Here is a 71,664-nt window from a genome sequence, read left to right on the forward strand (position 1 = left end):
AAGAGAAGCAATTCCGAATGGTATTTAGTTTAAGGATGAGACACATACTTCCTTGAAGAACCGTTTGACGGATTATATGTTAGGATTAACTAGGGCCTATGCATCACCGTTGATGTTAGGGCTTTGTGCATGACCGTTTCCCTACAAATTCACATTAGCGATAATACCCAATTCCAAATTTCGACTTCAGCCATATTGAAGTGCAGATACACTACAGTTCCCCCTTTGCCATGATAGCAATTCGGTCACTTAAGATGTCAGCTTCGTCCATTGAGTGTGTGGTCAAGACAATAGCTCTTCCCTTCTTTGCCTCCTCGATGATGTCCCAGACATGCCTCCTTGTTATTGGATCCATGCCGGTTGTCTATGTAGGATATACATGGTTAGATTAACATTTGACATTGTGTGTGTAGCAAGTGAACTAATGAAAATTTGAAAGGTCTATACCGACTCGTCAAGAAAGACCACTTTGTAGGGAACGTAGCAATAATTCAAAATTTTCCTACGTGTCACCAAGATCAATCTAGGAGATACTAGCAACGAGAGAGAGGGAGTGCATCTTCATACCCTTGAAGATCGCTAAGCGGAAGCGTTCAAGAGAACGGGGTTGATGGAGTCGTACTCGTCGTGATCCAAATCACCGATGATCCTAGCGCCGAACGGACGGCACCTCCACGTTCAACACACATACGGAACGGAGAGACGTCTCCTCCTTCTTGACCCAGCAAGGGGAGAGGAGAGGTTGATGGAGATCCAACAGCATGACGGCGTGGTGGTGGAAGCAGCGGGATCTCGGCAGGGCTTCGCCAAGCACCAACGAGAGGGAGAGGTGTCACGGAGGGAGAGGGAGGCGCCAGGGACTTGGGTACGGCTGCCCTCCCTCCCTCCCCCCCCACTATATATAGGGCCCCTAGGGGGGCGCCGGCCCTAGAAGATCCAATCTCCAAGGGGGGGGGGGCGGCCAAGGGGGGGGGGACTTGCCCCCCAAGTCAGGTGGGGCGCCCCCACCCCTAGGGTTTCCAACCCTAGGCGCAGGGGGAGGCCCATGGGGGGCGCACTAGCCCACTAGGGGCTGGTTCCCCTCCCACTTCAGCCCATGGGGCCCTCTGGGATAGGTGGCCCCACCCGGTGGACCCCCGGGACCCTTTCGGTGGTCCCGGTGCAACACCGATTACCCCTGAAACTTTCCCGATGGCCGAAACTGGACTTCCTCTATATAAATTTTCACCTCCGGACCATTCCGGAACTCCTCGTGACGTCCGAGATCTCATCCGGGACTCCGAACAACTTTTGGGTTACCGCATACTAATATCTCTACAACCCTAGCGTCACCGAACCTTAAGTGTGTAGACCCTACGGGTTCGGGAGACACGCAGACATGACCGAGACGACTCTCCGGTCAATAACCAACAGCAGGATCTGGATACCCATGTTGTCTCCCACATGTTTCATGATGATCTCATCGGATGAACCACGATGTTGAGGATTCAATCAATCCCGTATACAATTCCCTTTGTCAATCGGTACGATACTTGCCCGAGATTCGATCGTCAGTATCCCGATACCTCGTTCAATCTTGTTACCGGCAAGTCTCTTTACTCGTTCCATAACACATCATCCCGTGATCAACTCCTTGGTCACATTGTGCACATTATGATGATGTCCTACCGAGTGGGCCCAGAGATACCTCTCCGTTACACTGAGTGACAAATCCCAGTCTCGATTCGTGCCAACCCAACAGACACTTTCGGAGATACCCGTAGTGCACCTTTATAGCCACCCAGTTTCGTTGTGACGTTTGGTACACCCAAAGCATTCCTACGGTATCCGGGAGTTGCACAATCTCATGGTCTAAGGAAATGATACTTGACATTAGAAAAGCTTTAGCATACGAACTACACGATCTTGTGCTAGGCTTAGGATTGGGTCTTGTCCATCACATCATTCTCCTAATGATGTGATCCCGTTATCAACGACATCCAATATCCATGGTCAGGAAACCGTAACCATCTATTGATCAACGAGCTAATCAACTAGAGGCTTACTAGGGACATGGTGTTGTCTATGTATCCACACATGTATCTGAGTTTCCTATCAATACAATTCTAGCATGGATAATAAACGATTATCATGAACAAGGAAATATAATAATAACTAATTTATTATTGCCTCTAGGGCATATTTCCAACAGTCTCCCACTTGCACTAGAGTCAATAATTCAGTTCACATCGCTATGTGATTAACACTCAAGGTCACATCCCCATGTGACTAACACCCAAAGAGTTTACTAGAGTCAATAATCTAGTTCACATTACCATGTGATTAACACTCAACGAGTTCTGGGTTTGATCATGTTATGCTTGTGAGAGATGTTATAGTCAACGGGTCTGAACCTTTCAAATCCGTGTGTGCTTTACAAATCTCTATGTCATCTTGTAGATGCAGCTACCACGCTCTTTTGGAGCTATTCCAAATAACTGTTCTACTATACGAATCCGGTTTACTACTCAGAATCATCCAGATTAGTGTCAAAGATTGCATCGGCGTAACCCTTTACGACGAACTCTTTTACCACCTCCATAATCGAGAAAATTCCTTAGTCCACTAGTTACTAAGGATAGCCTTGACCGTTGTCCTGTGATCCGTTCCTAGATCACACGTGTACCCCTTGACTGACTCAAGGCTTAGCACGCTTCAGGTGCGGTACACATCATTGCATACTTTAGAGCCTACGTCTAAAGCATAGGGGACGACCTTTGTCCTTTCTCTCTATTCTATCGTGGTCAGGTCTTGAGTTTTACTCAATACTCATACCTTATAACACAGCCAAGAACTCCTTCTTTGCCGATCTATTTTTGAACTCCTTCAAAAAATTTGTCATGGTATGTGTTCGTTTGAAAGTACTATTAAGCGATTTTGATCTATCCTTATAGATCTTGATGCTCAATGTTCATATAGATTAATCCAGGTTTTCCATTAAAAACACTTTTCAAATAACCCTGTATGCTTTCTAGGAATTCTACATCATTTCTGATCAATAATATGTTAACAACATATACTCATCAAAAATTCTATAGTGCTCCCACTCACTTCTTTGGAAATACAAGTTTCTCATAAACTTTGTATAAACCCAAAATCTTTGATCATCTCATCAAAGTGTACATTCCAATTCCAAGATGCTTACTCCAGTCCTTAGAAGGATAGCTGGAGCCTCGCATACTTGTTAGAATCTTTCAGGATTGACAAAACCTTCTGGTTGTATCACATACAACCTTTCCTCAAGAAAAACGTCGAGGAAACAATATTTTGACATCCTATCTGCAAGATTTCATAAATAATGCAGTGACTGCTAACATAATTCCAACAGACTCTTAGCATCGCTACAAGTGAGAAAGTCTCATCGTAGTCAACTCATTGAACTTGTCGGGAAACATCTTAACGACAAGTCGAGCTTTCTTAATGGTGACACTTACCATCATTGTCTGTCTTCCTTTTAAAATCCATCTGCACCCAACAGCCTTACGACCATCAAGTAGTTCTTTCAAAGTATATACTTTGTTTTATACATGGATCCACTCTCGGATTTTATGGCCTCGAACCATTCATCGGAATCCGGGCCCACCATTGCTTCTCCATAGCTCGTAGGTTCATTATTGTCTAGCAACATGACTTCCAAGACAGGATTACGTACCACTCTGATGTAGTACACATCCTTGTCGACCTATGAGGTTTGGTAGTGACTTGATCCGAAGTTTCATGATCACTATCATAAGCTTCCACTTCAATTGGTGTAGGTGCCACAGGAACAACTTTCTGTGCCCTGCTACACACTAGTTGAAGTGACGGTTCAATATCCTCATCAAGTCTCCACCATCCTCCCACTCAATTCTTTCGAGAGAAACTTTTCCTCGAGAAAGGACCCGTTTCTAGAAACAATCAATTTTGCTTCCGGATCTGAAATAGGAGGTATACCCAACTGTTTTGGGTATTATATGAAGATGCATTCATCCGCTTTGGATTCGAGCTTATCAGCCTGAAACCTTTTCATATAAGCATCGCAGCCCCAAACTTTTAAGAAACGACAGCTTAGGTTTCTCTAAACCATAGTTCGCAGGATGTCGTCTCAACAAAATTGTGTGGTGCCCTATTTAAAGTGAGTGCGGTCGTCCCTAATGCCTAACCCATAAACGATAGTGGAAATTCGATAAGAGACATCATGGTATGCACCATATCCAATAGGGTGCAGTTGTGATGTTCGGACACACCATCACACTATGGTGGTCCAGGCGGTATTAGTTGTGAAACAATTTCCACAATGTCTTAATTGTGTGGCAAACTCGTAACTCAGATATTCATCTCTATGATCATATCATAGACATTTTATCATCTTGTCACGACGATCTTCAACTTCACTCTGAAATTACTTAAACCTTTCAATAATTCAGACTTGTGTTTCATCAAGTAAATATACTCAGTATCTACTCAAATCATCTGTGAAGTAAGAACATAATGATATCCACTGCGTGCCTCCGCACTCATTGGACTGCACACATCAAAATGTATTACTTCCAACAAGTTGCTTTCTTGTTCCATCTTACTGAAAACGAGGCATTTCAGTCATCTTGCCCATGTGGTATGCTTTGCATGTCTCAAGTGATTCAAAATCAAGTGAGTCCAAATGATCCATCTGTATGGAGTTTCTTCATGCATATCTACCAATAGACATGGTTCGCATGTCTCAATATTTTCAAAAACGAGTGAGTCGAAAGATCCATCAACATGGAGCTTCTTCATGCGTTTTATACCAACATGACTCAAATGGCAGTGCCACAAGTGTTGGGGAACGCAGTAATTTCAAAAAATTTCCTACGCACACGCAAGATCATGGTGATGCATAGCAACGAGAGGGGAGAGTGTTGTCTACGTACCCACGCAGACCGACTGCGGAAGCGTTGACGCAACATAGAGGAAGTAGTCGTACGTCTTCCCGATCCGACCGATCCAAGCACCGTTACTCCGGCACCTCCGAGTTCTTAGCACACGTACAGCTCGATGACGATCCCCGGGCTCCGATCCAGCAAAGCGTCGGGGAGGAGTTCCGTCAGCACGATGGCGCGGTGACGATCTTGATGTTCTACTGTCGCAGGGCTTCGCCTAAGCACCGCTGCAATATGACCGAGGTGGAATATGGTGGCAGGGGGCACCGCACACGGCTAAGGAACGATCTCAAGGATCAACTTGTGTGTCTAGGGGTGTCCCCTGCCTCTGTATATAAAGGAGCCAAGGGAAGGGGGCCGGCCGGCCAAGGAGGGCGCGCCAAGGGAGTCCTACTCCCTCTGGGAGTAGGATTCCCCCCCAATCCTAGTTGGAATAGGACTCCTTGAGGGGGGGAAAGAGAGAGAGGGGGGCCGGCCACCTCTCCTAGTCCTAATAGGACTAGGGAAGGGGGAGGCGCGCGGCCACCTTGGGCTGCCCCTTTCTCCTTTCCACTAAAGCCCACTAAGGCCCATATAGCTCCCGGGGGGGTTCCGGTAACCTCCCGGTACTCCGGTAAAATCTCGATTTCACCCGGAACACTTCCGATATCCAAACATAGGCTTCCAATATATCAATCTTTATGTCTCGACCATTTCGAGACTCCTCGTCATGTCCGTGATCACATCCGGGACTCCGAACTAACTTCAGTACATCAAAATGCATAAACTCATAATAACTGTCATCGTAACGTTAAGCGTGCGGACCCTACGGTTCGAGAACAATGTAGACATGACCGAGACACGTCTCCGGTCAATAACCAATAGCGGGACCTGGATGCCCATATTGGCTCCTACATATTCTATGAAGATCTTTATCGGTCAGACCGCATAACAACATACGTTGTTCCCTTTGTCATCGGTATGTTACTTGCCCAAGATTCGATCGTCGGTATCCAATACCTAGTTCAATCTCGTTACCGGCAAGTCTCTTTACTCGTTCCGTAATACATCATCTCACAACTAACATATTAGTTGTAATGCTTGCAAGGCTTATGTGATGTGCATTACCGAGAGGGCCCAGAGATACCTCTCCGACAATCGGAGTGACAAATCCTAATCTCGAAATACGCCAACCCAACATCTACCTTTGGAGACACCTGTAGAGCTCCTTTATAATCACCCAGTTACGTTGTGACGTTTGGTAGCACACAAAGCGTTCCTCCGGTAAACGGGAGTTGCATAATCTCATAGTCATAGGAACATGTATAAGTCATGAAGAAAGCAATAGCAACATACTAAACGATCGGGTCCTAAGCTAATGAAATGGGTCATGTCAATCAGATCATTCAACTAATGATGTGACCTCGTTAATCAAATAACAACACCTTGTTCATGGTTAGGAAACATAACCATCTTTGATTAACGAGCTAGTCAAGTAGAGGCATACTAGTGACACTAAGTTTGTCTATGTATTCACACATGTATTATGTTTCCGGTTAATACAATTCTAGCATGAATAATAAACATTTATCATGATATAAGGAAATAAATAATAACTTTATTATTGCCTCTAGGGCATATTTCCTTCAACAAGTATGTGGTACTATCATTACTATCTTATATCTTTTGGCATGAACATGTGTATCACTACGATCGAGATTCAATAAACCATTCATTTTAGGTGCAAGATCATTGAAGGTATTATTCAAATAAACAGAGTAACCATTATTCTCTTTAAATGAATAACCGTATTGCGATAAACATAATCCAATCATGTCTATGCTCAACACAAACACCAAATAACAATTATTTAGGTTTAACACCAATCTCGATGGTAGAGGGAGCATGCGATGCTTGATCACATCAACCTTGGAAATACTTCCAACACATATCGTCATCTCACCTTCAGCTAGTCTCCGTTTATTCCGTAGCCTTTTATTTCGAGTTACTAACACTTAGCAACCAAACCGGTATTTTAATACCCTGGTGCTACTAGGAGTACTAGTAAAGTACACATTAATATAATGTATTTCCAAAATACTTCTGTCGACCTTGCCAGCCTTCTCATCTACCAAGTATCTAGGGTAGTTCATCTTCAGTGACCGTTCCCTCATTACAGAAGCACTTGGTCTCAGGTTTGGTTCAACCTTGGGTTTCTTCACTAGAGCAACAACTGATTTGCCGTCTCATGAAGTATCCATTCTTTCCCTTGCCCTTCTTGAAACTAGTGGTTTAACCATCAACAATTGATGCTCCTACTTGATTTCTACTTTCGCGGTGTCAAACATCGCGAGTTGCTCAAGGATCATCATGTCTATCCCTGATATGTTATAGTTCATCACGAAGCTCCAATAGCTTGGTGGCAGTGACTATGGAGAATCATCACTATTTCATCTGGAAGATTAACTCCCACTCGATTCAAGCGATTGTAGTACTCAGACAATCTGAGCACATGCTCAACGATTGAGCTTTTCTCCCTTAGTTTGCAGGCTTAAGAAACTTGTCAGAGGTCTCATACCTCTTGACGTGGGCACTAGTCTGAAATCCCAATTTCAGTCTTTGGAATATCTCATATGTTCTGCGACATTTCAAAAACTTCTTTGGTGCCACAATTCTAAACCGTTAGTATTACGCACTGAACTATCACGTACTCATCAAAACGTGTATGTCAGATGTTTCCCAACATCTACAGACGACGCTTGAGGTTCAACACACTGAGCGGTGCATTAAGGACATAGCCCTTCTGTGCAGCAACGAGGTCAATCCTCAGTTCACGGACCCAATCCGCATAATTGCTACTGTCAACTCTCAACTAAATTTTCTCTAGGAACATCTCTAAAACAGTAGAACCAAAGCATGAGCTACGACATAATTTGCAAAGACCTTTTGACTACGTTCATGATAATTAAGTTCATCTAATCAAATTATTCAATGAACTCCCACTTCGATAGACATCCCTCTAGTCATCTAAGTGATACATGATCCGAGTCAACTAGGACGTGTCCGATCATCACGTGAGACGGACTAGTCATCATCGGTGAACATCTTCATGTTGATCGTATCCACTATACGACTCATGTTTGACCTTTCGGTCTTCCGTGTTCCGAGGCCATGTCTGTACATGCTAGGCTCGTCAAGTCAACCTAAGTGTTTTGCATGTGTAAATCTGGCTTACACCCATTGTATGCGAACGTTAGAATCTATCACACCCAATCATCACGTGGTGCTTCGAAACAACGAACCTTCGCAACGGTGCACAGTTAGGGGGAACACTTTTCTTGAAATTTCAGCGAGGGATCATCTTATTTATGCTACCGTCGTTCTAAGCAAATAAGATGTAAACATGACAAACATCACATGCAAATCATAAAGTGACATGGTATGGCCAATAGCATCTTGTGCCTTTTGATCTCCATCTTCGAGGCGCAGCATGATCACCTTCATCACCGGCATGACACCATGATCTCCATCATCATGATCTCCATCATCGTGTCTTCATGAAGTTGCCTCGCCAACTATTACTTCTACTACTATGGCTAACGGTTAGCAATAAAGTAAAGTAATTACATGGCGTTTTCATTGACACGCATGTCATAAATAAATTAAGACAACTCCTATGGCTCCTGTCGGTTGTCATACTCATCGACATGCAAGTCGTGATTCCTATTACAAGAACATGGTCAATCTCATACATCACATATATCATTCATCACATCCTTTTGGCCATATCACATCACATAGCATACCCTGCAAAAACAAGTTAGACGTCCTCTAATTGTTGTTGCATGTTTTACGTGACTGCTATGAGTTTCTAGCAAGAACGTTTCTTACCTACGCAAAACCACAACGGTGATATGCCAATTGCTATTTACCCTTCATAAGGACCCTTTTCATCGAATTCGATCCGACTAAAGTGGGAGAGACAGACACCCGCCAGCCACCTTATGCATCAAGTGCATGTCAGTCGGTGGAACCAGTCTCACGTAAGCGTACGTGTAAGGTCGGTCCGGGCCGCTTCATCCCACAATGCCGCCGGATCAAGATAAGACTAGTAACGGTAAGCAAATTGAACAAATCATCGCCCACAACTGCTTTGTGTTCTACTCGTGCATAGAATCTACGCATAGACCTAGCTCATGATGCCACTGTAGGGAACGTAGCAATAATTCAAAATTTTCCTACGTGTCACCAAGATCAATCTAGGATATACTAGCAACGAGAGAGAGGGAGTGCATCTTCATACCCTTGAAGACCGCTAAGCGGAAGCGTTCAAGAGAACGGGGTTGATGGAGTCATACTCGTCGTGATCCAAATCACCGATGATCCTAGCGCCGAACGGACGGCACCTCCACGTTCAACACACGTACGGAACGGAGAGACGTCTCCTCCTTCTTGATCCAGCAAGCGGAGAGGAGAGGTTGATGGAGATCCAGCAGCACGACGGCGTGGTGGTGGAAGCAGCGGGATCTCGGCAGGGCTTCGCCAAGCACCAACGAGAGGGAGAGGGAGGCGCCAGGGACTTGGGTACGGCTGCCCTCCCTCCCTCCCCCCCCCCCACTATATATAGGGCCCCTAGGGGGGCGCCGGCCCTAGGAGATCCAATCTCCAAGGGGGGCGGCGGCCAAGGGGGGGACTTGCCCCCCAAGTCAGGTGGTGCGCCCCCCACCCCTAGGGTTTCCAACCCTAGGCGCAGGGGGAGGCCCATGGGGGGCGCACCAGCCCACCAGGGGCTGGTTCCCCTCCCACTTCAGCCCATGGGGCCCTTCGGGATAGGTGGCCCCACCCGGTGGATTCCCGGGACCCTTCCGGTCGTCCCGGTACAACACCGATTACCCCCGAAACTTTTCCGATGGCCGAAACTGGACTTCCTATATATATAAATCTTCACCTCCGGACCATTCCGGAACTCCTCGTGACGTCCGGGATCTCATCCGGGACTCCGAACAACTTTCGGGTTACCGCATACTAATATCTCTACAACCCTAGCGTCACCGAACCTTAAGTGTGTAGACCCTACGGGTTCGGGAGACACGCAGACATGACCGAGACGACTCTCCGGTCAATAACCAACAGCGGGATCTGGATACCCATGTTGTCTCCCACATGTTCCATGATGATCTCATCGGATGAACCACGATGTCGAGGATTCAATCAATCCCGTATACAATTCCCTTTGTCAATCGGTACGATACTTGCCCGAGATTCGATCGTCGGTATCCCGATACCTCGTTCAATCTCCTTACCGGCAAGTCTCTTTACTCGTTCCGTAACACATCATCCCGTGATCAACTCCTTGGTCACATTGTGCACATTATGATGATTTCCTACCGAGTGGGCCCAGAGATACCTCTCCGTTACACGGAGTGACAAATCTCAGTCTCGATTCGTGCCAACCCAACAGACACTTTCGGAGATACCCGTAGTGCACCTTTATAGCCACCCAGTTATGTTGTGACGTTTGGTACACCCAAAGCATTCCTACGGTATCCGGGAGTTGCACAATCTCATGGTCTAAGGAAATGATACTTGACATTAGAAAAGCGTTAGCATACGAACTACACGATCTTGTGCTAGGCTTAGGATTGGGTCTTGTTCATCACATCATTCTCCTAATGATGTGATCCGTTATCAACGACATCCAATGTCCATGGTCAGGAAACCGTAACCATCTATTGATCAACGAGCTAGTCAACTAGAGGCTTACTAGGGACATGGTGTTGTCTATGTATCCACACATGTATCTGAGTTTTCTATCAATACAATTCTAGCATGGATAATAAACGATTATCATGAACAAGGAAATATAATAATAACTAATTTATTATTGCCTCTAGGGCATATTTCCAACACACTTTTGGGTCACCAATTAGAGCAATCACAATACTTAATCGTCATTTCATTCCACCACTATAGCTACCTGCTCTGACATTAGCTGCCTGCCCGAGCTTCACTTGGGCTAGCGAATGTTCTGCTACCAGGATTGGATGAATAGAGAATGATTGATATGCTAAACCATGGAGAGTGTTGGGGAGTACTTGTCGATAGGTTCTTGAGAAACATACCGACTTGATTATTGATGGTGGCAACCCCTTGATGTTGGCAAACAACTCCATGTGCCCCTTAGCCATCAATGTGTCCCACATGATGTCAAACTTCAAACCAAACATACTTATCTTCCATTAAAATTCAAGGGCACATGCATGATGATATGTGAATTTTTAAAAAGACCTAACCTGCGGACAGATTCCAATCATTACGAATATTAGACATACCCGCAGTGCTTCGAATAGAATGACCATAAATCAATGCTGTCAAATGTTCAAAGTGGCTTGTTAGCATATTCACAGTTAATGAGAACATATTGCCCACTATAGCTTCAAGGAATGACACTAACCATCGCCGCCGGTAATTGATGTGATTACAGTCAGGCAACTGATTGTAGTTGTTTTACCAACTCCATTTGGCCCAAGTAGACAAAATAGCTGGTCCTTCTCAAGGTTCACTCGTAAGCCCTTGTGAGATTTTATTAGGTGCTTAATATCATAGGAAGCAAAGCTTGCTTACTTTTGTGCTAGAAGATCTTTAAGAGGTGTGGCACAAGAGGCCTATACGTGGACGCAAAGGGGGCAGCAGTAATTTTTGAATAAATTGCCAAAGCTAGGACTTGAACTCAAGACCTTAGACTCCGATACCATGTTAAGATGCATGCACTAGACAACACAGTCAAAAGTTCAAACTGATGGGCCTCTTGAGCCATACTTCTGAGTCTGTTCACGTGTTTACTTTCCGCGTCACACGTGAGAGGGGGTGTTGAAGTGAATATGTGGATTGCCTAGCCCTTTCCATCAATTCGGACTTTTGGTAGCGTTGGCTAGTGCATGAAGCTTAACAGGTATCATGTTAATTATGGAAAGTATCATTCTTTGGACAGGAGCACCACGTTAATTATCTCTACTATTAAAGGGGAGTTTGCGATCGTGGTGGTACGTCCTGGTTTTGTTTGGTTTCATATGTTTGTTGGTTTCATGTTAATTATGAAAAGTATCATTCTTTGAACCGGAGGATCACGTTAATTATGAAAAGTATCATCAAGTGTTGGACGCGAGGATCAGTAGAATATGCCCCCGTTGCAAACTTGCAATGCATAGGCAATCAACTACTTAACTTAGTGCTGAACAATGAGCAATTCTGATAAATTTGAGAAAATGATGATAGCTACCGCTAATGATCATCTACAACATGGCATCGGCTACAAGGCTCCAGAACACGAAACTGGACTGTAGATGGAACCTTCGGCTTGATGTAAGTTTGGACAGCCACAAGTGCTTTATGGGCTTCAAGAATAATTTTCCTTGGCATACTCAAGCATTTGCCGATTTTGTTGACAGAACAATCAGGCAAGGCAAGCCCTTCCCGTGTGTCCAATACAAGCCACTCAAGCGACGTTGCGGTCTGAACAATATGGCACGTCAGCTCGATCAAGCTCTTCGTGGACGAGAAGCCGTGGATCCTCACATTCTTGAGCTTGTCATGGTTGTGTCCAGGAATCTCCCTTGGCTCCGAGGGATCGGTGGAAGCCGAGACATGCTCCATGTGTAGTTGCCATACCTAAAGATGAAATAATTAGCTTTGATTAGCAGGACCGCCTTGGTCAATATTATATGTTTTGAGTATGAGCTGTAACTTACTTCCAAAATGAAGGTTTCCAAGGAAGGGGAAGCGTCCAAGAAAGATGTCAAAGAGAGATAGCCATAGCTTAGGGAAAATGTTTCTCTTGTGAGAACGATATTCAAATACTTGAGATGGAGAAATTTGTTGGATATTGGTGTGTCAACCATCTACATAAACTTTGTATGATTAGTAATGTTTCAAGGTTAACTTTTGTGACAGTATATGATTATATTCGCATGCGTATGACTAGTATATAGTCACTTGCAGTTTTAGAGCATACCTCCTTGGGTGAGAATATGACAAGGGATTGAAGGTTTGGCACGCTAGATGCAAGCTTCGCGTGAGTATAACCAATAACGCCAGGACAACCCAATGAACCCATGCATACACTCTTCATTTGCGATGATGCTAGAAGTGACAATTGTACCAGGGAATGACTTTGAAGTGTAAAATGGGTGAGATTTGGAGCTCTGCTCTCCATGGCTCGCAGCTTCTCGCAAAATAACACCTCTAGGCAGTTGAGCCTCAAAAGAAGGCAAGGTACCATCAAGTACCTTATGTTATCACAATGCCCGAGTTGCAACCGCTCCAAAGCAAAAGAACTAGGAAAGAAGGGAACCTAACTCATCCCCTGTACTCGGAACAGATTTAATACTGCCAGGCTTCTCAAGCAACCAAGGCCAATTGTGGGACCAAAGGTACAATAAGAAAGGCGAAGGCATCGAATCGACGCTGCATTCCCATGCGATAGTAGTAAGCATGGGAATTCGTACTTGTTATTTACTGGAGATAAATAAAGAATGAGTTCCTCAAGTACTGGTGTAATTCCCTTTTGAAGCCATTTGTCAAGATAACAACGGTCTTTGTCATTGTAATTTGGAGCTCCTGGAAGCTCGAGTGTCTTGATGCCAATGCCTGAGTGGTTTTCAAGAATATGGTCAACTTTGGTAGTAAAAGCTGTTGCTGTTTCAGCATTTTGATGCACATGTCCATCCAAACCAAATGTTGTTTCAGCATTTTGATGCACACGTCCATCCAAACCCAATGTTTCTTCACTGAAAGTGAGGTTGGGAAAGCATCCCCAGGAGAATTTGAAGGCACGAGACACGCAAGCAGCTCGGGCGGCATCTCGGATTGGCATTAGGGAATGTATATGACACCAGATGTCCTACACGCACAAACAGGGAGAAAAGTGTAACGTTAGAACTATGAAGGCATACAGTTAGTTGTACTGGGAAAAGAACAACGATATATCTGTATTGGGCAACAACATTTCACCCTAGGTGCTCTATGCATGATTGACAGTGTACATTTGTGGCGGGTATATTGAGCGATTTAATTGCAAAAGCAAGAAGCCTAGTAAATCCGAAGGTAAATTGAACTTTAGTGGTACATGCAATATATCTGCTATGGTAATACCTTAATCCTCACACATTGGAAGGAGTTAATGAAATACCTCCGGAAGGTGTGGCCGTGAAAATTCATCTGCTCCACCGCCGTGAGAAGTTTCATCCTTTTCGCAGGTCATGCTATTTATGTCAGCCCGTAAAACAACCGATCCATCTGCAACATAATCTTGCTGGCAGGACGAGTACTTTCTTTTACCCGGCGAAGCAACCGATCCGTCAGCAACCAGATCTTGTTGGCATGCCGAGCCTTTTCTTTTGTTTCGCGAAGCAGTCGATCCATCTGTAGCACACCATGAGCGGTAATGAATAATTAGAACAGACAGTAATGGAAAACGAGTGACCGTAGACTCCAATTTTGTTTCAGTTTAAGTTCAACTTCACTGCAGGAACACTGACAGCTTGTTTCAGTTTTGTAAACAAGTTTAGGAACACTGACGAAACAAAACGGCAATTTTGTTCAAAATAAACTTCTGAATATCGCGGGATCGTTCGTTGCGTCAGAAGCTCCTCGCAGTCTGACTGAGAACTCCAGATATATACACCGGCAGTCGATGGCTTGCTACGAGAGCGGTGGCGGGAAAAAAACAAGGTTCGAGTGAGCTGGGGTTCTCACCACGGGCTGGCTCTTGCTCTTGCTCTTGGTGTGTGGCCATGAGCCGCTCCGACTCCGGGAGCACCATGACACGCCGACGCGTCAAGGATCGACGACACCCGTGACCGCGAGGCGTCCAGCGCGCTCTCCCGATTGCCAAACCTCAGTTTTCGTTTCGAGAATCCAGTCCCGATTCCCCCTTTTCAAGCCACAACAGACGAAGCGAAGCCCGAGGCGGAGATGGCGTCCGCGCCGCCCGGACTATGCCGTGGGCTTTTTTTCTGTGTGTGTGTGTGTGAAATATGCTGTCGGCTTTTCGGCCCCTTGGGTTTTTGCGCCTCTCCTTCTGTGCCGCTCAGCATTGTAATTGTGAAATCTTTTTTTCCTTTGTGGTTTTTATCAGTGCTCACAGTTTGCAGCGTTTTTCTTGCTTTTCTCATGTTTTATTCAATCTTTTTCTTTTTCCTTTCCTTTTTTTCTTTCTTACTGGTTTTCTACGTTTCCTTTTTATTCTTTTTGCTCTTTAAACATATGTCTACATTTTTTTTGTGTGCACATTGTACATTTTTCGTACACATCAGAAACATTTTTATACATGTTTACGATGTTTCAAATAATTAGGTACATTTAAAAAAATGATGTATATTTTTTCGTACATGTTGTACATTTTAACAAATTTAATATTTTTAAATACATGATTAATATTTTCTTAAATACATGTTAAAACAGTTTTCAAATACACATTGTGAAGCATTTTTTGAATCACACGAAACAACTTTAAAACTATGCGAATATTTTTTACATTGTATAAAAAATTGAAGGTCAACAACATATTTTTGAAAATGTAAAATACATTTTTAAATGGTCGGAAATTTAATTTTGAATTACACAAACATTGTATAACATTTTAAAAATCACATAAATTTTTTAAAAGCCTGTATATTTTTTTAAATATCATGGATATTTTTTTAATACTATCAACATGTTTTTTGCGAAAATACTATCAACATTTTTTAAATAATACTTGTTAATATTTCCCAAATACGCAGTGAATATTTTTTGAATTTAAGTAAATTAATTTTTAGGAATATGTGTATATAATATTTCGAATATAAAAAATAAAAAAAAGTACAAAAAATATGTACGTCAAGTTGGGCTGGCTAATTTAAGGCATCCTTAAGCTGAAGGCATCATTCGTCTAGCACAAAGCAAGACATATCCCCGCCCGATCGAAACCGTGCAAGAAAGGTATGGATGTGCCATTGACTGGTTGGTTTTTTATTGTCTCAAAAAAAATTAACTGGTTGGTTTTTTTTTGGTATTAACTGGTTGGTTCCTTGATGTTTTTCTGGTGAAGGTTGGGAGGCTATCAGATGACCAGATTACAGTCCACTCTTGAGAAAAGTGACCATTGATACAATCCCGAAGCAACAAATCAACTCGCTGTAACATAATATACTTTTCAACCAACCCTACAATATGTGTCATCACACTTGCCACAAGACAAAAACGACATCATCTTCCATCTATTAATTACCAAGCCCTTAATTAACCACGGCAAACAGGATACCACAATGCTCTAGTACAAACATAATGTACATTACCAGCCTTTCTATACTTACAACCACCCCTGAGATAGTTCACACGAAAATCGATCGACCTCCTGCGTTCAAGCTCATCATCTTGCTGTGGGGACCTGGTTTTCGTCAATGACGTACCCTACAGGGCCTCCGCGGCCGACCGACGCCCTGCGCGAAAGTGAAGGAGGCCTTGTCAGCTCCACATTTGCCGGCACAGGGGTTTCATCAGAGTGGCCAGAGACGCAGAGCGTTCCGCTGTCATCCTGGTCCCAGAACACCTCCACCATGACTCCTCTCGGATGCTCCTCCGTCTCGGTTCCAGGAATGCCCACGAAACGCGCCCCCTTGGGTATCTGCATTCACAAAGTTGGTGAATTCAGAGAGATGTTCACAATGGGCTGAATAAAGACTAGAGGTATCTCCACCATATGATACTGGATGTCAGCTATATGCATCTCAGACAAGTTATCTTTCATGTTTGCAGGTGCAGTTATGTTCCTAGGATTAGTGAGGGCAAACCTGAATTGATGCTCCGGATGACAGGTTAAGAGTCACTAGTGTCCCCTCGGCGGTAGAGCTCTCCAGCTCGGCTTGCTTTGCAATGTTCAGGAAGACTTCTTCAAGTGTCGTGAGACCGAGTTGAATGTCTGATATCCCAAATTCCCTTTCTCTGTCTTGGAGTTCCCCAAAGAACCTCTGTTGGTAAAAAGTACTCTTGTGTCATAAATTCAGTTAATGATGTGTGACATAATTTGGGTGTCAAGGTATTACCGTCAGAAGTGGTTCTTTCTCATGGGGGATGACAAACGTTAAGAATGTCCTGCTTTCCTCTTTCGGGTCCACATCAAGCCTCTGTTTCAGAAACATTTTTTGCGGTTTAACATTTCCGCATAATAAGAGAAAAGAATCTGAATGACATTTAGTTTAAGGATGAGACACATACTTCCTTGAAGAACGATTTGACAGATTCTATGTTAGGATTAACTGCGGCCTCTGCATCACCGTTGATGTTAGGGCTCTGTGTGTGACCATTTCCTGAGAAATTCACATTAGCGATGTACCCAGTTCCAAATTTCGACTTCAGCCTTATTGAAGTGCCGATACACCGCAATCTCCCCTTTGCCATGATAGCGATTCTGTCACTTAAGATGTCAGCTTCCTCCATTGAATGTGTGGTCAATACAATGGCTCTTCCCTTCTTTGCCTCCTCGATGATGTCCCAGACATGCCTCCTTGTTATTGGATCCATGCCAGTTGTCTGTGTAGGATATAAATGGTTAGATTAACATGTTGCATTTTATGTGTAGCAAGTGAACCGATGAAAATCTGACAGGTCTCTACCGGCTCATCAAGAAACACCAATTTTGGGTCACCAATTAGAGCAATCGCAACACTTAACCGCCGTTTCATTCCACCACTGTAGCTACCTGCTCTAACATTAGCTGCCTGGCTGAGCTTCACTTGGGCTAGTGACTGTTCTGCTACCTGCATTGGATGAACAGAGAAAGATTAATATGCAAAACAATGGAGAGTGTTGGGGAGTAGTTGTCTATAGGTTCTTAAGAAACATACCGACTTGATTGTTGATGATGGCAACCCCTTGATGCTGGCAAACAACTCCATGTGCTCCTTAGCCGTCAATGCATCCCATAGGATGTCAAACTGCAAAGCAAACATATTTATCTTCCATTAAAACTGGACAGCGCCTGCATGATAATATGTGAATGAATGTTCAAAAGACCAACCTGCGGACAGACTCCAATCATTCTGCGAATATTAGACATACCCGCAGAGCTTCGAACGGAATGACCATAAATCAAAGCTGTCACATGTTCAAAGTGGCTTGTTAGCATATTCATAGTTACTGATAACATATCATATCACCAACCATTGCTGCAGGGAAGGAATGACACTGACCATCGCCGCCGGTAATTGGTGTGATACCAGTCAGACAACTGATTGTAGTTGTTTTACCAGCTCCATTTGGGCCAAGAAGACAAAATAGCTGGTCCTTCTCAAGGTTAACCCATAAGCCCTGGTGAGATTTATTAGGTGGTTAATATCATAGGAACCAAAGCTTGCTTGCTTTTAGTACTAGACTAGAAGATCACTGAGAGCTCACTTTGACAGAATGGAATGGCTTAGTTGTTTTGCACTTGCAGCAACCCATATTAAAACTTCCTGGATAGGTTTTCCGCAAGCCGCGTATTTGAACCGCAACACCAGGATCTACCTCATTGCCTGCAGCTTGTTCTTTTACTAGATTTTCCTCGGTAAGAACATCCTCATCAGTAGGGCTAGCATCATCAGCCGGCCGGTTCGAACCAAAACAGCTACAAAGGCCTCCCTCTGGAGTGGATCAATCAGATTAATGAGTATCGTTACATAATACAGCTAAAAACATGGTGAAGAACTACTGCACACTTAAATAAACTCTGACCTCGCATCTTGCCTCCTTTCCCTGTCCAGTATGAAGGCGTCAGAAAGTAAAACACTGACTTTCTAACACCATTGACATTTGGAATTATGTTGTCGAAGTAGATCGCCAGGATAAACCACAAGAAAAATGTGGAGATGAGCCATATGTAGATGTCATCCTGACAGATGTTTGCAAACAATCAGGGATTTAAGTTGCATAAGCACTAAAAGTAAATACCTGCTAATGAGCAAAGTTTTGTACATACTACTGTAATGACGCAGTCCGTCTCAAAGGATTGGCACGTTTTACGCTGGTTCCAGCTAATACCTTTGTCTTCTGGAGTTGCTGTTGCCTTACCTAGAATATTGAGGGCTTGGGCAAAAACATTAGGAGGAAAGAAGGACCATATTGTCCGGTAGTACGCCTCATAGGTATTTGAATATGGGAACCCGAAGGTTGTAACAAGCTGCACAAGCAAGTAACCAAGGGGTTTGCTTATTTTCTGACAACTTGAAATACTGTATCTGTAAGATGATGATTAAGCAAGCATTACCTGTGTCAAGAATCCAATGATGAATATTGCAAATCCAACAGTAGTAGCTGATGCTGCTTTTGCTACAAATGTGGATATCATGAAAGCAAAACCAAGCTGCAGAAATTATCATGAAGAAGACTGTTAAGGAAAAAAGAAAAAAAACATTTGTCTGCAGATTCTGATAGAAATTCAGAAAATTAATAAACAAAATTCATTCATGGAAGCATGATATTTATCTATATTTAACACTCCAAATAGAGACAAGCAAAACAAGCATACCGATCAGTATATATAGCTTACCATGTTCAGTTGGAAGAGGAAGAATAGGATGAATAAGATTCCAAAGCTATTGTTCAGGAAGAAGTCAAACTGGAACATCATCCCAAAGAGCACCGTGAAAAGTGCTGAGAGTAATGTAAGCAAGGCCTCCCAGGTAAGCCATGATAACCAATAAGCCGATTCATAGAGACCCATGATAGACATAGCCTGTGAATGGTACCAAACTTAATAGTGATGCCAAGCATGAAGCCATAAAAACCTCGACAAAAAAAAAAGATACACAAATCGTAGCATGCAGATGGAGAGACGGAAAAAGCTTGAACCTGACGAAGTTTAAGTTCTTTCTCTGTAACCAAGGCACTGATTTGGAAAACAAATCCAAACATTGCAATGGCAAGGAAGAAAGTTGGCCCTGCTTGGGCAATTGTAGAGAAGGTTTCAGTTGCTGGGTGAGCAAATTCCTTGAATCCCACAGTCCAGCTAAAATTTGGATCTGTCAATCATGAAATTTACTGTTATTCCCAAGTACTACTATAAAATGGAAGCAACACTTATTTATGCTGCATACATATAATCTGAAAATTGTTGCCAAAGGATATGAAAAGTGTGGTACTACATACTAATTTGTACGCGTGAAACAAAAGCATTCCTTAAAATACCACAGAAGCAGCAATACCTCTAAGAATCAGCCTTGCCATTTCTCTCTCAGCTGCAACTTGAAGCGGTATCTGGAACTTGAAGGTGGGGTCCTCATATGTTCCTCTTCGAGCTACTGGAGTGGAGTTTGTCTGAATACCATACGACATCTGGTTGGCATTTATATCTTGAAAATGCAAAGCGCCAGGGCAGCGCATCGGGTTTGCAAATAGCCAAGCATCGACTTCATCTGGAGTGCTAAAACCTAAGACCTGAGAAACTCACCATGAAACAATTTAGGTAGCATGTACTGTCGCATATCGAGTAATAAACAATTCAAGGGTGACCTGCAAAGTTGTTTGAGTAACCCTGAAGAAACTCAAGAACTTTAACTAGTCCACATGCTATAGGTTGCAGTTTATCACAAAATTCAAATTTATTCAACTGACAGTAAACTATTAGTTAAAATTTATTTTATCCCGAATACCATCCTTAATTTATTCAAGTTGTGTATGAAAAATAATGAAAAGCTTCAGCAGCTGAATTGAAGTATACTACTGTATTTCAGACCACAGTACAGAGGAAAACAGGGCCTGTACATTAGTTGATTTGACCATTACATTCAATTAACAAGAGGTTGTGGTTGCATTTAAAAATGTTTGCAAAGAAAACATATTATTTTTGAAAAATAAACCAACACCACTCTTTGATATCATCGTCTCTTCTGTGCTAAAGCAAGCATATTTTCAGTTAGATTCAAATCTACATTCACACCGTCTTCGTTTCCAAGGAAAGACATTGTGTACTCAGATAAATAAATTAAACTGTGGCACGAAAATGACATCAAAGTCATCTAAGACAAGCCAGAACTGAATTTGGCTGTTCCAGGTAGACCTGCATGCATCCAAGTAGAAACAAAATAGGCTCTTTTCCCCCAACATTTTCTTAGGAAAAATCGCAAAATTCTGGCATCCAAAGTGGGTGCCCACCGTTTGGTTGGAGTGCGGTGGTAAGCCAAATGGAAGCAAACCACATAGCGACATTGTCAACATCAAACCCAAATGATGATCTAAGTTCAACATCAAATCAGCGAATCTCCTCAAAAAGGCTTGAAGGATATATATATAAATTAAAAAATTGACGTCGCACATAAGCCGGTCCTCCACCAAAATCAAGTTTTCACCCAATAAGAAAGTTAAAATCTGTCTGTACCGAGCAGTAAAAAAACTGAAAACCTTCAGACCTGGGACCAAACCACAATGCTACTACATGAGTCCAAACAGTTCAGTCTGACGACCTCATGGAGCGGTTAAAATCAACTCAGTTCCTCAAAATAATTCAGGCAGTTTTCTCTCGACAAGAACGCACGGAGAATTTCGACCCCCCTCACCGAAAAAACCCCCAAATCGTCACGCTAAACGTGCGAGCAACCAACTCCGCGGCACGAAGACCGGCCGAACGCACGCCGCGAAATTAATCCACCACGAATAATTGCGCGCAGAGTCAAACCGATGACTGGAAAAACAAAAAAACAGAGGAATCAAATCTCTGACCTTCTCGGCGGGGATCGTCCGGCCGGGGTTGTTCCTGCGGATGGCGTCGACGAGCGCCGAGACGCGGGCGCTGCCGCCGCCGCTCCAGAGGAAGTCGTAGCAGGGGGTCTTGACGAAGAACTTGTCCTCGCAGGGCGGGATGGGCGGCGCGACGAGCGCCTTGGGGTCGCGCACGTTCTGGTAGGCGGTGGTGTAGGAGAAGCGGGAGCGGACGGCGCGGTCGATGCAGAAGATGAGGAAGATGAAGAGGAGGGAGGAGAGCAGCTGCAGCGCCGACGAGCGCCGGTGGCGCCAGGCGAGCGCCGCGTTCTTGCGGAGCAGGGAGCGGTACTGCTGCCACGCCAGCGCCGGCCCGCTCAGGAGCTCCATCGGGGGTGGAGGTGGGGGTGGACTGGGGCCGGAGGAGTTCGAGTTCCCTGGGTCTCCGAGAATGGTTTGGGTATTTATTAGGGGGGCGACTGAAAACGGCCGGAAAACTGGAGGAGAGGCAGCCGCGCCGGACTGTCCTCCTGTCCTAGCTGTGTTCCTCAGTTTTTAACACCGGCCACCGTAGAGGACGGGGCGTCGACCTGTTAGCTGGGTAGCTGAGGTTGCTGCCAGCTCATCCGAGTTCGAGTCTTGGCACAGATACATGGTGTTTATGAAGTTTTTTCTGTAAAGAAAAGCCAATGAGGGTTGGTCCTTGGGTTGGTCTCATTTTTTTAACACCAGCCACCGTGGTGAGTATCGCACACAAGATATGCAGGAAATTAGTGTACTCCCTCCGTTTCTTTTTTACTCTGTATGTATGAGATTTGTGTTAAGTCAAACTTTGCAAATTTATATTTAAAATATCAACATTTACAATACTAGATAATGTAATATGAAACTGAATTCCATATTGAATCTAGTAATAGTAATTCGGTATTGTGAATGTTGATACTTTGATCTATAAGTTTGGTCAAATACTTCCTTCGTTCCATAGTAAGTGTTGTAATTCTAAACTAAGCTTGAACTAACCTTAGTTTAAAACTGCGACGTTTATTTTGGATCGGGGAGAGCACAATTTATACAGTCCTCTCGTTTCTATTTACTCTGTATTAGTTCCGATATAACTCAAAGTTTATAGAGTTTGATCAAGTTTACAGAACATATTATACCCTTTCACAATAACGAATGCCCCCATCTGTATCAAAATATAAGACCTTCTTTTGACACTACCGTAGTGTCAAACATATATGATGTGAAAATATATTCTATGATCATTGTAACGGTATTGATTTGATATCGTGGATGTTAACATTTATTTTATATACTTCATCAACGTTTGACTTGAGACAAAGATAATATGCAAAGTAAATAATCCGCCCCAAAATATAAGGTGTGTTATTTTTTTAAGTCAAATATGTGCATGTTTGACCAAGTTTTGAGTACAATACCAAACTTTTATCACTAGATCCACCATGAAAAGTATTTTCATATTTTATTTATTGTGTATTGTAGATGCTTATATTTTATTCTAAAATCTTGGTCAAACATGCATAAGTTTGACTTGCGGCAAAACTGACGCACCTTATATTTTGGAACGAATGGAGTACTATTGGTTGTTATTTAAGATAATCTCATTTAGTTACTATTATGGATACTCCATTGTTGCGGGTATAAATTGGATTCTGGGGATTCATGAAGATATCTCTCACAATAAATACATACTATCCTACCAAGGCATGCATCATTAAATTAGTACTCCATGTATTACTCTTTGCATTCCTTAATGTAGTGTATATGTTTTTAAGATAAATTTTGTAAATTTGATCCGACAAGTTGGGAGTTGAGTCGCCGGTGTTGGAGGTGGATGATCTAGATGCGATGTCTAGATTAGATCTACTGAAGAGCTATTCTACGCTTCTAGCAATTCTGGAGTGAGCATAATTGGTTTGATGCCAACATTTGGCATTGCCAACATTCGGCAAAATCATAAGTTGCCAAAAGTTGGCAACTTTTTGTGAGATTGACAAGAAAATTTGGTAGCCAACCAATCGCTAGCCAGCATTTGGCATTTGCCAAATATTGGCATGCCAACTTTTGGCACCAAACCAATTATGCTCTTCCCTTCCCTTCTCTTGTTTGGTCGGGACCCTTATATAGGGCTCTTGGTCGGGTCCAGACCCTTATATAGTGCTCTTGGTTGGGGCCATCGTCCTCTGTCTCGATCTTCTTGGCATACAAGCATTAGACGTCTCTGTGTCTAGTAACTGCATGCGTTCTTTAAAGGAAACTAGGGGTGTCACCTTTGAGGAATTGGTCATCCAGGCACGACCCTCCCATACCGTGCACAAGCGGGAACATACGACCCACAATATAACATCTGATGCATAGGTAAGTGTTGAACCCACTCCCCCTCGATAAGCCCCCCCCCCCAACCCAATCAGTATGTGTAATGAGACCACGGGTGAGTTGCCAAGTCCTTCGCGTTGTCTTGTCATCGACAGGTGACTTGTTCCATGTTTACCCGGCCTTAGTCTAACACATTGTCTTTGTTAGACTGCTCGTCTGCCTCGCATTCCACCGTCACGTGGCTTCTTCCCTAAGAGACGTGAATTACGGGTGGTGCGCCTTTTGCCGCCTCGATCTGCCCTGCGCTTTTATCACTCATCGTTTTAGCTTTTGAGGATGTGTGGGGATGAGGCTTTATATTCTTCTTCTTTTATCCATCAGGAGATTATCACCCTGCCCCACCTTATTTAGATGCCATAGACAAGAAAAAAAACCTCATGGGTCCTAAGAAAATTGTTTTGAGGGGAAAATCTATCCTCCAAGAGAAAGGGAAGACTCCAATGGGGCACCCCTTGGTTGTTGAACAAAGAAAAACTCTACCAAAGTCGCCATATCGGCTCGATCGGCGTAATAACCGCCAATATGGTGTTTTGACCTAAGAGGTCACTTTAGCAGAGTTGACATCCGGACCGAGTCGCCATAATTTATGGAGGGCACTCCATATCGAGCCTACAAGCCTCCATATTTTGGAGACCGAGGGCGCTAGTTTGGAGGGCATTCCATCCGCCAACCGCTTGCGCCGGAAGGAATGTTTCAGGTCCCTCCTTAGGCTCCCGCGCCGGTCATCTCCTCTCCTTCCCCTTCTCTCTACTTCATGCCCACCAAAATTAGCACCTCGCTGCCCGGCAACCCAGAATCGGCACCCAATTGCCAGAATCGATACCCCACCATCGGAACGAGATCCTCTGACTTAGATCGATCTACTGCCGAGGGAAGTAGTACGCGTTGCGCCGTCCGTTGGCGATCTGACGACTCGCTGTGAGGTGCGCTCTTTCCTTCTCTCTCGTTCGTGTCCACACGAACACAAGCAGCCCATCCGGCCCAACAGGACGGCACCCATCGATTCATCGCCTCAGCTCTCGTCTCGTTAAAAAAAGGAACTCTCGCCTCGCCTTAGGGTTCGCCGGCGGGGAGGAGCAGCTCCGGGAGGACGGGACGCCGCCTAGCCGTGGAGGCGGCAGACAGCCGCCGCTTCGTCCAGGTGTCAGGCCGCCTAGCAGTGGAGGCAGCGGAGCCAGCAGCTGCCTCGTCCAGGGCGCGATGCGTCAGAGCCATCGAGGCCATGGAGCTGCGGAGCTGGCGCCGTCGAGGCCGTGGAGCTGCCGAGGCCACAAAGCCAACCTCGTCAAGGCTTCTGCGGCCCATCTGCTCTGCTGCTTGTACTGTATCTTGATGTACTAATGTTTTCAGAGTAAAAAGAGAGAAGCTACAGCAGCATTTTGAATGTTATGATTGAATTATTGTTCTAGTTTGTACTTCTACATTTGCATTGGTCCAACTTGGATGGTACTTGTACATGTGCAGAGTTGAACAGATTTGTATGGAAAATGTTTCTGCTTTCTTGAATGTTTGTTTTGGCTGAAGAATTGTTCCAGTAAATTTGAAAGCATATAACAAGTGTAGTTAATTAAAGAGGATAGCACCTGCTATTGACAATTTGTGAGCATGTCCTTCCAAGAATAAAATGATTTGCAAGTCATAATGCCTGCTTTGGCTGCTGAATGTAAATGAGCATGCATACAAAAATTGCAGGTGCATTGAACAAAATAGATGCCAACCCAGGGAGTATATCTCTGAAATGCATGAAAAAACTGATTGATCAACTAGAACCTAAACTGAACTGAATGGCCAAATTTCACAAAACCATGCTTGTTTGTGCTCTCATTCAAGTAAATAGCACATGGTTGCCCAAAAACAGTAGCACTTCACCACGACCCAGTAAATAGATCATCTGTAATTGGTCCCTGGAAATTGAATTAAATAAGTAAGTATTTATAAGAATAATTGCCATCCCCTAAATTTGTAGACTAATTATATGGGCAAGATTACCATCAAAAGTTGAGTAAAGCTAAGACTGTCCTTGTAATCTTGAGACTCCTTCATATTGTCCTTGTAAACTATAACATCTGCAACTTGTCCAACCTCTTGTTTCTTCTAATGAAAGAAAATTTGAGGGTTATGAGAATTGATGGGCAGAATATTAACATTGAAAAGACAATAGTTATTTAGAAACATACCTCTTCCTCGAACTGTGATGTAGTTTTGTTTTCTCTCTTTTTCCTAGCCTTGTGCTTCATCTCAAGCCAATTTCTTTTTCGTTTTGCACTTTTTGTTTCGATATCCTTTTTCTTTAGGCGTGCATTAGCCAACAAGTCATTTGGTGGGCTAGCATTTGTGGGAATAGTACATGGGTACCCAGATGTGCTTGTACATGCAGTAATTTTTTCTTCAATCTGCTTACCAAGGATGTCAAGTGTGCTATCTACTAACACGATGCATTCTTGAAAGTTGGCTGCTCGATGTGCCAAATTTTGAAATTTGAGGGACATATATCGGTAGCCAAGAATGGCATCCATATTTGGATTTGCGATTATATTTCTTCCCATGTTGTCTTGTACAGTTCCGCTTCGTGCTTCTCGTGACCATCGCTTTAACACATAATGTGCCGGTAGTGACTTGATATTCATCAAATCAAGAATTTTCAGGGCATGACCACATAATATCCCAATTCTATCAAACTGCCAGCAGCTGCACTCAACTGTTTGCTTCAAAGGATCGCCGATAACTTTATACTCCTCCTCATAGGTAAAATCTCCAACAAGATATTCATTACAACCATCCAATGCTTTGGTACAAGCTGATAAGGATATTTCATATTCGCCTTGAAAAGCTTCAAATATACATGGTGTATACAACTTGCTAGCTTGCACCAATATAGGTGGTGGTATCTTCATAAATAATTTAGGCAACTTTTTCCTTGATTCAAATTCTGAATTCAGTTCATTATTCCTTTTCCCTTGCACAACCCTTTCAAAATGCTTAAAGAACCGGATGATATCAAAATCTGCTTTGAAATGGATTTTCAAGTCATTGTTCAAACTCTCACTCAACTGTGTACTTCTCATTCCTAATGTGAAGATGTCCTTCATATAACATTCACCCCTTTTTTCCTTTAACTTATATATACTATCCAACCAGGTTTGCTTACTCACCTTTTTCCTCATGAGGTCAAACTTCTGTTCAAATTCTGCAATTTCTTCATACTCAAACATGCACGCGCTAAAATCAGATAGAATACTTGTATCTTCATCCTCCTCTTCATTCTTCTCTTCATTTTTCTCTTTCTTCTTCCCTTTCTTCTTCCCCATTTTCTTCTCTTTTTTCTTCTCTTCATTCAGCTCTTCATCCTTCTCTTCACGTAGATGTTTGACAGCATTTTGCATAATGTGAAAGGTGCATAATCCATGCCATGCTTCTGTAAACACTTCCCCAACTACCTTTCCCATTGCAACATCTTGATCGGTATAGAATGTTTAGGCCCCTTTCCTTTATGAGCTATTAGAAAGGCCTCAAACAACCACTTGAAGGATACAAATGTTTCATCATACATGAGAGCAGCACCAAAAACTACAGTTTCTCTAAAATGGTTGAAACCGACAAACACACCAAAGGGCCTGCTCTCCTTATTTGTTCCAAAAGTAGTGTCAAAACTGACAACATCACCAAAATGTGCATAGTCCATGATCATCTTTGCATCAGCCCAAAATATGTTTGCTATTTGTTCTTCACAATCCATTTGCAATGCATATTGGAATGACGGGTTTTCAGCAATTTTGTCTTGAAAATATTTAAGCACGCTACCTGCTTGACCATATGCCATTTCTCATTGGCGCTTGGTACGCAAGTAGTTCTTGTGATCACGGAGGGTATAACTAAGATTGAGTGATCCACCAACTTGGCGACTAGCCAATTCATGTGCAGCTTTTGGCCCAATTCCTGCATCATCCGCCGTTTCAATTTCAAATGCTTGCAACTCTGAAATTTTCCTTTGTGATACCATTAGGTGTAAGGTTTCTGGCAGGTGTAGTGTGTGATTGTGTTCCAAAACCAACTCAGACACTTTCAGATTTTCCTTCTTTCGATCCATTTTAAGATTCATGTAGACTTGACAATCGGTTCTAGTTTCAGCTCGAGGGCATTTTGTTAAATAATCCCTCTTGTCTTGTGTTCGATGACCCTCATTTGCACAAACAAATCTACATGATGTGACCTTGCCATCTGTTGGCCTTTTGTTTGTGTACCTTTTTCTGACCTCAAATCCTTTTTGTCCACTGTAGGTAAGCCAAAATGCCCAAGCCTCATTTGAATCTCTGAATTCCATGCCAACATGAGGTACCAAACTAGGCAATACAACTCTGTAATGTAAAAGCAACATGAACATTAGACTTGTGGACGTGCATACAAAATGTTGGGGCTAATAGTACTGGAAAAAGATTTCTATAGGAGAATAAGCAAAGAGTAGCGACAATTTGGATAGGAAAATTACTTATTGGAATTAGGATCATGCTGCACTGTATTAGCCTCCTCTTCCATCTCAGTTGCTTCTTCCATCAGAAAAAGGGATGCCTAATTAGAGCTCAGCAGGCCGCTTCTTCCATCAGAAAAGGGATGCCTGATCACAGTTCAAGAGGTTGCTTCTTCCATCAGAAAAGGGATATTTGAAGTAATCTGATGGTGAAACTCAGTGTTTTATTCACGTGTTAGATGTCAGAGAAAGGACTATGGAGACTTACTGAGATTGACGAGGAGAGCAGCCGTTCCCGTTGGGCGCCGGGGAACTCCTTCCAATCAACTTGTAGATTGCTTCTTCCGATCAATTAGAAAAGGGAAATTTGATCAATTTCTGTAGTAATCTGATGGTGAAAGTTCAATCAATTTTAGAGTTTCATTCATGTGTTAGATTTCAGAGAAAGGGGACTTACTGAGATTGACGAGACGAGCAGAGCAGTAGTCCCAGCCGGCCGCCAGATCACCTTCCGATTAACTTTGGCGCCGTTTTGTACTCCTGGCTGCTGCTGGCGCCCTTTTTCTGTGGCATCTCGCGCCTTTTTCCCTGGCTTCCCTCGCTAGAGTCAGACTGGGCCGTATGGGCCGTTATTTCTGAGCGAGAAGGATAGCGCAGGCTGTGAACGAGAGAGAAGGAAAGAGCCCACCTCACAGCGAGTCGTCAGATCGCCAACGGACGGCGCAACGCGTACTACTTCCCTCAGCAGTAGATCGATCTAAGTCAGAGGATCTCGTTCCCCACCATCAGAATCGTTGCCCTGTCAATGGCACTCGCTCTGGGGCGGGGCTTCTACCTCGGCTATCTCGTTGATTTTGACGCCCTCACTGGGTATCTCAGTTGCCCCGAGGAAGAAGGTGCTAATGTAACTATCTCCAGAGAAAGTAACTGCCTATCCATATGGAGCACGCTCCATATGTGTAATGGCGACCGCAAATATTGTGGCTATGCTATTATTACTCTAAGAGACTTCGGGTTCCGTTGTGGCTAGAATCCATTGTTTTGTAAAAGCACTTGGACAAGATGGTTCGGTCGAGGCTCGTTTCCGATGATTACACTTCCTTTCTAGCGGAGGGGCAAATTATTGCTATTCGTTCTGGAGATTGTATGGTGGTTCTGGCTGACCATCTCTCATGTGGCCTCAGATATCTCCTTTCCCCGTTTGCGCTGGAGCGTCCGTGGTGTATGGGATCACACATACCACCTGGCACTAAGGGTTGTTTTGGTTCCCACCATCTTTGTCCCTTCGTGTGAGGATTTTTCCGCCCACCCTCATGGTCTCAAGCTGTTCAGATATCTGTATGGATTGAGGTTGCTCGAGCTTGCGAAGGGGTGAGTTGCCATAGGAGGACAAATGGGATGAGGAGAGATTGTGAGGTTTTATTTCTTATTATTTTTCAAAAGTGATGTTAAGGTGTAAGTGGCAATGCCGGAAAGTATGTAGCCAATTTCAATCATGTGTTAGTCAACACACCCAGCCTCCCTCCAATTTTGAGCCTAATTTTGACAAAAACTTGACTTAATGAATTATGAGTTATATGCCACAAAAGATATATCACTGGAAACTTCTTTCGAATATGAATCCAATGATAAACTTTTTGTGGCATTTAACTCATATTTCACTAATATTTTACTAGTTATATTTCTAGTCAAAATTTGACTAGAAATTTCAGGAGGCTGATAGACGACGGGCAGAGCGAGTAGTTGACACGAACTATGAGCCAAAATGTAAATATCCCAATTCTTAATTTCCGTTCAAAGCTATAGCACGTTTGCACATGCACGTATACATGTGCCTATTCACCGCAAATGTTATTTGACGGGGGCTGACTTTTCTAAAGCCGCTTACATTTGCATCCATCATAAGACCAATCATCATACACGTTGTGCATTCCCAAGTCAACTCTTAATCGGCTAAGAAACACCCAGGAAATTGAGCAGCAACACCAGAAATTCTTCACCTCCAAGCAACGCATCGAGCCCGGATTGGTTTGCTACCACATAAATATGTCCTGCTACCTGATTGAGGATCAAAGGGAAAGATCAAACGATTAATAGTCAAATGCATTCCGGAGAAAAATATAGTCATTGCTGGCCATGAGCGGATCTCTTAGATCAAACAGTCACTACTATTTCCAAATAAGTTCTTAATTATATTGAAGAGTAGTGCTTTTCATGGTCAAGTTTGCAAATAGCTTACTTATTTGGAAATTGTGTTTCCGTGGTCAATTTGCAATGGTCAAACAGAGATGAAGTGGGGGCACCAGTGAAATTTCCAGTCAGGTAGTCGTTTTACCAGCTCCACGAAAACACTACTATTCAAAATAATTAAGTATGTTTGACTTATAATAAGAGAACTCAAAATAATTATGTGTACCCTCTTATCACACGTCACACGATAAGTTTTTTAAACTGCACGTCAGACGATAATGTGGCACGGTGACCAAGAACTTACCAGGAGGGGTATACTTGCTCATCAAGTAATTGACCCCGGTTTCCGATGTTTAAATTATGGACGATCAGCGTGAGCAAATTCGGCTGACAAAGCAAAACGTGAGCAGATCGCACCTGGTTATTTGTTTGCTTTCCGGTGTGGCAACGCGTGCCTTTGTCCTATAGCTGCTTACACGGTGGGCTGAATGAGATCGTGGAACACAGTAAACTCTTTTCACAGAAACCTGCTGCGTCCTTTGGTGCCTCTGTACGTCTTCACGGTTCATCTGCTGGGATTTCTTTGGGACCAAGCAACGCCATCTCGTTCTTTGCGACCGAATTTTTTTGCACATAGACATGCGCCAACATTTGCTTCAGACGGTCGCAAGTGGAGTAGTAGCTATGTGTAGTAATTAGTTAAGCTCGAATCTTGCCTGAGCTAAGTGCTTCGTGAGAGACAATCGCACTGTGTTTTTTTATATTCAAAATGATGAGTAGAAAAACATAATGGATAATTGAGATTTTTGTAAAATAAATAAATAAATTTATACTATTAATTTTTTTTAACTGCCAACGTGGGAGAAGACTCCCCACCTGAATATATCTGGAATTTACACACATCAATTTGGGGACATGGGAATGATATACGATCTTTCACAATAAGAACGCCATTCTTGATAATTGGAGCATCAATCTTCATGCAGATTTTTCTATAATTGAGGCCCGGATTTCTCGCCCAGCTTCAACGGCACTCTCACAATTCGGTGATCTCGCGGGGACAAGAGATTCTGCCATTTCGGTTCTGACCCAACCGATTCATCCGGGTTTTGAGCAAACTAAATGGGGAAGAGATATATGTTTTTGAAGCTTCAAATCATTCTAGAGATTAATATTTGTTATGTTGTTTATTAAATCGCAGTAGATAGTGTAATTGAATTCACACTATAAGTCGATGTTGAAATCTAAGTTTCAAGTTTGAATTGTTGCTTGATGAGATGGGCAAGAAATAATCTTGTTAAGCCAATGACAAACGGGTCCCACATGGAGGGACATTTTGAAGATTCCGTTACAGCGATTCTATATTTGCGCGTTGCCTCAACAACTTCAAAAATATTATAAAGCATGCTTCATACACATTACGAAGGCTGCAGATAGAACTACCGGCTAGAGTTACTCCGACAAGTTTTTGTTTTACTCGCAAAAATAAAAGAGTTGCTCTGACAAGAATATTGTTGATTCAAATGGAATCTCTTGTTCGCATATGCCCTCAGACTCGATGCAAAGAAAAAACAAACCTCGGACCCGAGCCGTGTATACTCTTTGTTCCCTGTCATAGTTGACATACTGGATGTTCATCCAACCAAGTAATTGTCAGCGTTCTGCTTTGAGACAGTTCAAGTCATGTCTCCTTCCATCATCACAAAATCTAAACTATGGTCCTCCAGCCACAGTCCCTAACGAATAAAGAATCTTGAGCCGATTGTTCAAAGCTATAAACCGTGTTTACGTGATGTTCCACCGTTTTTAGCCAAAGGTGATCTTCCTTGATGCGGTATCACGCAAGTGTGTACCAATCATTAGTTCATTACCATGAGCATGAGGGATTAAAATTATCAATGGTCACCGGTCAGAGAGGTGTTAGTTCAACTCTATACTGGCGAAGAAACTTCCGTGTGAAGATAACCACTAACAACAAACGTTGTGTGGTTCTCTTTTGCGAATACCATTGTGTGGTTCTCTAACAAGTCACGAGAAAAATCATGTGACGACCACAAGATTAGGGTTGACTTGACTAAATTGATCCATTTTATACGTCTCTGTAAATAGCTACAGCACCAAGGGTTTTACTGCAGCTTTTTTTAGCCAACTCTGACCTCTCCCTCCATAAGGTCGGTCACGCTCACGGCTCACATGCTCACTTCTCATGTCTGCGGCAAACATGGGATCGCCGCAGGCTGCCGTCTGTTTTCGGTCACTATTTGTGTTTCATAACCTATGTCCAAATCCTTTTGGCATTTCTAGCTCATAGCATGAGTTTATGAGAGTCAAAACCTTGTAAGTGAGCGTAGCCCAAATGATTATGTTTTTTGTGGTGTAATTAATTCATGCAACCATCCAGATTCAAGCCTTAAACTTAGCATATGTATTTGCATTTTTTTAGATGTATTCCTGACTTTTCGGCGATATTCATTTAAGAGAAGACGACATTGTCGTCAGCTATGAGGCGCGTGTGATGACCTGAGCAATCTCATGTCCGGAAAAAAAACCTAATTAATCTCAAGATTGGTCGACTCAGTCCCAGATACTCATAGAAGTGGGGCGTAGGTGTGCGTATTCATATAGATAAGAGCATCTCCAATATATGATGTAGATGCAAAAATAACTAACTTATACATCACATGGGCCCAAAAACCCACCTCCAACCGATAATGTAGACGCAAACAAATTTACATCTCCACCTTCAGAAGATGTAAAATACAACCTAGAAATGCAAATTTGCATCTTCATCTTCAGAAGATGTAAACTAGCAGCCGCCCGCCAACCGCCCAACCACCTTCATTTCGCTTCCACCTGCCCGCCTCCGCCGCCGGTGAGCCTGGCTGCTCGATTGCCTTGCGATTCGCGAAGTAGTTGGATCCCACAGGAGGGCACACTAATTTTTAAGTTTTAGTGGTTGGAACTTACAATTTTACATCTGAAAATTCTGATTTTTCTTGGTCATGAGTATATAGTTTCATAGTTGAAACTATAAGCGGTTCTTTTGCCAGTCGCAGACACTCATACTAAGTTTCAAGACTTGAAACTTAATGTTTGTTTTTCAAAATTCATCAAAATGTATCCTATTCAAAAACCCTAGTAAAAAAACACGAATATGAAAACATAACTTAATTTGGACTTTTTATTTAAAAGATATGAAAGTTTGAAAATCGAAAGCAGAAAAATCACGCGCGAGGGACTCAGTGCCCCAGCACATGCGTGCCCCAAATCTTCTCCCCCAATCCAATGGATTGTTGAGATATCTGAGCCATCATTTTTCTTCAACCTTCTGTTGTCGTTCTTGAGGTCATCCACGAGATGTTGCTATATTGGTTTGTCACTCAATTGCATCCAACAATGACTAGAATCAAATGGCTTCTTCTCGGTTTGTTGGTACAAAGTGGCTGCCAACACCATTTATCAAACAATAAGTAATCATGAGAATGTAACAGACAAAACTAGCAATCCAAATGATGACAACACGAAGCAATTTTTAACTTACGTGACTTGCGACTCCAATCCCACTTTGATTCTGGCCAAGCACAGAAGCATAGTGAGCAACAAACTTATTCACGTTGTCTTGGATGATGGACCATCTATGTTGGAGAGAGGCCACATTGCGGGTGATATGGATAGGCTTCGCCTTCACATATTCCTTGTGTTCATGATAGCGTTTGTGAATCTTTTCCCAATACTTATTGACCATTTGTGCCGCGCCACATATAGGGTCCATGCTTGTGGCCAACCATGATTCAACTAACAAAACATCCTCAAAGGTTGTGAATGCCTGACCTCTTGCCTTGGGTACCTTTAACGTTTTTCTTGTTAGTGCATGATATTCCCCCAAAATCATACATATGCCAATTGGTATCCCCCATGCCAAGCTCTTGACCCTCATTGATCATGTTCGCCATGAAATTGTCCTAACATGATCATGATTCCAAATAAACTAACGACATATGCAACAAATTGATTGTTGGGGAACGTAGTAATTCAAAAAAAAATCCACGAATACGCAAGATCTATCTAGGAGATGCATAGCAACGAGAGAGGAGAGTGTGCCCACGTACCCTCGTAGACCGAAAGCGGAAGCATTTAGTAACGCGATTGATGTAGTCGAACGTCTTCACGATCCAACCAATCCAAGTACCGAACGTACGGCACCTCCGTGTTCAGCACATGTTCAGCATGATGACATCTCTCGAGCTCTTGATCCAGCAAAGGGTCAAGGGAGAGTTCCGTCAGCATGACAGCGTAGCGATGGTGTTGGTGATGTGATCCACGCAGGGCTTCGCCTAAGACTACGACAATATGACCGAGGTGGTAAACTGTGGAGGGGGGCACCGCACATGGCTGAGGAACAATTGATGTGTTTTGGGGTGCCCCCTGCCCCCGTATATAAAGGAGGAGAGGGAGGAGGCCGGCCGCCTAAGGGCGCGCCAAGTGTGGGGAGTCCTACTAGGACTCCCAAGTCCTAGTAGGATCCGCCTTTCCTTTTCCGGAGGCGGAAAGAGGGAAAGGGAAAGGGAGTAGGAAAGGGCAAGGGGGGCGCCGCCCCCTCCCCTAGTCCAATTCGGACTCCATGGGGGGTGCCTCCTCCCTTGGCCCGCCTCCTCTTCTCCCTTATGGCCCAATAAGGCCCAATTACTTCCCCGGGGGGTTCCGGTAACCTTCCGGTACTCTGGAAAAATACCCAAATCACTCGGAACCATTCCGATGTCCAAATACAACCTTCCAATATATGAATCTTTACCTCTCGACCATTCCGAGACTCCTCGTCATATCCGTGATCTCATCCGGGACTCCGAACAAACTTCGGTCACCAAAACACATAACTCATAATACAAATCGTCATCGAACATTTAAGCGTGCGGACCCTACAGGTTCGAGAACTATGTAGACATGACCGACACACATCTCCGGTCAAAAACCAATAGCGGAACCTGGATGCTCATATTGGCTCCTACATATTTTACGAAGATCTTTATCGGTCAAACCGCATAACAACATACGTTATTCCCTTTGTCATCGGTATGTTACTTGCCCGAGATTCGATCGTCGGTATCCTCAGACCTAGTTCAATCTCGTTACCGGCAAGTCTCTTTACTCGCTCCGTAATGCATCATCCCACAACTAACTCATTAGTCACATTGCTTGCAAGGCTTATAGCGATGTGCATTACCGAGAGGGCCCAGAGATACCTCTCCGATACATGAAGTGACAAATCATAATCTCGATCTATGCCAACTCAACAAACACCTTTGGAGACATCTGTAGAGCATCTTTATAATTACCCAGTTACGTTGTGACATTTGATAGCACACAAGGTGTTCCTCCGGTATTCGGGAGTTGCATAATTTCATAGTGAGAGGAATATGTATAAGTCATGAAGAAAGCAATGACAATAAAACAAAACGATCATAATGGTAAGCTAACTGATGGGTCTTGTCCATCACATCATTCTCTAATGATGTGATCCCGTTCATCAAATGACAACACATGTCTATGGTCAGGAAACTTAACCATCTTTGATTAACGAGCTAGTCAAGTAGAGGCATACTAGGGACACTCTGTTTGTCTATGTATTCACACATGTACTAAGTTTCTAGTTAATACAATTCTAGCATGAATAATAAACATTTATCATGATATAAGGAAATATAAATAACAACTTTATTATTGCCTCTAAGGCATATTTCCTTCATTGATCCAATGACATATGCAACTAACTGACCCAATGACATATGCAAAAATTTATTCAATGGCATAGTGAATAACGAAAGCGATGCAAAATGTAGCAAAAAATGTACCGTGTCCTGCTGCAACATTTTGTCAAATGGGACCTGGGCAGACCGGGCGCCGACGCTTCTCGTGCTTGTCTGCAGGCACTGGAGTTGCGGTGAGTTGCACACCATCTCCGGTGCCTCGGTTGCTTCCAGCCATCCGTAATCGCCCATTCGGACATCATATCATTGCCAGTTGCGAGTAGGGGGGATGCCAGCTTCCTTATCGGCCGCAGGGCAGACACGCGCAGGGCAGCCGTGCACAATAGAGGGGACACATCCACGTTGACGTCCACAACCTCCTTGGCTGGAACTTCCTTTGTCGCCGCTTCCCGCTCGCGCTGGTAGGCTCGCCGCTCCCTCCAATGTTCTCCGACTTATAGCTCGCTCCCAAGGATGGGACCCCCACGGACGACACCGAGGCATCATCCGTGCTGGCGGTGGGGGACGGGGTACCCGACGATGACATCTAGGGCGGCGGATGGGGGCGGCAGCGCGGATCGGGGAGCAAGGGTGGAGGATGGCGGCGGCTTGATGCGGGAAATGAAGGATGGATGGGGGAGGAGGGCGGTGGATTTGGTCAATTTGGTGGAATCTGAGATGGGTCCGGTCTAGGCCTCCCCATATCCGCCACAGATATGTGCTCGATATGAGTTTGTCGGTCAGCCTCAATAGCCGGTTTGAGGGGGCGGCTGAATCACGATTTTGTGACCGGTCACTCATCGGCCATCTGCCCGGACGTAGGAGGCATTTGAGGAGCCCTAGATAAATTTGGTGACATGTTTTTTTCTAGAATAAATATGTATATACATTTCACAAGAGTGTAATAAAGCCAAAGCTGAACATTATGGGCATATTTTTTTTTCTTGACCATATAGCCAATAAAACCAAAGGAGCTTAAACCCCCGGCTTCTCATTGTTGAGGCATATTCCATCCCTTTGAGCCAAACGTTGTTCTCACAACGAATGGACCCGGGTGGAGAGCGATGTTTTTGGATGTATGCTGCATATTCTTTCAGAGAATTTGGGTCTCATGGTTCTAGCATGAGTGATTGATGTGGACCTGGCATGGAGATGACCGGGTGACTTTCCCACGTGCATGGTTAGCCCTTGCACTACTCTGGGCCACGGTAACCATTGACTTGATGCATCTGTGGTGATCAATTATTTTGTTGCAAATTGCGATGAAGGTTTGCTGCAAAAAAAAAAAAGATCGAGGTGCGTGGGTGGATAGCCTTCTGCTAAGATTCACTCAATTGATTAGTTTGAATAATCCTTCATGGTCTAACTGTACTATCTGAATCTGAAAAACTGGATACTTGGGGATGAAGCTACGGGAGGGTATCAACTATCAAGGAAATAGTCAATTGTTCTTTTAATGCAATGACAGGCAAGAGCTTTTCCAATTTCATAAAGATATATAAGAAAATAATAACGAAACACAATAGAACTATATAAGGACAACTTTGTAGTGGCCTTGGTCAACATCAGCTGACCAAAATACTTAACCCGATGAGATTACCCGCACACCATGATCGAATCATACAAAAAATATACTTCCTCCGTTCCTAAATACGTATAAGTTTTTCCAGAGATTTCACTATAGACTACATACGGAACAGATAAGTGAACTTATATTTTAAAAGACGTCTATATACATCTGAATGTAGTCTTTATAGTGCATGGAATATCTAAAATGACTTATATTTAGAAACAGAGGGAGTATTACATATGGTTTTTCAAAATGCATGGTTAAAAAATGACTTACAATCTTAATGACCGCCATGGAAGCAAATGGAGTACAAGTTCAGTCTATGGTTGAGTTGTTATGGCGATGGCGAAGACTATGGTGGCTGGGGTGTACTTGTGCGAAGCAAATATAACGAAGAGACGACTTTCAATAATGTTGTGTGGTTGGATGTGATGAAGCGGACTGTGCTCGTGCTAGTGCTCAACTTTCGTTCTGGTAACTTCTTAGACATGGGAATGATACTCGTTTGAAGTAGCTCTAGATCTTGTCATCGTTTCCTCCTCTTTACCACCTTTCCGCAACATTGACAAAACAAAAATGATTACAACATTTGCAATCATCACTGACTAATAGGCAGCTTGAGTTGATATTCTAAGAAAATACTTCAATTGTTATTAACGGATAAAAGGATTTAGCCTATGTGAACAAATATGGCGACATAACAAATAGAGTAGGAGTACCTCGGGTTACAGCCGCCGCCGCCGCCTCTGGCTCCTCTCCCCTAAAAAGATTAGGGTTATTCCACCTCTCGTCGGCGCCGTAGCTAGTCCGCCTCGTCTCCCGTGGCCTGCCTTAGGGTCATGGAGGCGCGGTGGATCTCGGCCCTTGCGGCGGAGGGCACTGTTTTTAGATATTTTTTGAGTTTTGTTAAGGTTCGTGTCCTACTCAGGAAGACGAGGCAGTGACGGCTCACTGAAGATAATATAAGGTTCTCACCGTTTAGCCCCCATTCCGGTGGTTCATCTAGCATCGTCGGTAGATGTGTTAAGGTGTGTCCCCGGTGGATCTGTCTTTGATGGGTTTGCTTGGGTTTGCTCATCGTTCGTCTTCATTTGTGTGCCTTCAGATTGGATCCTTCCGATTTACGCTACTCTTCATTGGCGGCAATTGTTGTTCTGGTGTTTTGGTACTACAGGGCTTTAGTACGATAACTTTCCGACCGTCTCCTACAACAACTTTTGTCCGGCTCTGACGAGGGAGGGGGGTGACGGCGGGGCACCTTCAGCTCGCTTGAGTGCTTGTGGACGTCGTTAGATGGTCTACAGATCTGGATGTAATTTTTATTATTTCGAGTGTTCGACTGTTCGTTATACCGCCCTGATTGAACATGAGTAGATGGAAAGTTTTTAAAAAAACAAACAAGAGTGACTTATTATCGTCGACGTGAACGGCTAGCAATCTTACAGACCATCAAATCAAGAATGTGTGGCAGCTTGTTTGCCTCTTGTTTTTTTGACACAGTTCGTTCAACGGACTCTAGAAGACAAGTACTAGGAGCACTACGCGTAGAACTACATGGCGAGTGGGGCCCACGTAGGTTCCGAGAAACTTGAGAAGTCAATCAAACAAAAAAGCGGACGACTTTTGTTTTGCTAATAATCACATTTAACCCCTTGGTAATGTCTCTAAATTGCACCCCCACCGGCTGCAGAGAGAAGGCACCACACCACACCACACCACCGTGACGGCGTGACGCAGAAATGGCGGGAGCTGACCAAGGAGGCCGAAGGCGGCTATAAAATTTGGAGACGACGACCAGTGGAGCTCCATCTTTCTCCTCCGAATCCGGCCAGCAATGGACTCCTCCACCGGCTCCTCGAGGGGCCCCGCCGGCTTCTCCACGCAGGCCAACGCCCTCCTCCGCAAGAACCTCTGCTTCCAGGTCTCCCTTCTCTCCGCCTTCTTGCTCCTCTGTTTCTCACTTCCATGGTTTGATTACCTGCGCAATACGGCGATATGGTCGTGAACTGATTTGAATTTGCCGACTTTTTCTGATTTGTTGTCCCGTTTGCTTGCTGTGATCCATGGCTGCTGCAGAAGAGGAACCTGAAGACGAACGTGTGCATCACGCTCTTCCCGATCCTCCTCTGCGTCCTGCTCGTGCTGCTGCAGGGCGCCATCGACCGCGAGATCGACAAGCCCAAGTACCGCTGCGGCTGCGCTTGCGTCGACGCGGCCGCCGACGGGACCTGCCGGAGGACCGAGTGCGGCGTCCAGTACTCCACGCTGGACCAGGTCGCCAGCTGCCCGATCCCCACCCCGCCCCGCTGGCCGGCCCTGGTCCAGCTGCCCACCCCCGAGTCCAGAGCCATCAGCATCGCCTCCCAGCCGTTCGACGGTTTGCCCGGCCAGACGTGCCGCGACGCCGGGTCTTGCCCCGCCGCCTTCCTCGTCACCGGAGCCAACCGCTCGCTCGCCGAAAGTATGTTATCCCCCCTCTCATGCCACACAAGGAGATGATGACATGCGCCTATTTCGTTCATAATTCAGGCTCAATCTTCGTGCGTGCTTTTGAACGGCAGGTCTTTCGGGTCAACTGTTCCCTGCTCTGTCTTCGCCTCTGAATTTCACCGACTATCTGGGTGCGCTCTCCAAGATTGTTCCTGTGAGTTTCTTCCAGGCCTATAGATTATACAGTCGTGCTGCCATGTTTGTTTTTTAATGTACGAAGCTTTTGGTTGGATCTGTCTCTCTCAGGGCTCGGACACGACGCCAGAGTTTAGACAGCTTCTAGAGCCAGCATTTACTCCAGGGAACACTCTGTATATTGTCCAACCTCAGTGTCGCTCCAATTTGTCGCAAACAGTTTTGTTCAATGCTGGGATAATACCGCTTCAACTCAGTAAGTAACATTTTTCCTTTGTTGGAACTGGAATCCTCATTTCATCGAAGATGCAGAAATACATGCTTTCTGAACAAGGAGTTAGTTAAGATGAAGCGAGGAGAAAAGCATGAACATTTGGAATTACCACTTCGTGATCTCAACAAAGAAAAGGATTACTACCTCATGTTTCTAAGCTTTAATTGCGTTGAGAGTGGCACTTTTTTTTAAAAGACAACAAGCTGCTTTGTTGATTTCTATTAAAAAAATGCCAGTAACGTAGTTTCTTGGGAGTAGCAGGCGACCACATTTAAAATATTGGACCTTGTAAAATGGTGATTTTAGAGTGTTTTCCGTCTTCATCAAAATTTATAATCAGCTTCGTTGCTTGAATGTTAATTGTATTAGTTAATATTTACCAAAGGAGGAACATATCAGCTGACCAGGTCTCATCAAATGATTAGATGGGACTGGAATTTAAACTATTCCTTTGAAGAGTTAAAAACATCAGGATGTAAGTTAGTTAGCACGAAATTTACTCTTTTTTTACTGAAATAGTTTATTTTATTTTATGAGAATATGCCATTGGTGACAGTTTTTTCATACATTTTGTATCCCTTGGGTGCTTACTAATTTCTCCATTCCCAATGTTCTTTTGAATGTCTAGATGTAGAGTGCATTCAAGGTTTGATGTTATGGCGTGAAAGCGAATCAATTGTCAATGACGAACTATTTAGGGGATATAGACAACAAAGGGAAAGTGGAAGAGAGAAGGCGAATGAATTTGCTGCAGGTACCCACTGATCTAGTTCAGTGAAGTGTTACCATTGGTTCTTCATGTTTTGTGTATAACATGTTTCTCTTCACAGGTTACAACTTCTTGAGCACAAATAAGGATAGCCTTGACATTAGTATTTGGTTCAACTCTACCTATAGCAACAATACTGCGTTTACTGAAATTGCACTACTACGAGTGCCACGCTTGGTTAACATGGTATGTGCTTTTAACTGGTGCACAATTCATATTAAGTGAATTTCATTTGTATTTTAACTATTACTACAAACTGCTCTATCTTTCTTACAGGCTTCCAACGCATACATCAAATTTCTCAGAGGAAGTGGAGTAGAAATGCTGCTTGAATATGTTAAAGATATGCCTAAAGTAGGAACGAAATTAAAATTTGACCTGTCTTCGCTTCTTGGCGCACTCTTCTTCACCTGGATCGTTGAACTACTCTTTCCAGTGAGTATGAGACACAACCTTGTTTAAGTTCACAAAAATGGATAAAATGATGAGTTGGTACAATACCTTTTTCAGGTTGTACTAACATATCTCGTGTATGAGAAACAACAAAAGCTGAAAATTATGATGAAGATGCATGGTTTGAAGGACGGCCCTTACTGGATGATAACTTACACTTACTTCTTTGCTCTATCAGCTGTCTATATGCTACTATTTATCATTTTTGGCTCCATGATAGGTAAATCATATTTCAAAAATCATCAAGAAGTATCTTTTATTTACATAATTTAATCTCCTTAAAATGGTTTGATTTCGTACAGGCCTGCGCTTCTTCACAGCAAATAATTACAGCATTCAGATTGTTTTCTACTTCATCTACATAAATCTGCAGATTGCACTCGCATTTTTCGCAGCGTCGTTCTTTTCTTCAGTCAAAATCGCCACAGGTCTGTCACTAAAATTTGTTATGTCTAAAGTAAGATAGGAGTGGTTATAATATATTTGTGAGTAACTAATATGAAGTTACGGTGTTGCAGTGGTTGGTTACATTTATGTATTTGGTTCTGGTTTACTAGGCGCATTTCTTCTGCGTTTTTTTGTTGAGGATAATAGTTTCCCAAGTAAGTTACTTCCTTATTTATGTTTGACAACTCTGTTTGCATCATATGCATGACAAGTTATGTTTTTCCATACAAAGAGGGTTGGATAGTAGTCATGGAGATCATCCCTGGATTTTCACTTTACCGAGGGTTATATGAGTTTGGTCAATATGCATTCTCTGGAACTGCAATGGGAATCAGTGGTATGGAGTGGACTAATTTGAGTGACCCGGTCAATGGAATGCGTACTGTATTGATTATCATGGTTATCGAATGGGCAATACTTCTCCCCTTGGCATTTTATCTTGATCAAGTCTCATCATTGGGTGGTGGACTCCGAAAGAGGTTGTTGATCTCCTTGAAATGCTTTAAGAAGCGAGCTGCGTCATTTCGGAGGTATAGCTTCGGGCGGCAAGGATCTAAAGTTGTAGTCGAAATGGAGAACCCTGACACTACTCAAGAAGTAGGTTAATCCCTTGCATATTTCTCAAAGATGCCTATTCATTTTTTATTTGAAAAGGCCCTGACAATATATGTGTTCATTGATAATTGATTTCTTTTTATGTTCAGAGAGAGGTAGTTGAGCAGCTTCTGCTGGAACCCAGTGCAAACCATGCTATTATATCTGATAACCTAACGAAGGTTTACCATGGAAAGGATGGGAATCCTGACAAGCTTGCAGTTCGTGGGTTGTCTCTTGCCCTCCCAAAAGGCCAATGTTTTGGAATGCTTGGCCCGAATGGGGCAGGGAAAACATCCTTCATCAGTATGGTATGGTGACAAGACATATAGTGTGTTCATTTTTTGACAAAGCTAACCAACATATTCACTCCTTGCGGATGTATTTTCCATTTTTCTTCCACAGATGATTGGGCTTATTCCACCTACATCTGGCACTGCTTATGTCCATGGAATGGACATACGGACTGATATGAATGAAATATACACAAATATGGGTGTCTGCCCACAACACGAGTATGGCCTTGATCTAATGATATTTTCAGTATAACTCTCCGTGCACACTATAATGCCAAAAATGTTATTGCCTTTTGAAATATAGCTTGCTTTGGGAAACATTGACGGGAAGAGAGCATCTATTGTTTTATGGAAGATTAAAAAATCTTAAAGGCGCTGAATTACTGAAGGTATAGTTCTGCAATTTCTTTATGTCTGCACCAGTATCTATTGTTGTTTGCCTCATTGTGAAATGCGGTGCTATATGTTCATTGGTTCTGCCATGCAGCAATAGTTCAGACTATAATATGCATGAATGCATCAACATATGAAATGCAAAATATTTTGTGCTGTCAGGCAACTGATGACTCTCTGAAGAGTGTTAACCTATTCCGTGGCGGTGTCGGGGATAAGCAAGTGGGGAAGTACAGTGGAGGCATGAAACGGCGGCTTAGTGTCGCAATCTCCTTAATTGGAGACCCCAAAGTACTTACCTGATTCCTGTTCTCTTTCCACATGCACAGAATATAATGGAATCTGCGACTAAAAATTTCGTAAATAATTTTAGGTTGTTTTCATGGACGAGCCAAGCACTGGACTAGATCCAGCATCAAGAAATAACCTGTGGAGTGTTGTGAAAGAAGCAAAGAAAAACCGTGCCATTATTCTTACAAGTATTCAACTTTCCTGACCATCTCCTCATTGCTTCGATGGATACTGTGAATCATCAAGTATGTTTTTTTGGCAGCGCATTCAATGGAAGAGGCAGAGGTACTATGTGATAGACTGGGTATTTTTGTTGATGGTGGTTTCCAGTGCATTGGAAATCCGAAAGAGGTAAATTACCTATTCACTTGTATGAAGCACAGAATGACAGAACTACAATTTGTGTAACTGTATGCTACTTTATTAAACACTTGCAATATTTTCCTCTGCAATGTTCTGCAGCTCAAAGCAAGATACGGGGGCACCTACGTGTTCACAATGACAACATCTTCAGAACATGAGCAGGAGGTTGAACAGCTGGTTCGCCGTTTGTCGCCAAATGCAAACAGGATATATCACATATCTGGAACACAGAAATTTGAGCTGCCAAAGCAGGAGGTGAAGATAGCAGACGTTTTCAATGAAGTTGAGAGTGCAAAGGGCCGTTTTAACATACACGCTTGGGGCCTCGCTGACACCACCTTGGAGGATGTCTTCATCAAGGTTGCCAAGGGAGCACAAGCTTTCAACGTGTAATTAGTATATTTGATTTATAGGTCATTATTCTTTTTCTTTGTTGAGAAATATATGGTGTATGAGACTTGTTTGAACTTCGCTATACGGAAGTTTTGGTTAGTGTGGCACTAGGGGTGTAAATTTAGTATTGTGTAAAGCTGTATATCAAAATTTTACTTGTGATGCTGGCAATTCCAGTGTACCGTATTCATTTGTCATATAAGTTAGAAAAAAAAAATCCTTTTTTTAAATGCAATCAATGTTTGGAAAACACGAACACATTTTGTAAACATGAATTTTTATTGAAATTCTGAACATTTTTGAAAATTGTCGAACAAATTTCCAAAATCCAAACTGTTTTAAATAAAACTGAACAAAATATGAAATTCCCCCAAAAAATTAAAACCATGAAAAAAAATTCTGATTTTGTTTTCAATTTTTGAAGATTCAAACATTTTTTGAAAATGTGACTTTTTAAAATTCCAAATATTTTTTAAACCAAACAAGATTTGAATTCCCAAATATTTTTTGAAGAATTATGAATTTATGAAAAGTGAAAAAATAAGAATAAAAAAACAAAAACTAAAAATCATAGGAAAAATGATAAAAGAAATAACAAAAATGGTTCAGGAACTTTGAGAAGGTTCCCAAAAATTGCCGGCCCCAATTCGCTCAATGTCGACCTCACCTGTGCGTTTCTGCATCCCTCAACAACAAAAAACTGTGTGTTTCTGAGACAGTTTTCCTCAACGTGCGGCAAATAGGAAATTCTCGGGGAACGGTTTTGCAGAGGTTCTACGCAGGTTTTGGGAACCTTCTATTTAGGGGTTTTATCCACCGGTTTTCTAGTTTTCTTTCTTTTTTTCACAAAATTTTCTAGGGTTTGTTTTCGTTTTTCTCATTTTAAATTCATAATATTTTTTTTGATGCTTAAATTTTTTATTTTTTATTTTTTTATTCAGAATATTTTAGAATTTTGCAGTCGTTTCTCAAATTCTCGAACATTTTTTGAAGTGTGTAACTTTTTTTAAATGCAGATATTTTTAAAATTGTAAATACTTTTTCAAATTAATAATTTTCTATAAAAGTCGTGAACATTTTTGGAAGCTCTTGAACAATGTTTACATTGCAACATTTCTAAAATTCTTGATTATTTTTAAAATTGATGAACAATTCAAAATTTACGAACAGTTTTTCATATTCATGGATTGAAAAAAAAGGGGGACGTGTGGTCGACTCATTTTTACGGGTGGGCTAAATAAAATTAATACGGGTGGTCGCTCGCTTGCTAGTGCCCCGCACTCACTAGCTAGCGTCTACTCCGCTCGCTGGGCAAACTCATGAAACGGGGCCGTGTGAGCGACCCATGCTGCAGTGCTCGCATAAGCGCCGCACATCAGCGTGCAAGATTAGATGACCCGTAGACATAATCTATTACATCTATTACGCTGTTCCGCTAGCCAAACCGGTTGAATGTATTCATTGCTTCCAAAGATCATATAGTATATACTCATCTAAAATTGTTACTCCCTCCAATCCATATTAGTTGTTTCCGCTTCAGTACAAATCACACGGACTAATTCATGGGGACGAAAAAACAACCATTTGTTTTGACCATCACCGGCTCCGTGAGAACAGTAATGTCGATCCGACGCCACAACATCTTGGCCCACCGTCCAGTAGCCACCTGATGACCGTTCTCCTCCGCCCAAAGATTCCGCCTTGGCTCGTCGACGTAGAGCATCCGGCGACGCGGGATCCGCCACGGCCGGTCCGTTCGAAGCCACACACGAAAATCCGCCATATCCAGCCGCCGAGCAGTGCTATCATCGACCCCCACGACATACCCAAGGCCACACAGGATCACACTCGCCGTCCTCTGGTTTCAGGCGGGCGCCGGAACACCGCGCAGAGCAATCGGGATCAAAAATGGCAGCGATGCCGCCGTGGCCTGTGCCTGCCTGTTCCATGGCCGCAAGTTCAGCTCGAACCAAGATGAATGCGTGCGGCCTGCACGAATCATCCTATCGCGGGTCGCTCCCTCCCGACATAGCACAAGGAAGTCGTCGGGGAAGAAGGCCTGGATAGACATATCAGCCGGACCGATATCGAACGCCGCATGCAAGGCCTCTGCCGCCGACACTAGATCCGCCGTAGGCCTGTTGCCAGTCACCGTAACCAGGACGGCACGGGCGAGCTCTGCGTCCATCTGCCAGGTGTCGTCGGCCGCCTCCAGGAAGCAGGACTCCACCAGGTCATCGTGCTCCTCATGCGCCCGCACCGCCACCGGCAGCACGGGCGCCCGCTTGTCGAAAGGCACCGAGAACTCCGGCCCCACAGCCGCAACAGCGGCCTGCCCTGCAGCCGCACCAGTGGCCGGCAGCGCACCCTGGGATGGCGCATGATAATCCCCAAGTGCAGGGAATCATCGTAGCAATTCCCAAAGGTGGAGGTGATAAGTATGGAGTGTCGAACCCACAAGGAGCTAAAGATAAAATCAATATTATCTCAAGCCCTATCTGCCACTGATACGACTATACGTACACCGAATGTTTTCTTCCAACTAGAAACGAAAAATAAAACTACGTCGTGGGTATGAAGAGGATAACTTTGCATGATATAGGAGAGCTAAAACATAAAATTAGGTGCTGTTATCATAAAGTTAGAATATATTACTAAATATTATAAATAGCGAGTGTGGAATAATAGTGGATCGGTGTGCGGAATTGTCTTAGGAAATTGTTAACAAGACCGATAGTCGTCATTGCAATTTCATATGAGGGAGAGGCATAAGCTAACATACTTTCTCTTCTTGGATCATATGCACTTATGATTGGAACTCTAGCAAGCATCCGCAACTACTAAAGATCATTAAGGTAAAACCCAACCATAGCATTAAAGCATCAAGTCCCCTTTATCCCATACGCAATAATCCCCTTACTCGGGTTTATGCTTCTGTCACTCAAACAACCCACTATAAGCGAATCATGAACGTATTGCAACACCCTACAGTGGGAATCCTTCACGCTTGCGTGACACGGAGGGCACAATAGGACAGCACCAAAATAAAACATACAACTCATACCAATCTAGATCATCAATCAACCCAAAGACAAAGGATATTTACTCAAAACATTATAGGATGGCAACACATCGTTGGATCATAATATGTGGCATAAAGCACCATGTTCAAGTAGGGATTACAGCGGGGTGCGGGAGAGTGGACCGCGTAAAAGATATGAGGATGGTGATGATGATGGTGATGTTGATGAAGACGATCATCGCGACGATGATTCCCCTCCCGATGGCACTCCGGCGCCACCGAGAGAGAGGAGGAGAGGTTCTCCCCCTTGTGCTTCCTCCTCCATGGCCTCCCCCTGCATGGGGAGAGGTTCCCCCTCTGGTCCTTGGCCTTCATGGTGATGATGGCCCCTCCGAGATCCTCCTCCATGCCCTCCGGTGATGATGGCCCCTCCGGTAGGGTGCCAGAGAGGGCCTAGATTGATTTCTCGTGGCTATAGAGGCTTGCGGCGGCGGAACTTCTGATCTAGGTTATTTTCTAGAGGTTTGGGCATTTATAGGAGCGGTTGGCGTCGAGAACAAGTCAGGGGGCCCTACGGGAAGTCCACGAGGCACAGGGGCACGCCCCCACCCTCGTGGGGCCCACGGGACTCCCCTCTGGTAGATCTTTGTTCTAGTATTTTTTATATTTTCCAAAAAATTCTCCGTTGATTTTCATCACATTCCGAGAACTTTTATTTCTGCACAAAAACAACACCACGGTAGTTCTGCTGAAAACAACATCCGTCCGGATTAGTTCTTTTCAAATCATATAAAACTATTGTAAACATGGCATGAATACTTCATAATTATAGATACACTGGAGACGTATCAGCATCCCCAAGCTTAATTCATGCTCGTCCTCGAGTAGGTAAATGATAAAAGAAATAATTTATGAAGTGTGAATGATAGCAAGTGCATAAATTTAATCAATGATAGTGCCAATCACTTTTTCTAGCATCATTATATATCATAACAGTAGCTCAACTCATAAAACTTCTCATGATCAAGTAACAAGCTATTCACATGTTAAAGTATAGATCATAAACTTTCTTGAGAACTAACAAACCATGCTCTTAGTCATCAAACAATTGCAATTCATCTTATTTTCGGGAAGAGTCTATGTAAGAGCTTTGATTCAGCAAACTCCACATACTCAACTATCATTTAATCTTTCACAATTGCTAATACTCATGTGATATTAATGGGTTCAAAGTTTTAATTGGACACAGAGAAAGATACATGCTTATAGTTTCGCATCCCAACCTTTTACCTCAAGGGTAATGTCAACAATAATAGTTTATGAAAACCCACATCCAATTAGCTATATATATCAGGATCTTTCCAACACACAGTGCTTGACAAAGGATAAAATGTAAAAAGGGAAGGTGAAGATCACCATGACTCTTGTATAAGGTATAAGACAAAAATAAAAGATAGGCCCTTCGCAGAGGGAAGCAGAGGTTGTCATGTGTTTTTATGGTTGGATGCACGAAATCTTAATGCAAAAGAACGTCACTTTATATTGCCACTTCTGATATGGACCTTTATTATGCACTCTATCGCTTTTATTTCTTTCACATCACAAGATCGTATACAACTTATTTTCTCCACACTAATAAATCATACATATTTATAGAGCAATTTTTATTGCTTGCAACAATGACAACTTACTTGAAGGATATTACTCGATCCATAGGTAGATATGGTGGACTCTCATGACAAAACTGGGTTTAAGAATATTTGGAAGCACAAGTAGTATCTCTACTTGGTGCAAAGAATTTGGCTAGCATGAGAGGGAAAGGCAAGCTCAACATGTTGGATGATCCAAGACAATATAACGTTTCGGATATAGGAAAACATAACCCATTAAGTTGTCTTCCTGGTCCAACATCAACCTTTTTGCATGTCATATTTTAATGAGTGCTCACAATTGCAAAAGATTTCCAAGATAGTATATTTATATGTGAAATCTCTCTTCCTTCAATATTATTTCATGAATTGTTCAAGTTACCAATTCTGCGTTTTCTAACTTTCAATAAGTTTACTACATATACTTATTATGTGTGAAATCATTACTCCCCATGTTATAAGCATATGAAACGTATATAAATTCAGATTTATGATATTCAATTCATTCAACCATTTACTCATAGGATATAGATGAAGCGCGTGAGTAAATGACAAACTACTCCAAAAAGATATAAGTGAAGAATACTGAGTAGTCAAATAATTAAATAGCCATGGGAGGATTATTTTTCATTCAAGATTTAAGATCCAATGATTTTATTCAAACAGCAAGTAAAATTGAAAATACGCTCCAAGCAAAACACATATCATGTGACGAATAAAAATATAGCTCCGAGCAAGGTATACCGATAGTTTTGAAGACGAAAAAGGGGATGCCTTCCGGGGCATCCCCAAGCTTAGGCGCTTGAGTCTTCCTTGAATATTAGCTTGGGGTGCCTTGGGCATCCCCAATCTTAGGGTCTTTTCACTCCTTATTCTCTTCATATCGATATCTCACCCAAAGCTTGAAAACTTCAGTCACACAAAACTTAACAGAACTTCGTGAAATAGGTTAGTATGATAAAGAGTAAACCATTCACTTTGGTACTGTCAAAGACAAGGTTCATAATTGTTCTCACACAATGCCTACTGTACCATATCATTTCTACAATTTATATTGAGGAATATAAGCCATAGAAACTAGAAAATAAGCAAACTATGCAATGAAAACAGAATCTGTCAGAAACAGAACAGTCTGTAATGATCTGAACACCAACCATACTTCTACTACTCCAAAAATTATGAAATAAATTGGTGGACGTGAGGAATTTTCCTATTAATCTTCTTAAAAAGAATCAACTCAAACACACTCCTCTGTAAAAATGGCATCTAATCTCGTGAGCGCAAAGTTTCTGTTTTTTTACAGCAAGATCACATTAACTTTCACCCAATCTTCCCAAAGGTCTTACTTGGCATTTTATTGAAACAAAACCTATAATACATGATTAATACATTAGATTAATCATGAGAACACACAAAAACAATAAGGTTAAATATTGCGTTGTCCCCCAACAAGCGCTTTTCTTTAATGCCTTTAGCTAGGCATGATGGTTTCAATGATGCTCACATAAAAGATAAGAATTGAAACATAAAGAGAGCATCATGAAGAATATGACTAGCATATTTAAATCTAACCCACTTTCTATGCCTAGGGATTTTGTGAGTACACAATTTATAGGAACAAGGATCAACTAGCATAGGAAGGCAAAACAAGAATAACTTCAAAACTTTAAGCACATAGAGAGGAAAAATGATATTATTGCAACTCCTACAAGCATATATTACTCCCTCATAATAATTTTCAGTAGCATCATGGATGAGTTCAACAATATAACCAGCACATAAAGCATTCTTTTCATGATCTACGAGCATAAATTTTTTACTACTCTCCATATAAGCAAAATTCTTCTCATTCAGAATAGTGGGAGCAAACTTCTTCTAATTCCACTTTAGATGATAGTATTATTCATACTCCAAAAGATATAAGTGAAGTTCATGGAGCATTCTACAATTAATATAGACTAACCAATATCCAAGCTCAAAATATATAAGTGAAGCACACGAAGCATTCTATAAAACCATACTCAAAAGGTTTAAGTGAAGCACAAAGAGCAATTCTATAAGATCATACTTAAAAGATATAAGTGAAGCACATGAAGTATTCTATAAATCAATAAAGGGATGTCTCATACTAGCATTATTCTTAAAGAAAAAATAAAAACACAAAGGACACAAATCATGTGAACAAAACATAGACCGAGGTATACCGATAATTGTTGAAGAAAAAAGATGGGATGCCAACCGGGGCATCCCCAAGCCTAGATGCTTGAGTATCCTTGGAATATTTACTTGGGGTTCCTTGGGCATCCCCAAGATTGAGATCTTGCCTCTCTTTATTCTTCTCACATCAGTAACTCCTCGTTCTTCGAACACTTCATCCACACAAAACTTTAACAAAAACTTTGTGAGATCCGTTAGTATAATAAAGCAAATCACTACCTTTAGGTACTGCTGCAAACTCATTCTAATTTCATATTAGAACTATATCTACTGTATTCCAACTTCACCATGGTTCATACCCCCCCCCCCCCCCCCGATACTACCCACAGATTCATCAAAATAAGCGATCAATTCATAGAAAACAGAATCTTTCAAAAACAGGACAGTCTGTACTAATCTGGAAGTTTAATAAACTTCTGTAACTCCAAAAAATTCTAAAAAATATGAAAATTTAAAAAATTTATATAGAAGTAATATGCAAAAAAATTCAGACCCATTTGACTTTCCAGTAAAAAATTGTAAAATCACGCGCTACAACCAAAGTTTCTGTTTTTGTACTGTACATAGTAAACAAGCAATCTAATAATCCTAAAACCAAGGCTTGGCACATAATTTTTATAATACAATGGATATATACAAGGGGATACTTATTTTCAGAGAAGCTTTCATGAAAAAATTTAGATTGTTTCCATGATCATGAACACAAGTGTTCAAAGTCGACCCTCATTTCTCCAATGCATAACCTTCCAATCACTTCTCTTATTGAAAAAAAATTTAGGCATGAGAGGCAAGTAATTTTTTTGTATGTTTCATCCACAACTAAACAAAAACAAAAAAGGAAAAACAAAATCTACTTAGTGAAGAAAGCAAACAAGCACACACGAGAATATCAACCCCACGCTATTGCTCCCCGGTAACGGCGCCAGAAAAGAGCTTGATAATCCCCAAGTGCAGGGAATCATCGTAGCAATTCTCAAAGGTGGAAGTGATAAGTATGGAGTGTCGAACCCACAAGGAGCTAAAGGTAAGATCAATATTCTCTCAAGCCCTATCTGCCACTGATATGACTCTACGTACACCGAACGTTTGCTTCCAATTAGAAACGAGAAATAAAACTACGTCGTGGGTATGAAGAGGATAACTTTGCATGATATTGCAGAGCTAAAACATAAAAGTAGGTGCCGTTATCATAAAGTTAGAATATATTACTAAATATTATAAATAGCGAGTGTGGAATAATGGTGGATCGGTGTGTGGAATTGTCTTAGGAAATTGTTAACAAGACCGATAGTCGTCATTGCAATTTCATATGATGGAGAGTCATAAGATAACATATTTTCTCTTCTTGGATCATATGCACTTATGATTGGAACTCTAGCAAGCATCCGCAACTACTAAAGATCATTAAGGTAAAACCCAACCATAGCATTAAAGCATCAAGTCCCCTTTATCCCATATGCAACAATCCTCTTACTCGGGTTTATGCTTCTGTCACTCAAGCAACCCACTATAAGCGAATCATGAACGTATTGCAACACCCTACAACGGGAATCCCTCACGCTTGGGTGACATGGAGGGCACAATAGGACATCACCAAAATAAAACATACAACTCATACCAATCTAGATCATCAATCAACCCAAAGACAAAGGATATCTACTCAAAACATCATAGGATGGCAACACATCATTGGATCATAATATGTGGCATAAAGCACCATGTTCAAGTAGGGATTACAGCGGGGTGCGGGAGAGTGGACCGCGTAAAAGAGACGAGGATGGTGATGTTGATGAAGACGATCACCGCTGTGATGATTCCCCTCCCGATGGCACTCCGACGCCACCGAGAGAGAGGAGAGGTTCTCCCCCTTGTGCTTTGTAACACCCCCAGTGCCATGCTACAGTAATCCCCTGTTAATGGTGCCAGGTCACCATGCTTACTGAGCTATTTATCACTTGATGAAAAATCAAAGTCAAATTCAAATTCAATTATGAGTGAAATTCAAAATTTCTCAATCATGCAAACTAAAATGTTCATTAAATAGAAAATAATTCATAACTAATTATCTTCAGAAAAACAACATCACCTAAATTCATTATGTGACTCAAACAACAGGAAACAACATCAACCAGAAATTTAAAGTGCCTTATCATTTATTAAAAATCCAAATGAAATCATTTTGGCTCCAAACCATTTTTTTGGCAGTGGTGCACTATAGTTGTTGAGCTAAGTCACATATTTCACAAAACTCTAATGGTGGCTAAGCATTTTGCAAAACAGGAATAAATCAAAAAAAGGAAAAAAAAGGAAAGCAGAAGGAGGAGAGAGAAAGCCCCTGCCTCACTGGGCCAAACGGCCCAGCTGGCCGTCGGCCCACGCCAGCCGGCCCAGCCACCTCCCTTATTCCCCCACCACCCGCAAACCCTAACCGATCCACCCCCACTCCCACTCCCGCATGATCCCCTCGATCCCCCTCGCTCCTCTCTTCCTTCCCGATCGGTTCTGGATCGGGCGAACCGCCCTGACCCCTTCGCCCCCACCACTGTGCCCCGTCACCGTCGCTGCCTCACCTCGCCCCCGACGCCCATCTGCGCGCCACCTCGTCCCCTCCGCCCTTGAATTGGAATTGGGGCTCGGCCTCGACGTCGCCGCCGCTCGGAGCCCCCCTCGCAGGAACCAAGCGCCGCCAACTGATGCCACGCCGTCGCCGGGCCTCCCCCCCGCTTGTCGGATCGTCCCCGTCCTCCTCCTCGCCGGCTTCATCGAGCCTCGACGCCCCTCTTCCCACACACGCTGGTGAGGGCCGCGCCCTCCTCTCCTCTCTGCCCCGTGCGCTACGGCCTCGTCCGCGCTAGCTGACGACTGCCTCCCGCGTCCCGCGCTCACCGTCGCCGCCGCTCATCATCGCGCCCGCGGCCGCAGCTCACCCGCGCCCGACCTCGACAATCACTGCGCCATGGCCGCGCCGGCTCCGCCCACTTCTGTCGTGGCTCGCCCCCACCGCACCTCGCCTGGCCGCCCTCATCGCTACACGCTCGTAGCCAGCCCCCTGCGCCTTGCCGCTGCCGGACCCGCACTCCCGCTCGGCCTCCCCGCGCTTGCCGCCGCCGCTGCCTTTGCTCACCGCATGGTTGCTCTCGTTCGCCGCGTGGTGGGCCCAGCCGCGCGTGCCTCGCGTCCACGAGCCCTGCTCGCCAGCGCAACCCCCTGCGCTCCCCTACTCTACCGCTCCGACACCGTCCTGCTCCCTCTACGCCCCGAGCGACCGCCGCCGTAGCGCCCTCCTTTCCCCCTCCCGCGGCCATCGCTGCTCCCGCTCGCCGGTCCGGTCGCCGCCTTTGGCCGGGCACTTGGCTGCCGGCGCCTCGCTGCATCGCGGATGGCCTGGGCGAGCGCCCCACCGGGCTGGCGCCCACGCGCCCTGCGCCCGTAACCAGCTAGCGGCGCTCGATAGGCCCCTAGGGCCTATGACATGGGGGGCCCCACGCCCCAGAACGTTTAAAAAAAATTAAAATAAATAAATAAATAATAATTAAAATAATTAATTAGTTAATTTAATTAATCCTATTTAATTAATCTAATTAACCTGTTAGTTTAATTAAACAGTAAATAATTAGCTAAACCCTAATTAAACTAAACAGTGTATGATATGCGGGACCCACACGTAGTTGACCCAGTCAACTGCACAGTTGACTGCTGACGTCAGCATGATGTCATGCTGACGTCATCATTTACTATTCTGGATAATGTTGAAATAAATAATTAAATTCCAGAATTTAATAAAAACTTTAGAAATTCATATAAAATAAACCGTAGCTCGGATGGAAAAACTTTGTACATGAAAGTTGCTCACAACGACGAGACGAACCCGGATACGCAACCCATTCGTCCATCACACATCCCTAGCATAGCGAACACACAACTTTCCCCCTCCGGTTCATCCGTCTGAAAACGCGAAACACCGGGGATACTTTCCTGGATGCTTCCTCCCTTTGCCGGTATCACCTCCTACCGCGTTAGGTCACACCCGACACATCTTATTGCCACGTTATGCTTTGTGGTGCTATGTTTGCTTTATATTTACTGTTTCTTCCCCCTCTTCTCTCCGGTAGACCCCGAGACCGATGCTGCCCTTGTGATCGACTACGTCGATGACGACCCCCCTCCTTGCCAGAGCAACCAGGCAAGCAAACCCCCCTTGAGCATTCCGATATCGCCCATTTCTTTCCCTCTCATGCTTGCATTAGAACTGCTACTGCTTTATGTATGATCCTACTCTGATGCATAGTCTATTTTTGTTACCTGCTTTCATACCTTACCTGCTTAGTATAGGTTGGTTAGTGATCCATCAGTGACCCCCCACCTTGTCCCAGTTGCCTCGCTTTATGTTTGATGACTCGATCAACACGATCGACATCCAGGCCCCAACACTTCACATCACCCCCCTAGTTGTACGACTCTGCAGAGCTACCATCGAGTGCCGAGGGTGGAACCTCTTACATCACTCCGGATGAGATATCTGTAGTGTAGCTATCTAGTCGTGGTCATCGAGGGTGATTTCCTCCTTAACCACCTCCGGTACGGCTCTGTCGTGCAACCCCTCAAGTGTGAACCTCGAGGGTGGATCCTCTTACGTTCACCTTGATGACAACATCGAGTGGAATTCACCGAGGGTGATTCCTCGGGTTTTCTCTTTGGTGTTAGACACATAGTTACTATGATTACTATGACTTTCCCTTTGATACAAATGCATACTTAGTTTAGATCTGATGTAAGTCTTGCAAGTACTTTGGATGAGTACTCACGGTTGCTTTGCTACTTCTTTTCCCCCATACCCAATTGTTGCGACCAGATGACGGATCCCAGGAGCCAGACGACGCCACTGATGACTACTGCTACCCGGAGGATGCCTACTACTACGTGAAGACCGCAGATGACTAGCAGTAGTTAGGAGGCTCCCAGGCAGGAGGCCTTGCCTTTTCGATCGTTGTTGCTTTTGTGCTAGCCTTCTTAAGGCAAACTTTGTTTAACTCATGTCTGTACTCAGATATTGTTGCTTCCACTGACTCTTGTGTTTTTGAGCTTATGTATTCGAGCCCTCGAGGCCCCTGGCTTGTAATATAAAGCTTGTATTATTTTAATTTGTGTCTAGAGTTGTGTTGTGATATCTTCTCGTGAGTCCTTGATCTTGATCGTACACATTTGCGTGTATGAATAGTGTACGGTCAAATCGGGGGCGTCACAAGTTGGTATCAGAGTCGACTGCCTGTAGGAATCCCCCTTCCACACTCCTTGGCCGAAGTCGAGTCTAGACATTACAATTTTTTTACTAACATGGTTGTGTGCCTTGCGGGCCCACGTCGCCATTTGGGTGGTATTAGGATCTTTTATTCCTCGTCTATACTTTGGGACTCTGATCTCTCTCCTATTCGGGTTAAAATGGTTTTACTAAATCTAAGTTTAGGTTCTCGATAATACCTTCTCTCGGAGAGCCCGTCATTCCAGATGTTCGCCTGCTACACCAGAAGATTCCGAAGATACTCTCCGATGTTCTCTCAAGACTTTGTGCCCGTTGCTTTTGTATTTCCCTACCACTAAAATATCCCTATGGATAAATACTTACACCTGTCGTTCTTACTTTTATTCCAAGTTGATCTTGTTATTACAAGATACCTCGAACTTCTCTCTATTGCTCCGAGAAATCTTTGTGCTTACTGCCTTGTAGTTCTTTGTCGCCTGAATACACCTACAACTTAATCCTCACACTCACCGAGGATTTGTTTCTCTCCAGTTGTTCATGTGTTCACAAAAGTCTTCGAAATGCTATTCAATCTTTCGAAAATCCTTAGCAACCTATTGCTCTTGAAATTCTTGCTTGCTTTCATTATGGTCAATCCCACAAGTCTAGTAATATTATTGGCATCCCTTGCCACTATCATTTTGAGTCCGTTGATACAATATGTTGCGAATGCTCACAATCCTCAACCAGATCCTAGAATTCATCCTTCCGGCTCAGACGTCATTTTAACATGTGCTAGATCTCGACTAATCAAATCGCCATTGATTGTACCCCTATGGCTATTCTACCTATCCATCCCTAATGAGAGCATTGCTTCTGATCCCTTGTCTTGGAATTCATAATCCCTTTGCAATTGAGCTTTGAGTTAGTCAGTTGTTTCTATAATCTGATCTCCTTGCATTCTTTCTTCCTCTGGTTGAATATTAATGCTCACATCAGATCCCTTGTGGACCACCAGACCCTCCCCCCTTTTCGGATTTTATCCGTATTCAATAAGCTTGTGAGCTTTTCCTCGGAGACATAATGCTTTTGGTAAATTGTATCCTTCGCTTTCTCAAGCATGCTCTACTACCGAGCTTGTGTTAATTATTCTCGAAATTTATGAGATATGTTACTAAGATGCCCCGATGGGCTGAACCTATGCCTTCCCTAATCTATGTGAACTCGAAAGTTATGCGGGTTATACTCTGCTGGCTTTTCATCAGATAAAATTTCAATACTACAGCTTCGTCAAGAGCGAGAAGTAAAATGAAAGGTTATGCATTGTAGAAGTGGGAGTCGACCCTGAACCTTTGTGTTTGTGCCCACGGACACGGTGTGGAACTTATCATGAAAGCTTCTTGCAAGGATATTTAATCATTTCTTCCAGTATCGTAAATTGGATCCCTTGCAGTTATGGTCTCGACCGTATTTCCTCCTTGATCTTATTCACTGGGTAAGTTAAAATTACTTATCCTCTGCAAATCATTTCCCCCGTCCAACCTCTACTCTGATTTACCTTCTGGCATTACACCTAGTACTTGATACTGGGAAGCTTTATACGCCATCACATCATTCCTAGCCTGATCGGCTAAATTTTATCATGACAACTTTTTAACTGTGCTACCTGGTCCTTATGCCCGGAGCAACTTCCGACGATGAGCTAAGCTTACGTCGATCTTCCTCATCTGATCATTTCACCTCGAACAACAAGCTTGACTTTGAGCTTGTGTCGAATCCGTGGTTCTCATAACCTTTCACTTCATCCTTCCTTTTCCGCTTGATGGCATCTTCTTAGAGTCTCTCGACAAAATTTGCCTTGACCACCGTCAACACTTTGGCTTCTTCAGAGATGTCAACTGAATTCATGGCTAGAAATACCATCCTTGCCTCTCGATGACTTGTGTCAGCATCAACAACATTCTTGTCTCCCCCCAACACAAACTTGATTATATTAATTTTGGGAATACATCCTTTTTGACATGTCGATGGATTGCTACTGAGCCCGTCGGCAACACCCTCATCTTTTCCCTGCTAAATTTGTATGACTTATTTTCTGAGTTGTTTCCGATGGATCCTTGGTGTATCCAAAGTCTCACCTTTGCTTGAAACCATGTCAATGCTATCCCGAAGCATGTCTGTGGTAATCCGATCTCCAATAAGAACATTTGAAGCACGATACTAAATTTTCTTTATCAATTATTCAAACACCGTTGTATGGGTAATGTCATGAAATTTCTTTCCCTTTACCTAATTGGTTATCTAATTACTATCCTGTCATGGATATCATCCTCTGCTTGTCCTTGGGAAGGATATACTCCTGATAATTGTGTTTAAACACATTTTCCTTTCCATTCTTCTGATTAATATACTAACCATATTTTCCTTTCCATTCTTTTGGTTAACCTTTCCTCTAAACTAACTTATCTCAGTAGAGATAATTTCTTGCTTAGGTAAGCACCTCAATGTACAACTCTGTCAGCAAAGACCCTGTTATTATTGATGTTGACATTCCGGCAACCACCGATCGATGAGAACTTTGCCTATTGGTTCGCCTCGTTCAACGAGCAGGAAAATAGTTCTCTTCGTCCCTCGCCCTTGGTATCAACGTTGTTGGCACATAACTGACAGTCTATCATTTGACATGTCTTGCTATCGGCCCCCTTTCTACTTTTAACCCACATGGTGGGCCCATAACCTATAGTTCCACAGGATTGAAACCTGACTCTCCTTTGTGTCCTTTATTACGAAGTATCAATTGCTCTTGGCTTTTTGTGTTGTCACGAGCCACCGTCTGAGAGATGATCTATTCCCGATGCTCTAAACCCCCTTCTCACACTCTGTTCAGGTATCGATCGTTTGTCCATTCGCTTGAAACTTCCTATTGTACCTTCATATTTTGCTCTCGATGTTTTCTTAAGTTTCAACTCGAGAGATACTTCTGCCACCTTCACATTGTTAACTAGACAATTAACCCTATAAGGGTCAGTTCTCCCGAAGTTACTCTTTACTTCACTACTTAAATCTCGGGATGAGATTTCTTGTAGTGGAGGAGATTTGTAACACCCCCAGTGCCATGCTACAGTAATCCCCTGTTAATGGTGCCAGGTCACCATGCTTACTGAGCTATTTATCACTTGATGAAAAATCAAAGTCAAATTCAAATTCAATTATGAGTGAAATTCAAAATTTCTCAATCATGCAAACTAAAATGTTCATTAAATAGAAAATAATTCACAACTAATTATCTTTAGAAAAACAACATCACCTAAATTCATTTTGTGACTCAAACAACAGGAAACAGCATCAACCAGAAATTTAAAGTGCCTTATCATTTATTAAAAATTCGAATGAAATCATTTTGGCTCCAAACCATTTTTTGGCAGTGGTAAATATTGCACTATAGTTGTTGAGCTAAGTCACATATTTCACAAAACTCTAATGGTGGCTAAGCATTTTGCAAAACAGGAATAAATCAAAAGAAGGAAAAGAAAAGGAAAGCAGAGGGAGGAGAGAGAAAGCCCCTGCCTCACTGGGCCAAACGGCCCAGCTGGCCGTCGGCCCACGCCAGCCGGCCCAGCCACCTCCCTTATTCCCCCACCACCCGCAAACCCTAACCGATCCACCCCCACTCCCACTCCCGCACGATCCCCTCGATCCCCCTCGCTCCTCTCTTCCTTCCCGATCGGTTCTGGATCGGGCGAACCGCCCTGACCCCTTCGCCCCCACCGCTGTGCCCCGTCACCGTCGCTGCCTCACCTCACCCCCTACGCCCATCTGCGCGCCGCCTCATCCCCTCCGCCCTTGAATTGGAATTGGGGCTCGGCCTCGACGCCGCCGCCGCTCGGAGCCCCCCTTGCAGGAACCAAGCGCCGCCAACCGACGCCACGCCGTCGCCGGGCCTCCCCCCCGCTCGTCGGATCGTCCCCGTCCTCCTCCTCGCCGGCTTCATCGAGCCTCGACGCCCCTCTTCCCACACACGCTGGTGAGGGCTGCGCCCTCCTCTCCTCTCTGCCCCGTACGCTACGGCCTCGTCCGCGCTAGCTGTCGACTGCCTCCCGCGCCCCGCGCTCACCGTCGCCGCCGCTCATCACCGCAGTCGCAGCCCACCCGCGCCCGACCTCGACAATCGCCGCGCCATGGCCGCGTCGGCTCCACTCACTTCTGTCGCGGCTCGCCCCCACCGCACCTCGCCTGGCCGCCCTCATAGCTACACGCTCGTAGCCAGCCCCCTGCGCCTTGCCGCTGCCCGACCCGCACTCCCGCTCGGCCTTCCCGTGCTTGCCGCCGCCGCTGCCTTTGCTCACCGCATGGTTGCTCTCGTTCGCCGCGTGGTGCGCCCAGCCGCGCGTGCCTCGCGTCCACGAGCCCTGCTCGCCAGCGCAACCCCCTGCGCTCCCCTACCTCACCGCTCCGACACCGTCCTGCTCCCTCTGCGCCCCGAGCGACCGCCGCCGCAGCGCCCTCCTTTCCCCCTCCCGCGGCCATCGCTGCTCTCGCTCGCCGGTCCGATCGCCGCCTTCGGCCGGGCACTTGGCTGCCGGCGCCTCGCTGCACCGCGGATGGCCTGGGCGAGCGCCCTGCCGGGCTGGCGCCCACGCGCCCTGCGCCCGTAACCAGCTAGCGGCGCCCGATAGGCCCCTAGGGCCTATGACATGGGGGCCCCACACCCCAGAACGTTTTACAAAAAAAATAATTAAAATAAATAAATAAATAATAATTAAATTACTTAATTAATTAATTAATGAATTAATTAAGTTTATTAATCCTATTTAAATTAATCTAATTAACCTATTAGTTTAATTAAACAGTAAATAATTAGCTAAACCCTAATTAAACTAAATAGTGTATGACATGCGGGACCCACGTAGTTGACCCAGTCAACTGCACAGTTGACTGCTGACGTCAGCATGATGTCATGCTGGCGTCATCATTTACTATTCTGGATAATGTTGAAATAAATAATTAAATTCCAGAATTTAATAAAAACTTTAGAAATTCATATAAAATAAACCGTAGCTCGGATGGAAAAACTTTGTACAAGAAAGTTGCTCACAACGACGAGACGAACTCGGATACGCAACCCGTTCGTCCACCACGCATCCCTAGCATAGCGAACACGCAACTTTCCCCCTCTAGTTCATCCGTCCGAAAATGCAAAACACCGGGGATACTTTCCCGGATGTTTCCCCCTTTGCCGGTATCACCTCCTACCGCATTAGGTCACACCCGGCACATCTTATTGCCACGTTATGCTTTGTGGTGCTATGTTTGCTTTATATTTACTGTTTATTCCCCCTCTTCTCTCCGGTAGACCCCGAGACCGATGCTGCCCTTATGATCGACTACGTCGACGACGACCCCCCTCCTTGCCAGAGCAACCAGGCAAGCAAACCCCCTTGAGCATTCTGATATCGCCCATTTCTTTCCCTCTCATGCTTGCATTAGAACTGCTACTGCTTTCTGTATGATCCTACTCTGATGCATAGTCTGTTTTTGTTACCTGCTTTCATACCTTACTTGCTTATCCTAAACTTCTTAGTATAGGTTGGTTAGTGATCCATCAGTGACCCCCCCACCTTGTCCCAGTTGCCTCGCTTTATGTTTGATGACTCGATCAACACGATCGACGTCCAGGCCCCGACACTTCACATCACCCCCTAGTTGTACGACTCTGCAGAGCTACCATCGAGTGCCGAGGGTGAAACCTCTTACATCACTCCGGATGAGATCTCTGTAGTGTAGCTATCCGGTCGTGGTCATCGAGGGTGATTTCCTCCTTAACCACCTCCGGTACGGCTCTGTCGTGCAACCCCTCAAGTGTGAACCTCGAGGGTGGATCCTCTTACGTTCACCTTGATGACAACATGGAGTGGAATTCACCGAGGGTGATTCCTCGGGTTTTCCCTTTGGTGTTAGACACACAGTTACTATGATTACTATGACTTTACATTGAGCCATGTTACTAAAGACGGGTCGACCCTGAGGGGTACCCGCGCGAGCTTAATAGCGAGTGATGTGGCGTCGGGTTGACTTGGAAGGTGCCCGTGAGATACTTACGAGGCGTGGCCGGGCATTCTTAGCCCTTGCCGCAAGTACTCGAGACGGGGCGACGGGGTCACATCGATCGTGAGTCTCTGCTCGTTACCGCGCGTTCCTAATCCACTATGATTTGGATATTTGATCCGAGGGGCCTCTGACCTGATAGCACTAACCATCACGTGGGCATAGTATGGGCGTTCTGCGTCGTATACATCAGCCGAAGCTTAATAGATGTCAGCGACTAAGCGGCGCGCGCCGGATTGGAACGTAAGCCTGCTCTTGTATTAAGGGGGCTAGTTCTGCTTCCGGCCGCCCTCGCAACGTGCAGGAGTTCCCGGGGAGATGGCCCATGACCCTTGGGGGCATAGGTTTAGTCCGGCGTGCTGACCTCTCTATTAAGCCTAGGTCGGGTTGCGGCGTATTGTTTGGCCGAGGCCGGGCATGACCCTGAAAGTGTGTCCGACCGGAGTTAATCGAGCGTGGTGGGTAAGTTGGTGCACCCCTGCAGGGAAGAAAACATATATCGATAGCCTGTCCTACAGTAACGGATACTTGGAGTTGTATCCCGATCGATACAACTAGAACTGGATACTTGTGATGAGAAATGAATTGTGATGAGAAATGGATTGATATGCGACTTGGATATGAGATGATAACTGGATAGTATGGCTCTGGGATTGCTTTCTCGCAGGGAGTCGAGAAAGGATCTCTGGCCGAGGTTGATACACTACTGTTACTTTACTTTATGCTACTCTACTCCCTCCTGTTGCTGCAAGATGGTGGTTTCCAGAAGATGCTAGTCTTCGATAGGCTAGGGTTTCCCCCTTCTCTTCTGGCATTCTGCAGTTTAGTCCACAGATACAACCCTTTCCCTTTGATACAGATGCATACTTAGTTTAGATCTGATGTAAGTCTTGCGAGTACTTTGGATGAGTACTCACGGTTGCTTTGCTACTTCTTTTCCCCCATACCCGATTGTTGCGACCAGATGACGGATCCCAGGAGCCAGACGACGCCACTGATGACTACTGCTACCCGGAGGATGCCTACTACTACGTGAAGACCGCAGACGACTAGGAGTAGTTAGGAGGCTCCCAGGCAGGAGGCCTTGCCTTTTCGATCGTTGTTGCTTTTGTGCTAGCCTTCTTAAGGCAAACTTTGTTTAACTCATGTCTGTACTCAGATATTGTTGCTTCTGCTGACTCTTGTGTTTTCGAGCTTATGTAGTCGAGCCCTCGAGGCCCCTGGCTTGTAATATAAAGCTTGTATTATTTTAATTTGTGTCTAGAGTTGTGTTGTGATATCTTCCCGTGAGTCCTTGATCTTGATCGTACACATTTGCATGTATGAATAGTGTACGGTCAAATCGGGGGCGTCACATGCTTCCTCCTCCATGGCCTCCCCCTGCATGGGGAGAGGTTCCCCCTCTGGTCCTTGGCCTTCATGGTGACGATGGCCCCTCCGAGATCCTCCTCCATGCCCTCTGGTGATGATGACCCCCTCTGCTAGGGTGCCAGAGAGGGCCTAGATTGATTTCTTGTGGCTACAGAGGCTTGCGGCGGCGGAACTTCCGATCTAGGTTATTTTCTGGAGGTTTGGGCATTTATAGGAGAGGTTGGCGTCGAGAACAAGTCAGGGGGCCCCACGGGAAGTCCACGAGGCACAGGGGCGCACCTAGGGGGGTGGGTGTGCCCCCCACCCTTGTGGGGCCCACGGGACTCCCCTTCGGTAGATTTTTGTTCTAGTATTTTTTATATTTTCCAAAAAATTCTCCGTTGATTTTCATCGCATTCCGAGTGTCGAATTTTGGGTTCCGGCAGACCCTTGAGGTTCGAACACTGGGGTGCGCGCGGAGATTTCGCCTTCTACCTACCTGCACCCCTCCGTCTTGCTAAGATCTAAGCTATGGAAAGAACAGCACAAGAGACACAGGGTTTATACTGGTTCGGGCCACCGTTGTGGTGTAATACCCTACTCCAGTGTGTGGTGTGGTGGATTGCCTCTTGGGCTGATGATGATGAGCAATACAAGGAAGAACAGCCTCGCGAGGGTCTGTTCTTGGCTTGGGGGATGAACTGCTAGGAGGAGTTCAGTCACCCTTCTCTCTCTTTCTCTTCTCGATTGTGATCCGATCTCGATGCTGGGTTGGCCGATTCTCGATCCTCCTACCCTGTGGGTGGCTAGTCCTATTTATAGGCAAAGGCCCTGGGCCTCTTCCCCAAATATTGAGCGGGAAGGGCGCCAACAATTGGCCATTTTGAAGGGGAACATCTGGTACACTTATCCTGACTAAAGTTGGTCCTCGCCTGCCAAAGACTCTGGTGGTGACGCTGGCTTGGGCTCCACAATGACTTCCTCCCTGCCGTTTGACTGGTCTTGGTCTCTTTGCACCGAAACGGGTGCCTTTGCTTGATGCTCTCGCCTGCGCTTGCTCCCTTTGCACCAAAGAGGAAAGGAGGACACTGCACGGGCTGGCGCCCGCCTGGCGCCCTTGGTCGTCATGGCTTGCGTCACGGGCACCTCGTGAGGTACCCCGCCTTGATCTCTCCGCCTCCTCGTGAGCCAGCCTGATGAGGCCGTGCCTGAGGAAGCTCCGTGTCGTCCGCCCCGCGAGGCTTGGCCCCTCGCGAGGGTCTTGGGTCTATGTTGATGAAGACGGGCCATGCTGGGCCCCCTTTGAGCCATGCCGCAGGCAGGCAAGTTTGGGGACCCCCGTTCCCAGAACGCCGACAGTAGCCCCCGGGCCCAAGGCGCGCTCGGACTTGGCCGTGTAGGGAGGCGAAAGGGCAAGGGCGAAGCGCCGCGGGCCCTAACAGCCTGCGGCCTTGGGCGGTTGACTGGACGTGGGCGTCTCCACTTCCCCATGGCGCCTCGGCAATTGCATGGATTGGACAAGTCCCTGCATGCAAAGCGGGTCATGATTACCTGTGATCATGGAGGTCGGCGGTTGGCCTTCACTGGCCATAAGTACGGAACGGCGCGCGCCCTTCCAGTCCATCCCTTCTTGCTTCTCCTTCTTCTCGGTCCTTGCTCCGTCTTGCTGCAATGGCTCTGATCCGCCGGTTCTCGACGGCAGAGAAGGGAAAGGCTCCCCGAGAGGAACCAGACCCGCTCCCGCCGAAGAAACGGCTCGCCCTCCGCGGCCGGAACGAGGGGGCCCATCAGGTGGTGTCGAGGCCCTGGTGCGAGCGGCCACCGCCAGGGTTCCCGCTTCCCTTGTACGCCCACATCGAGGGCTCTGAAGGAGTCGATGCCGATCGCCACGGGCGGCGTCGTCGTCGGCGCCGACGGGTCACGAAGGTGTGGGTCGTCCCCCTGGGGTCCACACCGAGGGCTCCTCCTGAGAGTTCATGTTCCACGCCGCCATGCCTCCTCAGTCCTGGATTCGCCTTCCTCCCTTCTTCGCCTCCATCATCCGCATGGAGAGCTCCTGGAGCTTTGGCTGCAGCACGCCGGCTGCAGCGCTCTCGCGACCGAGGCAGAGGTCGCGGTCGTTGCCCCAGGCGAGGTCTTCATGACTCGAGGCTGGAGCGAAATCGCTCGGGTCTGCAGGACAAGAGGCGCCTTCGCGATCCACTTGGAGTACGACGACGCTTCGGTGATGTTCTTCAAGGTCTTCGATGCGAACGGGCGCCGGCTGGAGTGCTGCCCCGGGAGAGGTGGTCGGGGCCCTGCTATGGCGAGGACTGGGCCCGCCGACCGCTCCCTTGGCATCTCCTCAGGCGGCGGAGGCGTTGAAGGTTCCAGCGATTCCGGCGAGCTCTTCGCGACTCCGGAGACGAGCGACGACAGCTACGAGCCCCCGAGCCAGCGCCGCTCCTGGAGCGGGGCGGGCTCGTCAGGCCGTCGTCGACTCTGATCTGGATGGGGTTGGCGCCGGTGCTTGACGGCCCACTGTTGATGATGGCGTCTTTTGCAGGGGCGCATGTAGTTATCGTCCTTTTAGGATCTGTTCCCTGCGAGGAATCAAAGACGCGTCCCGTGTGGGCTTGTAAGGTTCCTGTGATCCTGTTTTGTTAATATAACCCTTGTTGTAGAACTGTGCGAGTTGCTCATTCCGTCTTAGCTCAGTTCTCCCTTTCGAACCTCACGATGGCTTGGTGCTCTGCGCCGACAGGTCCCAGTCCCAAGGCGGCTTCAGCCGTCGCTGGTATGCCAGGTCGCGATGCCGTGGTCAAGGCCAGGAGGTGAGCGACCCGGGGTTCGGTAAGAGCCCCTGAGTCGCGATGCTCAGGAGGTACCCTTTGGTGCTCAAGCAGCCGTCGTTCGGTGAGAAAGGAGAGCGGCGTCGCTAACACGGGATTGCATTAGGTGCGGGGGTGGTGCCACGGTAGCTGGTGCTTCCGGGTGGTGACTTATCTCGAGAATCAGGGGCCGCTCTCTGGTGTGTCGCCGGGTCCGTGCATTGGCAGGCGTGAGGTTGCTCAGCGAGGTCCTTGCGTGTCCCTCCCCTCTCGCCTTTGCTCCCCTTTCTGCTCTACGTCCTCGGGTCTCGGCCCTCGAGCGAGTCTCAGCCGTCGCTGGTATGCCAGGTCGCGATGCCGTGGACAAGGCCAGAGGGTGAGGGCTGGAGAGCCAGTAGGAGCCCTGAGTCGCGATGCTCAGGCACCCCCCTTTAACGTGCAAGCGGTTCGCGCGGATGAGAGTGAAGGAGACACCGCAAGGGCCTCGCCTGATGCAGCTCCTTTAGGAGATCCTGTAGACCCATCATAGAAAGAACGAGGGGTTGCCATGACAATTGACAGTCAGCCGTTGGTTGCTTCCGAGGGGCGATGAGGCACTGAAGGCTTGATGAGGTGGTGCCATGCGGGGCTGCCGCGGCCAGAGCTCAGCCATTCAGGTTTGTCGGCGTTGCAGGGACGGATCCATGCGCAAGCATCGTGCCGTTTGGGAGCAGCTCCGTCAGTTGGTGTCAGTTGAGCGGGCAACTAGGTCAAACACATTAGCCGCGAAGGAGTGGATTCATTCAAATAGATGCTGGGAAGGCGGACATCACTGGGTCAGGCCCGAGCAACTTGGGGATGATGCAGCCCGTGGGGCGCCCCCAACAAAGTAAGCTAACAACATGAAATAAAAGGGATACATGCCGCAGGGACGGACCCACGCGGCCTGGGAATAATGCAGCCCTGGGGGGGGCACTCCCAGCTGGAAATGAAACTTGAAATATGTCACCTGATGATGTTGAGGACGAAGGAGTGTTGGTGTAGCTGACTCGGTGGGCTGCGGAAGCCGATCCTCACGAGCCCCCAGGCCCAGGGGCCTCGGGAGGCTCCGGAGGCACTGGTGGCTCTTCGCGGACCATCTCCATCTCCGCCAGGGCTGCGGAACGCCTGGCCTCTTGAGCCTCCATGATGCCCCTCATGAGGCGCTGGTACGTGGCAGCCGCGTTCGGCAAGCCGTAAGGCATGCGAACGTAGCTATGGGGTGGACCTTCGCAGCGCCCCACTCGCGAGGGCCAGAGGCGCTCCAGAGAGGTGACTCGATTGAGCCCTGGTATGTCGATGCAGACGCACAGCCCACCATCCTCGCCTGGATGGGGAGCCACAGCTGGTAGGCGGCGGCCGCCTCTCATGACTCTTGACTCCTGTAGCTCCTGAATGGCCTTGCTGACGAACTCCTGTGGGTCTGGCCCTCCTTGCCTTACTCCTTCTTGAGGGAAACGTGCTTCGAAACACGCCTCCATGTGGTGCCCAAGCACCTCCCTCGTGACCTTAGCCAGGTCGGTGGCCCTCCAGGGGAGAGCCCCCGAGCCCTGCCTGAGGAGGGCGCCGGCCGCGCTTTCCTATGCGATGGAAGGAGGTTCCCCCTGGGCAGGCGCGGGCTCTGAGGGGCCTGCCTCCTGAGGGGCCGGGCCGGACGATGTCTTCTTCTTCTTGGGGGCGGTCTCAGGAAGCCTCCTGCTTCTGTGATCCGGGTCTTCCAGTGATGCGGCCTGAAAGGCTCGTTCCAGGGAACAGACCGCGTCCTTCTCTTCACAGGGCACCGTGATGACTCCGCCACTTCCTGGCATCTTGAGGATGTTGTAGCCGTGGTGAGTCACGGCCATGAACTTGGGCAGCGCTGGGTACCCAAGGATGGTGTTGTACGGCAGGCGAATGTGGGCGACATCGAAGTCGATGAGCTCGGTGCGGTAGTTGTCGCGTGCCCCGAAGGTGACAGGGAGGCGGACCTGCCCAATCGAGACCGTGGAGCCGTCGGTGACTCCGGAGAAAGGCTTGGTTGGCTGAAGCTGGTTGTAGGGCACTTGGAGATTGTTGAATGTTTCCACGGACAGGACGTTGAGCCCTGCCCCGCCGTCGATGAGGGTCCTGGTGACCACCACGTTGTTGATGATTGGGGAACAAAGCATAGGGAGGACTCCGGCTATGGCAGCACACTTGAGCTGATCTGCTGAGCTGAATGTGATGGCGCACGCCGACCACCTGAGAGGGCGCGTGGCTTCCAGCTTGGGGAGGACTGCATTCACTTCGCAGGCGAACTGCTTGAAGATGCGTTGAGAGGCTGGGGCTTGAGCCCCGCCCAGGATGCAGGCGATCGCGCGCGGCTCCTGGAAGCCCCCAGCCCCCTCGTCCTGATGGCGGTCCTCGTTTTTCCTTGGCTGCGGTGGCAGCGGAGGGAGGCCTGCGTTGCCTTGCGGGCGATCCTCGCGAGGCTGAGCTGTTGGGAATATTACTACTGGGCGTAAACCGGCCTATCTGGGCCGGGTTAACTTCGTCAGTAGTTAAGTAAGTTAAAGCCCAAGAAGACAGAGGAGGGCTCAAGGCCCATGGTCGGCTCAAGGCCTGCAGCCGTAAACCGGCGTTAGTAGTTAACCTGTATTGTAAGTTAGGAATAAGAAGAGACTAAACCGGACACATCTATAAGCTGGTATTGGGACTCCGTAAGCCGACGAGAGTCACCCATGTATATAAGGGGACGACCTGGCGGTGGTTCAAGGACAACAGACAACAACTCGAGACATAGGCGAAGCTTGTTTGCTCCCTAGTCATCGAAACCCCATCAATTCCATCACAACTAGACGTAGGCTTTTACCTTCATCGAAGGGGCCGAACTAGTATAAACTCTCTTGCGTCCTTGTGTCCGCTTTAACCCCTTCAAGCTAACCCGTCGCGATGGCTCCACGACTAAGTCCTTTCTCTAGGACATCTGCCGTGACAAAACCACGACAGTTGGCGCCCACCGTGGGGCTATCGCACGATTGTTTCCGGTTCTTGGAGGGCCGCTTTGAAGGACTCGAGGGCTACGCTGTAGGATGGATGACTAAGAGTCGTCGTGGCAAGCTCTACATCGACGACGCAGGCTGGGGCCCCGATGCCGGCTCAATTGAGTACGGGTACCGGGTCCCCTTTGGTAGCATTCATGTTTTCATTGGCAAGATCGGTGAACCGGGCCCTGAGCCAGACATCTGCACCGACCTCGTCGAGACGGCTCAGTGTGCGCAATCCGCCCGGGTTAAACCGGCCATGAAGCGTGCCTTCGTGGGAGTCATCCATGGAGGAAGTTATGAGGATGGATCGGAGTTTCGCGGGGCGACTGTCGTTTGTTCCGGTGACGAATCTTCGATCGGAGAAACCGAATCTCTTTATCAGCTACAAGATGGCCGGATTGGGAGCTGTTCTGATGGCGACAGTATTCCGGACCCCTCTGATCTGCCCAGCCAGGTTGGAATATTCATGACCGGAACACAAGCAGCGCTTCATTCTTTGACAGCCGCGGTAACGATCTCCGGTTCAGCAGCGGCGATGGCTGCCGGGGCAGGAGGCCCTGTGCGCCCGCCGGCTCAGGTTCTATCAGAACTATTTGATGCGTTGGTTGTGCTTATGACGGAAGTTAATTTGCCAGATCAGGACGTTCACAACACGGAGATTGCAAAGGTAAAGGAATAGATCACCCAGGCCAAGGCGGATCTGGCGGGTGAGGACACCAGGATGGCCGCAGAGCGGGCCGCTTTAGACGCACAGGCCTACATGCTTATGTTGGACTAGAGCGCGTCGCATGAAGTCATGAGGAGGAAGTACCAATCCCGCTTACCTCCGGTTTTCGAGGCCAGAGACCTTTTCAACACTCCAGGACCAAGAGCCGGCAATCCGCTGGAGGGGAACCGGGCAGAAGCCCCTGGGACCGGTGCACCGGTTCAGCCTCGTCAGATGGACCCGCCTCGTCAAAACACCGTTATACCTCAGGATGCTTTAACACCTCCGGGTCACTACTCCAACCCAATGGACAATCTTGTTGCCGCTGCTGCACGGCTGGAGGCCATTCCAATTGAAGGTGACTCGCCGCAGGCAGTAGAGACGCGATGGGTCAAGGAACTTCTGAGGACAGCTTTGGTCCAACAGGAAGCGTACTCGTACAGCCGCGACCGGATCCACTCGACCCCCTGTCCAAGCCGGAGCTATAGCAGACATATGGATGAACCAGCAGTGTCGAGTAATGAACGACGTGGAGCACCCCGTGGCAACAACCCGACGGGTGGTGCTGATGACGCTCAGGAAGTGGTGAACCGGGCCCGAGCGCGCAGGGAGGCCGAGTTAGCCGCACAACATCAGGCTCGACAGCTCAC

At 45.4% G+C, this 71,664-nt stretch overlaps 3 protein-coding genes across 3 annotated transcripts; 1 reads left to right on the forward strand and 2 right to left on the reverse strand.

The window, feature by feature from the left end:
• Positions 1-16,073: 16,073 nt before the first annotated feature.
• On the reverse strand, positions 16,074-22,145 carry LOC125531235 (ABC transporter A family member 2). The gene is made up of 16 exons (XM_087528582.1): positions 21,651-22,145; positions 20,138-20,369; positions 19,785-19,954; positions 19,483-19,668; positions 19,201-19,296; positions 18,913-19,113; positions 18,669-18,825; positions 18,351-18,577; positions 18,146-18,263; positions 17,974-18,050; positions 17,801-17,890; positions 17,570-17,713; positions 17,172-17,486; positions 17,000-17,080; positions 16,748-16,924; positions 16,074-16,581 (listed from the first exon to the last, which is right to left on the reverse strand). Exons 1-16 carry the CDS (start codon positions 22,017-22,019, stop codon positions 16,327-16,329), a joined length of 2,895 nt encoding a protein of 964 aa, XP_087384708.1. The 5' UTR covers positions 22,020-22,145; the 3' UTR covers positions 16,074-16,326.
• Positions 22,146-25,891: 3,746 nt separating this feature from the next.
• On the reverse strand, positions 25,892-28,115 carry LOC147992209 (protein FAR1-RELATED SEQUENCE 5-like). The gene is made up of 3 exons (XM_087538964.1): positions 26,204-28,115; positions 26,016-26,120; positions 25,892-25,930 (listed from the first exon to the last, which is right to left on the reverse strand). The coding sequence occupies exons 1-3, from the start codon at positions 27,470-27,472 to the stop codon at positions 25,892-25,894; spliced, it is 1,413 nt and encodes a 470-aa protein (XP_087395090.1). The 5' UTR covers positions 27,473-28,115.
• Positions 28,116-39,702: 11,587 nt separating this feature from the next.
• LOC125525361 (ABC transporter A family member 7) lies at positions 39,703-45,075 on the forward strand. The gene is made up of 18 exons (XM_048690361.2): positions 39,703-39,916; positions 40,072-40,456; positions 40,557-40,639; positions 40,732-40,876; positions 41,523-41,648; positions 41,725-41,849; positions 41,940-42,098; positions 42,174-42,336; positions 42,419-42,544; positions 42,635-42,718; positions 42,796-43,160; positions 43,268-43,468; positions 43,563-43,672; positions 43,758-43,842; positions 44,009-44,137; positions 44,220-44,325; positions 44,400-44,488; positions 44,600-45,075. Exons 1-18 carry the CDS (start codon positions 39,830-39,832, stop codon positions 44,891-44,893), a joined length of 2,862 nt encoding a protein of 953 aa, XP_048546318.1. The 5' UTR covers positions 39,703-39,829; the 3' UTR covers positions 44,894-45,075.
• The last annotated feature ends 26,589 nt before the right edge of the window (positions 45,076-71,664 follow it).

This window comes from Triticum urartu, chromosome 1A (genome assembly GCF_056163025.1).
Source record: "Triticum urartu cultivar PI428250 chromosome 1A, HENAU_Tu73, whole genome shotgun sequence".
Lineage (NCBI taxonomy): Eukaryota > Viridiplantae > Streptophyta > Magnoliopsida > Poales > Poaceae > Triticum > Triticum urartu.

What these genes read in the sequence shown, in the direction of transcription:
- LOC125531235 (XM_087528582.1), bottom strand. Translation starts at nt 22,019, where the DNA reads ATGGAGCTCCTGAGCGGGCCGGCGCTGGCGTGGCAGCAGTACCGCTCC. An exon ending in GGCAAGGCTGATTCTTAGAG is followed by an intron (nt 19,955 to 20,137) that starts GTATTGCTGCTT and finishes CATGATTGACAG; the next exon opens with ATCCAAATTTTAGCTGGACT. An exon ending in CATCCGGAGCATCAATTCAG is followed by an intron (nt 16,582 to 16,747) that starts GTTTGCCCTCAC and finishes TTGTGAATGCAG; the next exon opens with ATACCCAAGGGGGCGCGTTT.
- LOC147992209 (XM_087538964.1), bottom strand. Translation starts at nt 27,472, where the DNA reads ATGGGAAAGGTAGTTGGGGAAGTGTTTACAGAAGCATGGCATGGATTA. An exon ending in CATCACAGTTCGAGGAAGAG is followed by an intron (nt 26,121 to 26,203) that starts GTATGTTTCTAA and finishes TTCTTTCATTAG; the next exon opens with AAGAAACAAGAGGTTGGACA. An exon ending in GCTTTACTCAACTTTTGATG is followed by an intron (nt 25,931 to 26,015) that starts GTAATCTTGCCC and finishes TTCAATTTCCAG; the next exon opens with GGACCAATTACAGATGATCT.
- LOC125525361 (XM_048690361.2), top strand. Translation starts at nt 39,830, where the DNA reads ATGGACTCCTCCACCGGCTCCTCGAGGGGCCCCGCCGGCTTCTCCACG. An exon ending in CAACCGCTCGCTCGCCGAAA is followed by an intron (nt 40,457 to 40,556) that starts GTATGTTATCCC and finishes TTTGAACGGCAG; the next exon opens with GTCTTTCGGGTCAACTGTTC. An exon ending in TCGTTGAACTACTCTTTCCA is followed by an intron (nt 42,099 to 42,173) that starts GTGAGTATGAGA and finishes TACCTTTTTCAG; the next exon opens with GTTGTACTAACATATCTCGT.